Raw genomic sequence first — 72089 nt, forward strand, 5'->3', positions numbered from 1 at the left:
TCCCTTTTAAACTCTTCTTTGTTGCGTGCAAATGATCCGTAACAAGAAGTATCCAAGCAAGGTCTTGTCTTGAAAAGAAAGTCTTGCATAGAAATTATCAATAATAACATTACCAGGAAGCTCATGAATGGGGCATTTGAGCATTAAAGACTTCAATCTCCCCAAGCTTGGGCAATACTCTCTCCATCATGAGGCCAGAAATTATATATGCGGTTCCGATCTTTGTGAATTTCACTTGGAGGATAAAATTTGGAATAAAATAAAGGCACAATGTCCTCCCAATCAATAGAATCACCATTCTTCAAGCAATTTATACCGATGCGCCGCTTTACCGTACAAGCGATATAGTGAATAGTTTCTTTCTAACTTCATTCATAGAAATACCCGCACATTTGAATAACCCGCATAATTCATGCAAAAACAATAAATGATCACCAGGATGGACAGCTCCATCCCCTTCATAGCGGTTATCCATAACACGTTCAATAATTTTCATAGGTATTTTATATGGTACTACTTCCTCACCTGGCGCTTCATCCACTACCGTTGCAGTAGTAGTAGATTTCCCAAATAAAAATTGAAGAGAAGATCTCTCCATAATGATTTATAGCAGCAGGCAGAAATAAAATCAGCACAAACAGTAAAGGTTTTCCTTACCAATTCCGCTTACCAATAGCGCTTCACTCCCGGCAACGGCGCCGTAAAATAGTCTTGATGACCCACAAGTATAGGGGGTGTATCGTAGTATCTTCGATAAGTAAGAATGTCGATCCCAACGAGGAGCAGAAGGTGTTGGCAGTAGTTTCGATGAAGGATTCACTGTAAATGCTCACAAACAAGTATTCAAGGGGTTTTGATGCAACAGATGAATAAAGTACGAGTAAGTAAAATGCGAGAGAAATAATTGCAGCAAGTGGCCCAATCCTTTTTAGCACAAAGGACAAGCCGATTTGTTTACTTATAATGACCAAACGTTCCTGAGGACACACGGGGATTTTAGTCTAGTACTTTCGCTTCATGTGGTTTAATAATCTTCATTGTTTTGATAAGTGTTGTGTGGGTGAACCTATGCTAATGCACCGCCCTTCCTAGGACTAATACATACTTGTGATTATACCCCTTGCAAGCATCCGCAACTACAAGAAAGTAATTAAGATAAATCTAACCACAGACCTTAAACTCGAGATCCTGCGATCCCTCCCGCATCGATATACTAACGGGGGCTCAGTGTTTCGTCACTCCGGCAACCCCGCAATTAGCAACCGAATACAAGATGCACTCCCCTAGGCCCATAAATGGTGAAGTGTCGTGTAGTCGACGTTCACACGACACCACTAGAAGAATGACACCACAACTTAAATATCATAACATTGAATATTACTCAACCATAATTCACTACTAGCATTTAGACTTCACCCATGTCCTCAAGAACTAAACGAACTACTCACGAGACATCATATGGAATACAATCAGAGGTGATATGATGATGAATAACAATCTGAACATAAACCTTGGTTCAATGGTTTCACTCAATAGCATCTATAACAAGTAGAGAATAATGCCGGGAGAGTTTCCCCTATCATACAATCAAGATTTAACCCGAATTGTTACAGCGGTGACGAGGTGCAGCGGTGGTGATGGCGGTGTAGATGGTGGAGATGATGATGATGATGATGGAGATGATGTCCCGCTCGATGACGATGGCGATGGCGTCGATTTCCCCTCCGGGAGGGGAATTTCCCCGGCGGATTCCTCGCCCGCCGGAGAGCTCTTTTCTCTCTCGGTCTTCTCCGCCCCGCGAGGCGGCTGTAACCCTTCGTGAGGTCCTCTCTGTGGCTTAGGTTTTCGGGACGAAGGAGTACGCGAAGAAAAGGAGGCGAAAGGGGCTGTGGGGCCCCCAGACCACAGGGTGGCGCGGCCAGGCCCTGGGCTGCGCCGCCCTAGGGTCTGGGCCCACAGTGGCTCCTCTTTGCTCCCCCTTCTGGCTCCCTCCGTCATCTGGAAAAATAGGAATTTACGCGAAATTCCCTTCCACAGTTGATCTTCCGAAATATTGCGTTCTGACGATGCTTTTTCCACAGTAATCCTGGCTCCGGTGCTTGATCCTCCAATAATGATGAAACATGCAAAATAGATGAAATAACATAAGTATTGTGTCCCAATATGAAATATATCAATGAATAACAGCAAATTATGATACAAAATAGTGATGCAAATTGGACGTATCAGGATGCTTGATACGTCTCCAACGTATCTATAATTTCTGATGTTCCATGCTTGTTTTATGACAATACCTACATGTTTTGTTCACACTTTATATCGTTTTGATGCGTTTTCCGGAACTAACCTATTGACGAGATGCCGAAGTGCCGCTTCTCGTTTTCTCGCTGTTTTTGGTTTCAGAAATCCTAGTAAGGAAATATTCTCGAATCGGACGAAATCAACGCCCGGCACCCTATTTTCACCGGAAGCTTCCGGAACACCCGAGAGGGACCGAGAGGGTGCCGTGGGGGCCCCACACACTAAGGCGGCGCGGCCTGAGGGGGGGGGGCGCCGGCCTGTTGTGTGGCCCCACCAGGGCCCCTCCGAGGCTCCCCTTTCGCCTATAAAGTCTCCCTGACCTAAAACCCCGATACGAATAAGCCACGGTACAAGAAAAGTTCCAGAGCCACCGCCATCGCGAAGCCAAGATCTGGGGGACAGGAGTCTCTGTTCCGGCACGCCGCCGGGACGGGGAAGTGCCCCCGGAAGGCTCCTCCATCGACACCACCGCCATCTTCATCACCGCTGCTGTCTCCCATGAGGAGGGAGTAGTTCTCCATCGAGGCTCGGGGCTGTACCGGTAGCTATGTGGTTCATCTCTCTCCTATGTACTTCAATACAATAATCTCATGAGCTGCCTTACATGATTGAGATTCATATGATGATGCTTGTAATCTAGATGTCATTATTCTAGTCAAGTGGGTTTTACTTATGTGATCTCCGGAGACTCCTTGTCCCACGTGTGTAATGGTGACAGTGTGTGCACCGTGTGGGTCTCTTAGGCAATATTTCACAGAATACTTATTCACTGTTATGAATAGCATAGTGAGGTGCTTATTTATATCCCTTTATGATTGCAATGAGCTTTGTATCGCTACTAGTCTATGTGCTACTCATGTGATGTTATTAAAGTAGTCTATTCCTCCTGCATGGTGTAATGGTGACAGTGTGTGCATCATGTAGTTCTTGTCGTAGATTATGATCATAATCTCTTGTAGGTTATGGAGTTGATTATCGCTATGATAGTATTGATGTGATTTATTCCCCCTTTCATAGTGTAATGGTGACAGTGTGTATGCTATATATGTTAGTACTCGGTCTATTTTGCAAAGATCTATTATGCTCTAAGGTTACTTAAACATGAATATCGAATGTTGTGGAGCTTGTTAACTCCGGCATTGAGGGTTCGTGTAATCCTACGCAACGAATGGTGTTCATTATCAAACAAGAGTATATGTAGCACAAATGAGAGAAGTTATTATTTATTATGCGATCAATGTTGAGAGTATCCACTAGTGAAAGTATGATCCCTAGGCCTTGTTTCCAATACTGCAAACACCGTGTATTTACTGTTCTATTGCATGTTTACTCGCTGCCATATTTTATTCAGATTGCTATTACCACTCATATACATCCATACTACTTGTATTTCACTATCTCTTCGCCGAACTAGTGCACCTATACATCTGACAAGTGTATTAGGTGTGTTGGGGACACATGAGACTTCTTGTATCGTGATTGCGGGGTTGCTTGAGAGGGATATCTTTGACCTCTTCCTCCCTGAGTTCGATAAACCTTGGGTGATCCACTTAAGGGAAAACTTGCTGCTGTTCTACAAACCTCTGCTCTTGGAGGCCCAACACTGTCTACAAGAATAGAAGCACCCGTAGACATCACGGCCAAGGGCCAGGCCGCGCCGCCCTGGTGTGTGGCCACCTCGTGGCCCCACTTCGTCTCCCTTTCGGTCTTTTGGAAGCTTCGTGTAAAAATAGGCCCCTGGGCGTTGATTTCGTCCAATTCCGAGAACATTTTCTTACTAGGATTTCTGAAACCAAAAACAGCAGAAAACAGCAACTGGCGCTTCGGCATCTTGTTAATAGGTTAGTGCCGGAAAATGTATAATAATGTTGTAAAGTATGTATAAAACATTCAAGTATTGTAATAAAAGTAGCATGGAACATAAGAAATTATAGATACGTTTGAGACGTATCAAGCATCCCCAAGCTTAGTTCCTACTCGTCCTCGAGTAGGTAAACGATAACACAAATAATTTCTGAAGTGACATGCTACTAACATAATCTTGATCAACATTATTGTAAAGCATATGAGATGAATGGAGTGATCTGAACGAAAGATTTCTAACAAAGATAATGACTAAACAAATAAATCATATATCAAAACTTTTCATGAATAGTACTTTCAAACAAGTATCAATAAGAGTTGCATAAGAGCTAACTCATAAGCAATAAGTTCAAAGTAGAATGAATTGAAGCAACACAAAGGATGATTAAGTTTCAGCGAATGCTTTCAACTTGTAACATGTATATCTCATAGATATTTGTCAACATAGAGTAATATAACAGGTGCAATAAGTAAACATGTAAGAATCAATGCACACAGTTAACACAAGTGTTTGCTTCTAAGATAGAAAGAAGTGGGTAGACTGACTCAACATAAAGTAAAAGATAGGCCCTTCGCAGAGGGAAGCATGGATTACTATTTTTGTGCTAGAGCTTTTGTTTTGAAAACATAGAAACAATTTTGTCAACGGTAGTAATAATTCATATCTGCTATGCATAATACTTCCTACAAGTTGCATGTCTCATGCATAGAGTACTAATAGTGCTCGCACCTTGTCCTACTTAGCTCGGAAAACACGGATTATCATCACATGACATATGCTTCAACCAAGTGTGACAAAGGAGTACCTCTATGCCGCCTGTACAAATGTCTAAGGAGAAAGCACGCATTGGATTTCTCGCTTTTGATTATTCTCAACTTAGACATCCATACCGGGACAACATAGACAACAGATAATGGACTCCTCTTTTTAATGCTTAAGCATTCAACAACGATTAATATTCTCATAAGAGATTGAGGTTGTTTGTCCAAACTGAAACTTCCACCATGATACATGGCTTTAGTTAGCGGCCCAATGTTCTTCTCTAACATATGCATACTCAAACCATTTGATCATGAAATCGCACTTACTTCAGACAAGACGAACATGCATAGCATCTCACATGATATCCAACAAAGATAAAGTTGATGGCATCCCCAGAAACATGGTTACCGCTCAACAAGCAACTTATAAGAATTAAGACACATAACTACATATTCATCACCACAATAGTTTTTAAGCTATTTTTCCCATGAGCTATATATTGTAGAGGTAAAGGAATGAAATTTTAAAGGTAGCACTCAAGTAATTTACTTTGGAATGGCAGAAAATACCACATAGTAGGTAGATATGGTGGACACAAATGGCATGGGTTTTGGCTCAAGGTGTTTGGATGCACGAGAAGCATTTCCTCTCAGTACAAGGTTTGGGCTAGCAAGGTTGTTTGAAGCAAACACAAGTATGAACAGGTACAACGAAAACTCACACAAGAACATATTGCAAGCATTATAAGGCTCTACACTGTCTTCCTTGTTGTTCAAACACTTTACCCGAAAATATCTAGACTTAGAGAGAACAATCATGCAAACCAAATTAAACAAACTCTACGGTAGTTCTTCATTAATAGATTAAACTACATGATGCAAGAGATTAAACATGATCTATGAGAGCTCAAACAATTGCCAAGTTAATCCAAACCATATGCAGCATTTTCTGATTCCAACCAAATAGCAATTTAACGAAGCAATTTCAGCCTTCGCCATGAACATTAAAGCACAATTAAGAACACAAGTGTTCCATATGAAAAAGCGGAGCGTAATATCTCCAATATAAGGATGGTGGGATCCAACTTTATTCAAAACAAAACAAAAATAAAAACAAACCGACGCTCCAAGTAAACACCATAAGATGTGATGGAATAAAAACATAGTTTCACTAGAAGTGACCTGATAATGTTGTCGATAAAGAAGGGGATGCCTTGGGCATCCCCAAGCTTAGATGCTTGAGTTTTCTTAAAATATGCAGGGATGAACCACCGGGGCATCCCCAAGCTTAGACCTTTCACTCTTCTTGATCATAGTATATCATCCTCTTCTCTTGACCCTTGAAAACTTCCTTCACACAAACTTCAAGCAAACTCATTAGAGGGTTAGTGCATAACCAAAAATTCACACATTCAGAGGTGACACAATCATTCTAAACACTTCTGGACATTGTACAAAGCTTCTGAAAGTTAATGGAACAAAGAAACTCATTCAACATAGCAAAAGCGGCAATGCGAAATAAAAGACAAAATCTGTCAAAAACAGAACAGTCCGTACAGATGAACCTGGCAGGGGCACTTAACTTGCTCAAATGGAAAAACTCAAAACTAATGAAAGTTGCGTACATATATGAGGATCATGCTCGTAATTTTTCAGATTTTTTCGATTTTTTTACAGAGACTTCTGCGAGAATTCGTGACAGACAGCAATGCTGTTTCTGCGCAGCGATCCAAATCTATCATCAACTTTAACATGGAAACTTTACTTGGCACAAAAACATGATAAGGAGAGGTTGCTACAGTAGTAAACAACTTCCAAGACTCAACAATACAGTAAATAAAATGAAACTTGGGTTATCTCCCAAGAAGTGCTTTTCTTTAACGCCTTTTAGCTAGGCGCAGAAAGTGCAAATCAAGTAACATCAAGAGAAGAAGCATCAACATCATTATTTTTCTTACAAACACAACTTGTTGCAGAGGGTACCTTAGATGCTCTATTATCTAAATTTCCTATGGTGGTGCTAGGGGTTTTATCAATTTTAGGCCTATAATAATTCTTTTGTTTAGGCACCTTAGAGGCATACATGAACTTTTGCTCTTTACCCACATAAGCTTTCTCCTTATACTTAAGAGAAGAAAAAGTTGAACCCAAGGTTCCCATAGCTTTTTCAAGTTCATCAATCCTATTGGTTTGATTATCATGGACAACACAAGTTCCTAGGACACTAATTCTTTCATCAATTCCTCCTAAGGATTTATCAAGTTCATCAGTCTTATCAAGTAACATTTCCAATTTAGTTTCAATACGTGGAAAATTTTTCTCTATGGTTTCCAATTTTTTTCATAACATCCTCAAGAGAGATTTCAATTTTAACTTCATTACCAGGTGGTATTCCAACTAGACTCTCTATGATGCAACTAGCTTCTAAAGCGGGAGTACCTAGGAAATTACCTCCCGAAAGAGTATCAAGAACATACCTATTCCAACTAGATAAGCCAACATAAAAGTTCCTAAGAAGGATAATAGTGGAGTGTTTCTTAATGCACCTATGATGAGCATTACTAATTCTGTACCAAGCATCTTTAAAACTTTCTCCACCTTGTTGCTTAAAAGAACGAACTTCAACTTCAGGATTACTCATTTTAGTAGTAGTAAAGTAAACTAGGTAAATAAAGTAAAGACAAGTAACTAATTTTTTTGTGTTTTGATATAGAACAAGTAAACAAGACAGAAAGTAAAGTAACTAATTATTTTGTGTTTTTAGTATGAAGCAAACAAGACAATAAAAAAAAATAAAGTAAAGCAAGACAAAAACAAAGTAAAGAGATTGGAAGTGGAGACTCCCCTTGCAGCGTGTCTTGATCTCCCCGGCAACGGCGCTAGAAATTTAGCTTGATACGCGTAGATGCACACGTCCGTTGAGAACCCCAAGTGGAAGGTATGATGCGTATAGAAGCAAGTTTCCCTCAGTATGAAACCAAGGTTATCGAACCAGTAGGAGCCAAGAAGCACGTGAAGGTTGTTGGTGGAGGAATGTAGTGCGGCGCAACACCAGTGAAACCGGCGCCAACGTGGAACCTGCACAACACAATCAAAGTACTTTGCCCCAACGTAACAGTGAGGTTGTCAATCTCACCGGCTTGCTGAAAACAAAGGATTAAACGTATCGAGTGGAAGATGTGTTTGTTTGGAAAGAACAGTAAAAACAGTAGAATGTATTCAGATGTAAAAGAATGGACCGGGGTCCACAGTTCACTAGAGGTGTCTCTCCAATAAGATAACTAACATGCTGGGTGAACAAATTACAGGCAGGCAATTGACAAATAAAGATTCAATACATATCAATGATGATTACTATGTGATTTAATCAGGGCATTACGACAAAGTACATAGACCGCTATCCAACATGCATCTATGCCTAAATAATCCACCTTCGAGTTATCATCCGAACCCCTTCCAGTATTAAGTTGTAAACAACAGATAATTGCATTAAGTATGGCGCGTAATGTAATCAACACAAATATCCTTAGACAAAGCATTGATGTTTTATCCCTAGTAGCAACAACACATCCACAACCTTAGAACCTACTGTCACGATCCCAGATTCAATGGAGGCATGAACCCACTATCGAGCATAATTACTCCCTCTTGGAGTTACAAGTATCAACTTGGCCAGAGCCTCTACTAGCAACGGAGAGCATGCAAGAACATAAACAACACATATATGATAGATTGATAATCAACTTAACATAATATTCTATATTCATCGGATCCCGCCAAACACAACATGTAGCATTACAAATAGATGATCTTGATCATGTTAGGCAGCTCACAAGATCTAAACAATGATAGCAAGAGCGGAGAAGACAACCATCTAGCTACTGCTATGGACCCATAGTCCAAGGATGAACTACTCACGCATCAATCCGGAGGCGGACATGATGATGTAGAGCCCTCCGGTGATGATTCCCCTCTCCGGCAGGGTGCCGGAGGCGATCTTCTTAATCCCCCGAGATGGGATTCGCGACGGCGGCGTCTCTGGAAGGTTTTCCGTATCGTGGCTCTCGGTACAGGGGGTTTCGCGACGAAGGCTTTAAGTAGGCGGGAGGGTAGGTCAGGGGGCGTCACGAGGGGCCCACACGCTAGGGCCGCGCGGCCAAGGGCCAGGCCGCGCCGCCCTGGTGTGTGGCCACCTCGTGGCCCCACTTCGTCTCCCTTTCGGTCTTTTGGAAGCTTCGTGTAAAAATAGGCCCCTGGGCGTTGATTTCGTCCAATTTCGAGAATATTTCCTTACTAGGATTTCTGAAACAAAAAACAGCTGAAAACAGCAACTGGCGCTTCAGCATCTTGTTAATAGGTTAGTGCCGGAAAATGTATAATAATGCTGTAAAGTATGTATAAAACATTCAAGTATTGTAATAAAAGTAGCATGGAACATAAGAAATTATAGATACGTTTGAGACGTATCACGCGCCCCCCATCCAGGCCGCGCCGGCCTATGGTGTGGGGGCCATGGGCCCCCCTGGCTCGCCCTTTTGGCCTCGTAAGTTCTCTGTGAAAATAGGCCCATTGCGATTATTTCCGGGGATTTTCCTGAAAGTTGAGTTTCTGCACAAAAACAAGACACCAGTGCAATTCTGCTGAAAACAGCGTTAGTCCGTGTTAGTTGTATCCAAAATACACAAATTAGAGGCAAAACAATAGCAAAAGTGTTTGGAAAAGTAGATACGTTTTGGACGTATCAACGGGCCTACACAAGAACGGAAAATTACCTTACTACCTTCTTAATACAAGCGCCTTCAAACTAATAGCTTTATTACAAGGATGGTGGTTGCACTACTACTAGTGAGCAGTGAGCCTTACTATCTCTAACTGTCTGCTCTTCTGGCTGGTGGTATGCTTCTGCTTGCAGATTGCTTCGTGTTCTTCTTGTGAGGCATGGCTCCCCTTTTATAGAAGGAGAGGGCCTTCTGTACTGCCATCGTGGCTCTTCTTGTTGCTTCTTCATGGACACATGTGGTTCTCCTGTTTATGACACTAGCAAGGTGTGGCGCGGCGGCACGCCGCGCCGATGAGACGATAGCGGTTACAATGCATGTGGCAGTGACTATGGATAAAAATTTCATGAATATATATCTGATGCACACAACTATGAGTCAAAATCTATAGTTCAGTGGTAGAAAAAGCAGTTGTTTATCCTAGGCAATACATGTAAAGTTTGAACAAATTTATCAGCTGATTCAGCCAGTCTGTCAAAAAACCAACTGCATAGATCAGTATTACATCTGTGCATTCAGCGGTAGATAAAGCAGTTAATCTATATGCACAGCTATGATTCAGCCAGTTTGTCAAAAACCAGCCACATAGATCAGTAAGCCAACATGATCCGAAGCAATCACATGTGCATTCCATTATCATTTCTGAACAATGGCCTGCTGTCCATTGCATGCATGCTTTGGAGCCAACCATCAAATAAATGATAGGTGACTGCCATCACAATAATTTAATTGTAAGACATTATTACAGAGCAGGGAGATAAACTAAGTTGTATTTTGCCTGCACATGATATATGTATGATATACACGCACGATCGCTTTTCTTATACTTTGTATCGTCAGCCCCAGCTTTCCCCACCAGTAATCTTCGTTGCCAGAATAAAGAACAATGATTGCCTTTCCCCTGACCAAGACGTAAATGACTGGGAGGACTATTGTTTCCCTCATCAGTTGCTCAACATTATCAGTGTCCTCAACCGTCAAAGAAGCCAATACTCTTTGACGCGGTAAGCTTCTCGGTTCTCATCCGATCAGTGACATCGTGGACCTGTGTGATGAAAATTGTTGTACAACTCAAAGAAAGTAAGGCTTGAATACCATCTGACAATCAACAACAAAACTCGTCAGTGGATAGTACCAAGGTATAACTAACATACCATTAATTTTCAGGCAAGAAGAGGATCTTCTCCTTCTCAATGCTATGGGAAATGCATCCAGAGAGAATTTAAATAATCCATTTGTTCCATGTGCATGTGTTGCATAAAATGTGTGCAGTACCCAGCATTATTCATGTACTCACGTGATCTTCTTTCCTAAAGTTCCCCTATGTGGAAATGGCTGACCTCTCTTGCATTAAGAGTAATTTTATTTTCATTCAGAACTATAGTATTGTTTGAGACATGGATTAGTGCATGGAGACCAATGCATTTTGTTCCTGAAAGCCAAGGAAAGTGAATATAATATTTGGCCTTGCGACCTGATTGCTCCTTGAACATGCAAATTTAATTTAAACTTCCGTAGAATGCTAAAATAAATTGAGAAAATATTGCTTATCCGCTGTGAAGTACCAACAAATCAAGGAAGCATACCATGCAAGAGAAATCAAGTTTATAATTGAAGAGGGTAGCATCATGGATTTAGTGTATATCACAATTTGGTGTGGGAATTAAAAGGTACATAGTCGATGATTTACCGTAGTGACTTACTGAAGTCAGCAAAGTATGAGTTTTACGGACTCATGCAATTGTCAACAAAGTCAAGACACTTGTTTTCTTTACCGAATTATTTTGCAAAGAAATCTCTAACACCTTAATTATCAAAATTAATATGCACCAACAAACTGCTTGAAAAAGTACTTCTAGTTTCTTGATAACACCGCGCCTTTCTTGTAAACATGGGCTGAAGGACTAAAAGTATTTTTGCTGCAAGCTAGTAGGCTGTGGCGACGTGTATTTCAATATTTTTGGTCACAATACCATGGTGGAATTCTATCAAATCATACAGCCATACAAGACATATACGCAGTGTTCATTCTGGTGAGTCACCAAGAACTACAAATAATTAACACAAATAAAGTAGAGGTTATGTTCCAACCTCATATGTAAGCTACAAAATATCCAGCTGTGGCCCGTTTTCCCCTTCCACTGACAAAGGAAAGGACGGAGTTGCTAAGCAAAATTCAAGATCTATACTATCGCATAGAGTACAATTTATATTCAGCCTAGATATGGTTTCTTCCAAAAACTTTGTCCCCTTGCGTGACAATTACAGCTCCACCTGATCGCCAAAGGCATCCTCCCATTCTCTTCCCTGTCGTCCTGAAACATATCAAGGTCTACGATGGCACCCAGATCAAATCTAAGAGCAGAATAAAACAATTCATGGTATATTTATTGCAGATGAAAAGTACAGGGTATTTAACTTTATGGACTCGTCAAGAAATAAATTCTAATAACTTGGAAGCCGATTCTAAGATCTTCTCTTTAGCTGCAGGTGTACGGTATAGGTAATTTTTGCATGCTATAATTGAAAAGACAGGTCTCAAACAAAATGGCAGGTTGCATTGAACAAATCAATCAAGTGCTCAGGATGGAAGGAGCATGCCGTCTTATAATATGGTGCCAAGTATATGTTACCGTGAAACAGACATCAGCGCTAAAGGAGCCTATCAATACAGGGATACATAAGGATCAGTGCAAATGAGAGTGAGGGAGAGGCAAATCACCACCTAGTTTTCATACAGGCTAACATCATTTTGTTGTGAACTGGCAATATTTCCACCTCATTTAGAAGAGCATAAACACAAATAGCTATTCATACAATGGCAGCATCAGATGGACCAAGTAATTGAACATTTAGGTGAACATGTGGCCAGACCTTAGCATATATGAGTAACTATCTCGCTGTCTACGTCAGGTGTAAGTAAAGAACAGAGTATCACCTTCCGCAATGTTGTTGGCCTCCGCGAATGCATCCCATCCGTGCTCAATGAAGATGTGGTTCCTCCATTTCACCAGTCGAACACTCCATGTGTCTCCAATGGTGTTGCCGAGCATGACATTCTGTGGAAAATCACTGATGACGTACAGACATAACGCCTTTGGAATCTTGAGTGTATCATAAGGGTTGTCGGTGACTGCATTTGAAACAACAGTGTAACCTGTTCCTGACCTACTCCCTTCGGATTCCTTCCGGCCTTCCTTTTATTGACTTTTGCGCTCGGTTGTGCACTGGTCGTTTCGCAATGGAGCTCTAAAACGGTGGAACGCCAGGCGAAGCTCCAATTGCGCTCTACATCTCCTCCTTCATTGTCGGTGGTGACATCAGCGGAGATCCTTTCTCGGCCTTGATCTCCTTCTGGTGTACCTGCAGGAGGACAATTTGGTGACAGAGATCGGAACAACTGTGTAGCATCACAAGATGAGAGGAGCAGACGAAGCGATGGCAGGTACATACAGGATGAATCCCAGCTTCAATCACAACAAGAATCCATTTAGTCAGATATGTCGTGAACATCTATGAAAAAATGGCAAGGGCTACAATATTTTCAGAATACTCAAGTAGCTCTACAGAGAATACTTCATTTGCAAGATCTATAATACTCACTCCGCTCCCATTTAATTGACTTTAATTGGAACCACTGCTAGTTCGTTTGTCCTGTGTTCATGCGCTGATTAAAACCGAATAGTCGGAGGAGTTAATAAAATCTATAGGCAGATGGTCAGAGAAATGGTCACCATGCTACACTTTTAAAAATTACCATTCCAACTTGTGATAGCATATCTCATTTGAAAACCCTCCAATATTTGCAGCAACGAAGGAGCTACTGAATATACCTTACCACCACCACCGTGCATAATCCCTAGCATATTGATTTCTCAAACATAATAGTTATCATGCCCAGATTGAAGACCCGAAAACATTAGACCTGACGTCAGAGTGAGTCTTGGCAGAAACGATCGACCATCCTAATTCTATAGTAGTCAAAGTGATCTCCAAAACCAGTTAGCCTGCCATGCGGGTTTTGCCAGCAGTTAGATGTAGCCAATTAGATGATGTGCTTACTTCCTTTCATTCGAGGAATGTTGCTTGGATGACTTCTTATTTTCGACGAATGTTGCTTGGGATGACTTGTTACAATAGGCACCAAGAAGAAAAACATACGCTGCTTTATACCTAGTTTTCCTCAAAAAGTCATGTATCTATTTTTCAGAGACTTAAAATAGAAATAACGAATATTTATGCACTTCCAGGCCAACAGGAAAAGTGCAGTCTCAAGCCTGTGAATTATAACTAAAGGTTACATATATCTTAACATAAGCATAAAAATTGGAATGGGCAATGGAGAAAACTAACGCATATAAAGTTAATGCTAGGCAAAGAATATTGTAAACAAATTGATGCATCATTCGCCGAATTCAAAGAACACATGTACACTTACTTTCATGTTGATAGTCGTGGATGCTGAATATCAATTGACACATCCACTTGTGCCCACGCACACTCTAGTTAGCTGCCTGCAAAGTGCAAACCTAAGAAACGTGATCTTCTCAAGGAGAACAGAGTCAAAGCACCAGGAGTCAGGGCTTATCTGCGGCAACGAACACAATCAATATTAAAATACAGAGAAAATAATATGTCATAATACGTACAGGTAACTGTCCGACCTCTTCCGCGCACCGGCCCTGGACAGCGCCGGCCACCTGCCGCAGCCGCTGCGGCATCGAAGACGTCGGCGAGCGCTTCCGGCGTTTCCCTCCGCAAGTAAACCGCCGCATCAGAGGAGATCAGGGCGGAGAAGAGACCGGGGCGGGAGGGTCGGGCACGGGAAGGGGCAGGCCGGTGGAGGTGAGGGGATAGCGTCCGTAACACGCGGGAGAGGTGGCTCCGAAGGGCAGAGGATCGGCCCTTGAGCCTCCGCCGTGGCGCGTATCCCGCCGCCGCTCAACGTGGGAGGGGCGGCTCGGCGGGGCAGCGGTTGGGCGAACCTAAGCCTCTCCCTCTGTTCCGGGAGAAACGTCATCGCCGCTGCCGCCGCCGCCGCCATCGCCGTCGCCGTCACCACAATCTTGGCGAGCTCAGACCTCTTCCCACGCTGCTCCTCACCGGCACGATACGGCACCGCGTCGGCCTCCTCCGCCGCAGAGCCTCGTTTCTGTAGCCAGCACGCCGGACTCGGCCTGCTCACGCGGGTCTCCGGTATGGTGCTGGTGGGTTCGTGACCGATGCAGCCATGGAGGAGATCTCAATGGGAGACCGGCGGCGGAGTAGAGAGGGGTTAATGGATGAGATCATGGGGAAGAACAGAGGAAAATGAATTTTGGATGGGGACGTGTTGAAGTGGATGCATCCAACAATGCCACGAATTTCTTCTGGATCGTTCGTGAATAAGAACTTGAAACCGCTTAAATAAAAAACCACCGTGCAAGTGAAGTGCCTAGCCACGGTGGCCCACCACAGTCCCAGCCTCGTCCAGCTACAGCCACACGAGGAAGCACCAGAGCATCCCGGCACAAATTTACCACTAAATGAAAGACTGTACATTTAAACTCTAGAAAGCATCAAAACTGTACACACAGAAATCCCAGCGGGAATTAAACCAACCGAAGCACAACGTGTCAGCACCACCTTAATTACCAGCCTCCCTCAAAATTGTGAAAAAAAAGATGTTTGTTACCCTTTAATATAGTAGTTATTACCTGCCACAGTATTTACACAAATTATTGATATGCTAAGAGACAAGTGCCATGCATTCATGGCAGCCTTTCTTTACTCTTCAAAAATTCACCAGAGCACATTGTATGGCTGCTATATGTGTCACCAAACCTATGCTCTTAGCTTTTGTAGACTTCACATTATTGATGTAGCCCCTTTGTAGACTATTACTATTGTGTCTTAGAACTTGTGGCCTTCTCTTTTGGTTGATTGGTTTCTTCTCGTCTTCATGCAGAATCTCTCGATTCCTTCGGGCTGTATGCATGCATGTGATGGCGTGTAACTCACACGTTCGTTGGGAACCCCAAGAGGAAGGTATGATGCGCACAGTAGCAAGTTTTCCCTCAGAAAGAAACCAAGATTTAATCGAACCAGTAGGAGCCAAGAAGCACGTTGAAGGTTGATGGTGGCGAAATGTGATGCGGCGCAACAACAGGGATTCCGGCGCCAACGTGGAATCTGCACAACAAAACCAAAGTACTTTGCCCCAACGAAATAGTGAGGTTGTCAATCTCACCGGCTTGCTGTAACAAAAGATTAAACGTATCGAGTGGAAGATGATTGTTTGAAAGAAAATAGTAAAACACAATTGCAGTAGATTGTATGCTATGTAAAGAATAGGACCGGGGTCCACAGTTCACTAGAGGTGTCTCTCCCATAAGATAAAAGCATGTTGGGTGAACAAATTACAGTCGGGCAATTGACAAATAGATAAAGGCATAACAATGCATGTACATGATATGATAAATATAGTGAGATTTAATTGGGCATTACGACAAAGTACATAGACCGCCATCCAACTGCATCTATGCCTAAAAAGTCCACATTCAAGTTATCATCCGAACCCCATTCAGTATTAAGTTGCTAAGCAACGGACAATTGCATTAAGTATGGTGCGTAATGTAATCGACAACTACATCCTTAGACATATAATCAATGTTTTATCCCTAGTGGCAACAAGCACATCACAACCTTAGAACTTTCTCATCACCGTCCTGTGTGTCAATGAAGGCATGAACCCACTATCGAGCATAAATACTCCCTCTTGGAGTTAAGAGTACAAACTTGGCCGCAGCCTCTACTAATAACGGAGAGCATGCAAGATCATAAACAACACATAAACAATAGATTGATAATCACCATAACATAGTATTCTCTATCCATCGGATCCCGACAAACACAACATATAGTATTACATATAGATGATCTTGATCATGTTAGGCAGCTCACAAGATCCAACAATGAAGCACAACAAGGAGAAGACGACCATCTAGCTACTGCTATGGACCCATAGTCCAGGGGTGAACTACTCACTCATCACTCCGGAGGCGATCATGGCGATGAAGAGTCCTCCAGGAGATGAATCCCCTCTCCGGCAGGGTGCCGGAGACGATCTCCTGAATCCCCCGAGATGGGATTCGCGGCAGCGGCGTCTCTGGAAGGTTTTCCGTATCGTGGCTCTCGGTACTGGGGTTTTCGCGACGGGGGCTTTAAGTAGGCGGAAGGGTAGGTCGGGGGGCCGACGAGGGGCCCACACCATAGGGCGGCGCGGGCCCCCTCCGGCCGCGCGGCCCTATGGTGGCGGCGCCTCGTCGCCCCACTTCGTTATCTCTTCGGTCTTCCGGAAGCTCCGTGCAAAAATAGGACCCCGGGCGGTGATTTCGTCCAATTCCGAGAATATTTCCTTACTAGGATTCCTCGAAACCAAAAACAGCGAAAACAAAGAATCGGCTCTTCGGCATCTTGTTAATAGGTTAGTTCCGTAAAATGCATAAATATGACATATAATGTGCATAAAACATGTAGGTATCATCAATAAAGTAGCATGGAACATAAGAAATTATCGATACGTTGGAGACGTATCAGCATCCCCAAGCTTAGTTCTGCTCGTCCCGAGCAGGTAAAGCGATAACAAAGATAATTTCTGAAGTGACATGCCATCATAATCTTGATCATACTATTTGTAAACATATGTAATGAATGCAGCGATTAAAACAATGGTAATGACATGAGTAAACAACTGAATCATAAAGCAAAGACTTTTCATGAATAGTACTTCAAGACAAGCATCAATAAGTCTTGCATAAGAGTTAACTCATAAAGCAATAAATCAAAGTAAAGGTGTTGAAGCAACACAAAGGAAGATTAAGTTTCAGCGGTTGCTTTCAACTTATAACATGTATATCTCATGAATATTGTCAACATAAAGTAATATAACAAGTTCAATATGCAAGTATGTAGGAATCAATGCACAGTTCACACAAGTGTTTGCTTCTTAAGGTGGAGGGAGATAGGTAAACCGACTCAACAATAAAAGTAAAAGAAAGGTCCTTCAAAGAGGAAAGCATCGATTGCTGTATTTGTGCTAGAGCTTTTATTTTGAAAACATGAAACAATTTTGTCAACGGTAGTAATAAAGCATATGAGTTATGTAAATTATATCTTACAAGTTGCAAGCCTCATGCATAGTATACTAATAGTGCCCGCACCTCGTCCTACTTAGCTTGGACTACCGGATCTTTGCATGCCATGTTTCAACCAAGTGTCACAAAGGGGTACCTCCATGCCGCCTGTACAAAGGTCTAAGGAGAATGCTCGCATTTTGGATTTCTCGCTTTTGATTATTCTCAACTTAGACATCCATACCGGGACAACATGGACAACCGATAATGGACTCCTCTTAAATGCATAAGCATGTAGCAACAATTATTATTCTCATATGAGATTGAGGATATATGTCCAAAACTGAAACTTCAACCATGATTCATGGCTTTAGTTAGCAGCCCAATGTTCTTCTCTAACAATTTTGCATGCTCCAACCACTAAGGTGATAGATCCTTCGCACAAGACGGACATGCATAGCAACTCACATGATATTCAACAATAGTTGATGGCGTTCCCCGTAAGCATGGTTATCGCACAACAAGCAACTTAATAAAATATAAAGTGCATAAGTACATATTCAATACTACGATAGTTTTTAAGGCTATTTTGTCCCATGAGCTATATATTGCAAAGGTGAATGATGGAATTTTAAAGGTAGCACTCAAGCAATTTACTTTGGAATGGCGGAGAAATACCATGTAGTAGGTAGGTATGGTGGACAGAAATGGCATAGTGGTTGGCTCAAGGATTTTGAATGCATGAGAAGTATTCCCTCTCGATACAAGGTTTAGGCTAGCAAGGTTATTTGAAGCAAACTCAAGGATGAACCGGTGCAGCAAAACTCACATAAAAGACATATTGTAAACATTATAAGACTCTACACCGTCTTCCTTGTTGTTCAAAACTCAATACTAGATATTATCTAGACCTTAGAGAGACCAAATATGCAAATCAGATTTTAGCAAGCTCTATGTATTTCTTCATTAATGGGTGCAAAGCATATGATGCAAGAGCTTAAACATGAGCACAACAATTTCCAAGTATCACATTATCCAAGACATTTTAGAATTACTACATGTTGCATTTTCCAATTCCAACCATATAACAATTTAACGAAGAAAAAACTTCGCCTTGAACATTATGAGTAAAGCCTAAGGACATATTTGTCCATATGCAACAGCGGAGCGTGTCTCTCTCCCACAAAGTGAATGCTAGAATCCATTTTATTCAAAAAAAAACAAAAACAAAAACAAACCGACGCTCCAAGCAAAGAACACAAGATGTGACTGAATAAAAATATAGTTTCGTGGGAGGAACCTGATGATGTTGTCGATGAAGAAGGGGATGCCTTGGGCATCCCCAAGCTTAGACGCTTGAGTCTTCTTTAGAATATGCAGGGGTGAACCACGGGGGCATCCCCAAGCTTAGAGCTTTCACTTCTCTTGATCATAATATATCATACTCCTCTCTTGACCCTTGAAAACTTCCTTCACACCAAACTTCAAGCAAACTCATTAGAGGGTTAGTGCACAATTAATAATTCACACATTCAGAGGTGACAAAAACATTCTTTACACTTCTGGACATTGCATAAAGCTACTGGACATTAATGGATCAAAGAAATAAATCCAACATAGCAAAAGAGGCAATGCGAAATAAAAGGCAGAATCTGTCAAAAACAGAACAGTCCGTAAAGACGAATTTAAAGATGGCACCAGACTTGCTCAAATGGAAAAACTCAAAACTAATGAAAGTTGCGTACATATCTGAGGATCACGCTCGTAAATTGGCAGATTTTTTCGAATTTTCTACAGGGGCCTGTGCGCAGATTCGTGACAGACAGCAATGCTGTTTCTGCGCAGCGATCCCAAATATAACATCAACTTTGACATAGAAACTTTACTTGGCACAAAAACATGATAAGGAGAGGTTGCTACAGTAGTAAAAAATTTCCAAGACTCAAATATAAAACAAAGTACTGTAGTAAAAACATGGGTTGTCTCCCATAAGCGCTTTTCTTTAACGCCTTTCAGCTAGGCGCAGAAAGTGCAAATCAAGTAACATCGAGAGTAGAAGCATCAACATCATTACCTTGGGAGCTGGGAGTTTTCTCAACAATGCATTGTATCTGGTCTATATAAGTAACTCCTCTCTCATTGCTCCTAGGCTTACTATTCTCATCAAACAAATTTTCAGGAATAAGCCAAGCATAGTTGTTTTCCAAAGCTTCATGCATTCCTAGTAATTTACTAGGTATTGGCGCTTTAATTTCCCTACCATCATTAACATTATTAGTATACTTAACTCTATCCATATCCATCTTTTCAAGTATTTGCTTAAAATTAGGAAAGAAACCAAGCCTCTTATGCTTAATAAAAACTTTTCTAGCTTCTTTAACTATATCCTCAAATTCTCTAACAAGGACTTTTAAAAAAAAATTTCTCTTTTCCCCCATCTCCATATCCGAAAGTGTAAGAAACATATGTTGTATTATGGGATTGAGATTAACAAATCTAGTTTCTAACATGTGTATCAAACAGGCAGAAGCACTTTCATAAGTAGGAGCAGTTTTTAATAATGGTATATCTTCAAAATCTTCATCCATACTAACATAGGTGAAAAATTCTTCTATATTATCTCTTCCAATGATACACCCTCGTCCTACCGGTATCTCTTCCAAAGTAAACTTAGGATTAAGCATGATGAAATAAGCAAAAAGTAAACTAGGCAAACAAAGTAAAGACGAGTAACTAATTTTTTTTTTGTGTTTTTGATATAGAGAGCAAGACAGTAAATAAAGTAAAACTAGCAACTAATTTTTTTTTGTGTTTTGTTTAGGTGCAGCAAACAAAGTAGTAAATAAAGTAAAGCAAGACAAAAACAAAGTAAAGAGATTGAGAAGTGGAGACTCCCCTTGCAGCGTGTCTTGATCTCCCCGGCAACGGCGCCAGAAAAAGAGCTTGATGGCGTGTAACTCACACGTTCGTTGGGAACCCCAAGAGGAAGATATGATGCGCACAGTAGCAAGTTTTCCCTCAGAAAGAAACCAAGGTTTAATCGAACCAGAAGGAGCCAAGAAGCACGTTGAAGGTTGATGGTGGCGAAATGTGATGCGGCGCAACAACAGGGATTCCGGCGCAACGTGGAATCTGCACAACAAAACCAAAGTACTTTGCCCCAACAAAACAGTGAGGTTGTCAATCTCACCGGCTTGCTGTAACAAAGGATTAAACGTATCGAGTGGAAGATGATTGTTTGCAAGAAAATAGTAAAACACAATTGCAGTAGATTGTATGCTATGTAAAGAATAGGACCGGGGTCCACAGTTCACTAGAGGTGTCTCTCCCATAAGATAAAAGCATGTTGGGTGAACAAATTACAGTCGGGCAATTGACAAATAGATAAAGGCATAACAATGCATGTACATGATATGATAAATATAGTGAGATTTAATTGGGCATTACGACAAAGTACATAGACCGCCATCCAACTGCATCTATGCCTGAAAAGTCCACCTTCAGGTTATCATCCGAACCCCATTCAGTATTAAGTTGCTAAGCAACGAGACAATTGCATTAAGTATGGTGCGTAATGTAATCGACAACTACATCCTTAGACATAGAATCAATGTTTTATCCCTAGTGGCAACAAGCACATCACAACCTTAGAACTTTCTCATCACTGTCCCAGGTGTCAATGAAGGCATGAACCCACTATCGAGCATAAATACTCCCTCTTGGAGTTAAGAGTACAAACTTGGTCGAGCCTCTACTAATAACGGAGAGCATGCAAGATCATAAACAACACATAAACAATAGATTGATAATCACCATAACATAGTATTCTCTATCCATCGGATCCCGACAAACACAACATATAGTATTACATATAGATGATCTTGATCATGTTAGACAGCTCACAAGATCCAACAATGAAGCACAACAAGGAGAAGACGACCATCTAGCTACTGCTATGGACCCATAGTCCAGGGGTGAACTACTCACTCATCACTCCGGAGGCGATCATGGCGATGAAGAGTCCTCCGGGAGATGAATCCCCTCTCCGGCAGGGTGCCGGAGGCGATCTCCTGAATCCCCCGAGATGGGATTCGCGGCGGCGGCGTCTCTGGAAGGTTTTCCGTATCGTGGCTCTCGGTACTGGGGTTTTCGCGACGGGGGCTTTAAGTAGGCGGAAGGGTAGGTCAGGGGGGCTGACGAGGGGCCCACACCATAGGGCGGCGCGGGCCCCCCTCTGGCCGCGCGGCCCTATGGTGGCGGCGCCTCGTCGCCCCACTTCGTTATCTCTTCGGTCTTCTGGAAGCTCCGTGCAAAAATAGGACCCTGGGCGGTGATTTCGTCCAATTCCGAGAATATTTCCTTACTAGGATTTCTGAAACCAAAAACAGCGAGAAAACAAAGAATCGGCTCTTCGGCATCTTGTTAATAGGTTAGTTCCAGAAAATGCATAAATATGACATATAATGTGCATAAAACATGTAGGTATCATCAATAAAGTAGCATGGAACATAAGAAATTATCGATACGTTGGAGACGTATCAGCATGCTGGAGATACTTACACAATTAGGATTAGCATTAATATTAAGAATTTTATTATCATTACTATTATGGACATATTCATACTACACCCGGGTGTAGTTACACCCACGCGTGTTTCTCATAATCTAGAGAGTATCTATCATACCGGATAGTATGTACATGTAGTATGAAGTATATAAAACTATTTTGGAAGTATATATACTACTTTGTAGGCAGTATGTACATTTTTTTACGTAGACTCATTTTTTACGTATACATATGCATGTATTTCGGATATATAGTGCAAACTATGGGTTCACTTGCATTTTTTTCACCAAATTTGGTTTGGAGTATCTTAGATATCGTATACGAACATACTCAAACCGATAAACTATCGTATATACTTCCGTACGGAAGTATATAGATATGGGTGTAACTACACCCAGGGGTAGGAAGTATTTATCCTACTATTATTATATATATATATATAATTTTTTTGAATTTTAAAATTTTATCAAGCATTCAGGTATAGGTCCTCCACGCCCGAATAATTGATAGCAATATCAATTTAAAGCGTGATTGGATGGATTTGGGCTGGTATTGAGAAAGGGTATGTAGATACTATAATCAAATCAATAGCAAGAAAAGTTCTACTAGAAGATGGGTTTTATTTGAAGATATCATAACCGGAAATGGATATAAAGTAGTCTTTGAACATATTAAAGGAAAAGGATAACGATTTATCTGACATATTCTTTCGTTCATCACTTTTGCAGAAATGAAGAGGCAAATGGACTTCAATGAATTGAAACATTCTCATTTGGAGATGAAAATAAACTTTGAATATTCCCTCCAAATTCATACAAATTCAAGCCAAAGGACAACATTGTCTTCGATGATATGGAAGAGTGAATATTGGAAAATTTATGGTATCAATATAATAACAAAAGAGATGATAAGAGATATTTTCTATAAACCCTAAATAGCCTTGCTGAATATTTTAATATGATGAATGAGAAAATACCTTCACCAGAAAATATTGAAATACCAGAGGTAAAACTATTATACATCCTATATGATTGAAAGACACCTGTTTACACAACATTTGAAAAAATAATTAAAGAAAAAGCAGCATCAAAATATACAGGAGGAGTAACCTGGAACAAATATACTAATATTGAAGAAACATTATCTCTTGCAAGATTTTTTTTGGGGATCAATTACCATATAGAGCCAGAAGCAAAAGAATATATCCAAAAGCATAAGACGGCTCAGAATAAAACGAATCTAGTGGAAATACCCATGACAAAGGTAAATGAAGAGGGAAATCATCAAAAACCAAGACATACAAAGAATGTTTGGTCAAGGGAGATGATCCTCTTGACATCCAATATATTGCCATAAAGGTTGAAGAAAAGGTTCAAAAAATATACCCACAATGGAAAAAGGAAATAAAACAAGAAATATTAAATGAACTTAAAGAAGAAGTGAAAGAAGAATTTGATAAAATAAAGAAAGAGTATGATGACTTTGCTCAGCTCCTAAATAAAACGGACGAAACAATGGAAGACTTCCAACATCTTGAATAATTCAATAATATTGATATGTCTATCAATAATTTAGGCGCAGAGGACCAACCCAAATCCATCCAATCACAATTCAAATTGATATTGCTATCTTATTCAGGCGAGGAGGACCTATAACCCAATGCTTGATAATTTTTTGATATTCATAACTATATATATATAAAAATTATAATAGTAATGATAATAAAACCCTTAATCTTAATCCTAATCATAATTGTGTAAGTATCTCCAGCATGCATGGTTGAATTTGTATGAATTTGGAGGGAATATTCGAAGTTTATTTTCAGCTCCGAATGAGAATGGTTCAATTCCATTGAAGTTCATTCCCCTCTTCATTTCCGCAAAATTGATGAACTAGAGAATATGTCAGGCAAACAGTTATCCTTTCCTTTAATATGTTCAAAGACTACTTTATATCCATTTTCGGTTATGATATCTTCAAATAAAACCCATCTTCTAGTAGAACTTTTCTTGCTATTGATTTGATTATAGTATCTACATATTGCTTCGCAGTCATTTCGTATTGGGAGAGGGTATGTATCACTAAGTTACCTCTTTTTTTTTTGTTACACATCTCCATAATAGATCGTAAGTGGAAAAACAAAATGGTCAGTGTTTGGAAAAAAGAAATGATACATGTTGTGTTTCGCAAAAGAAAAAAAGTCACATAGGATAGCTTTCATATATAACAAATTGGACTCGGTGGATTGAACTCAGGATAGCTTCAAAGAAACTAAAAAAACTTGGCAGGATAACCCACGCGCCGCAGCTGTCAAGGGAGAGAACCGCATGGGCGCGAGGGAGAAGGCCCCGCCATCGCTGCCGCCGCCGGGGATTCGCCGGCGGGACCTCTGGCGGCGGCACGGGAGGAGAGGTTGAGGCTGGCGGCGCTAGGGTTCCTCCTAGGTCGCCCGCTCGGGAGCGACACGGGAGCTGTTATTTCCAATGAGTTGCTCTGGTCCGCCGGATACGCTTTTGTGCGAACTCTTTTTGCAATTGCCAGCTCCAATACTCGTTTTAGTAAGTGATCGCAGGCCGAAATGAAAAGTTCAAAGGTACGAAAACACACAAAATTTAACAGAACCGTGAGATCAGAATCCATCAGCTGCCCCGAACACGTTTTCTCCTACACTGTCACACCTCCGGCGAGCCATCAACTCATCCATGAGTCGTCCAACATCATTGTAGGAAGATCCACCCTTCTCCAACGCCTTTGTCGCCATTGTACGAAGCTCCTGAACCTTCTTCCGCATAGCATTGCCCTCCTCACTGTCGTCCATCAATCTCTTGACGGACGCAGTGATCACCTCGCCACCGATCACCTCATGGGTATCAATGGCCGCCGCGGAGTCCCTGGCGCCGACGTTGACGCCAACCTTGAGCACCTCCACCACAAGCTTCTCGTTGTGGAACTGGTCCCCGTACCGCGGCCATGTGACCATTGGCACGCCGGCGCTCACCGCCTCCAGCACCGAGTTCCACCCGCAGTGCGTGACGAAGCCGCCGAGCGCCGTGTGTTTCAGGATGAGCGTCTGGGGCGCCCAGCCTCGGATGACGAAGCCACGGTCACCACGCGCCAACAGCTCGGCGAAGCCTTGAGGCATCCACTCCGACGATTCGGTGCCACTGATGACCCAGAGGAAGTTCTTGCTGGAGAGGTCGAGGCCGCGGGCGATCTCGACCAGCTCGGCAAGCGAGAAAGTGGTCAACGTGCCAAAGGAGATGTACACCACGGAGCCTACCGGCTTCGCGTCTAGCCACCGGAGGCAGATGTCGGCGACGCCGTCGGTACTAATGCCTCCTGTCGCGGCCACATCTCTGCTGTCGGTGGCGAGCGCGACGGGTCCGACGAGCCAGGCGCGGCGGCCGAGCGTGGCGTGGAAGTGCTCCACGTAGTCCGGCTCGAGCTCGTGGAAGCTGTTGAACACCTCGCCGAAGCTCCGCTGGTCCGCCGTGCTGGCGCTCTCGTAGAACTCCCACTCCAACGGCCTCTTCCCGTGATCCAAAATCTGCCGCCTCCTCAGCTCCACACGGTGCGGCAGCCCGGGCAGCAAAACGAAGGCGTCCGGATCCTCGTCGTCGTCCGGGCAAGCCTCCAGCGGGTTGTTGCGCAGCGTGCTTTCGCTGCAGCACTGCGCGAAGACGCTGATGCCGAGGAACACGAGCCGCGGGACGCCGTGCGCCGCGGCGGCGTCTTGGGACCAGGTGAAGAAGCTGTCGGTCACGACGGCGTCGACGCGGGGGCGGCTATCGGCCAGGAACCGGTCGAAGGGCACCTGGAGAAGAAGCCCGGCATGGAGGAACTTGCCGTAGTACTCTGGTCCGTGGGACTGGGTGATGTACCTGACGTTCTCGAAGCCCGGAGGGAGCCCGACGTCGGGGAAAGGCACGACGGAGATGTCGATTGGTATGGCTGGGGCGGAGTCGCTGCCATGGAGGTTTGCGTTGTTGGCCCGGTCGACGGCTGGACGGATGATGTCGGCGTTGACAGGCGTAGTGAGGATGGTGCACCTGGCGCCGCGGGCGGCGAATAGCGCCGCCATGTCCGCCGCCGGAATGAGGTGCCCCGGGGCGAAGTACGGGAGGAAGAGGATGTGCAGGGGTTGCTGCGGCTGAGGCTCATCTCTCGGTAGTAGTAGCCATGGAGTATCTCTTTTCTCCCGAAGAACTGTGCTAGCTCTTGGAGGAGCGGAGGAGGAAGAGTGACGGCTTATCCAGTGGTGAATGCACACACTGTTTCTCAGGGAGACTGGAGGAGATTTAGATGCGGCTTTTAATGCAGAAGATCGATTGATTGATGCAGCATTTTTTTTCTTTTTTTGGTTGCTATATGAAACAATTCTGGTGACCAAGGTTTGTAACGTAGCGAGTTACTAATTATACACTATATAAAAGTTGGACTGTTTAAGGCTCCTGGGTTGATCGGAGCACTGTAGACGAGCATTTTCTGTCCAATTACCATGCGACGCGTTCGTGATTGGCCATGTAAATCGGGTGCTCTTCCATCCATTCTTTTTTCCCACTCGCTTTGTTTCCTCTTTGGTTCCGGTTTCTTCCATTTTTGTTTCCGGTTGCCGGTTGCTTCGGTCTGGTCAAAGCGGTGCACGATCAAACGGCCCAAGAGACGACGCGCGTCCTGTGTTGTGCGGGCTCCACCCTGTACGGGAGATGACTTATCCCCTCCACCTCTTATCTCTCCCAGTCTCCCGAACCGTCCCCCTCGCTTCTCTCGCCTCCACGGAGGTTTCCATCCCCATTCTCTTCCTCATTCATGTCCGGAGAAGATGCTGAGGAAGAACGTAGCGGCGGATGCGTGCATGGGGCCAGCGGCAGGGTTGGAGCGGCGCTGGGCCGACGGAACAGAGGCTGCCTGCACTGGGCGCGGGGGCCGGATGCAGCCGTCCCTCCTTATCTTCTTCGCTCTCGGTCGGAGAAAGGTTCCGAGGGAGAGCGATGTTGGGCGAGCTCGGGGCGAGGAAACGGTGGCGGCCAGCGCTCGACGCGGGATCCAGACATGGTCGCCGGCGGCCTGAAGTGATCGGAGAGATCGTATAGGGTCCTCCCCCACGCTTGGCTCCCTTCAATCGGTGCGGCCGGCGCTCGACGCAGGAGCCAGCCATGGTCGCCGGCGGCCTGAAGCGGTCAGAGAGACGTATAGGGCCTCCCCCCTGCGCTTGGCTCCCTTCAATCGATGCGTCAGGTGGTGGCGCGGACGCCATGGGTGAGAACCAAGAGGCCCGCCATGGCTGGCACCACGGGCCATCAGTGCCTCAGGCACGGAAGGCCTCAGGCGATAGAGGAGCTCTGCTCCGCGCTTCCGTGGTCATCACTGTGACTGAGATGGGTACGGCCACACACGGGCCTATTGCGGCCTGGGCACCTGTCCTCCGGCGGAATGTGTTCGCCCCATCGACAAAGTAGTCGCGAGGCTCGCACTGACGCCGAGAACAGGTTCATAGTTCATTGTTTTTCTTGATTCGGGCCTTAAATGTTGGTGCCCGCCAACCATGTCGTGCAACTTCTATAGTACCAGACTATGGAGATGGGCAATGCCGGATTCCGGCTGGATCTGCATCACTACAACAATTTTCAGCGAGCTCTGTTTTGTATTCTAGGTTTCGGTATATTTATGGTAGAATTTTTCCCTGGTTCTACAAACTGATCTTTCTTTTGTGGTGACCTTAGATTTTAAGCACCGGACAGAACAACATCCATCCATAAGCCATTGCTCGGTTGGATTCAAGATCATAAACTAAGGAAAATAAACACCCTTGGTAAGCTATTTTCTGTTTTTCTTTTCTATATTGCAATGTTGGTGTATATATGTATTCCATAGTTTGTGCCTTTTTCCTTCCATCCTTTGCTCATATGTGATTTCTCTGATTGTGAGACAATATAGAAGTTAATGTCAAGTATGCATTGTCAAAGTGTTCTAACAGCCAACTTTCTGTAATATGGGGTTCTCATGAATTTGCAAACAGAAACTATACCTACGAAGGTAGGGAACACATTATCAAACCCACCGTACCCCTCTACCTAAGTGGAGACCGATCTGTAGTTTTGAAAAGTAGAGCTTATTCTTGATATATTTTTTGCGAATCAGCTTATTCCTGATATGATTGGAGCTCATTTGATTTATAGGCGATCTCTAGAACCCAGGTAGCCAACATTGAGAAGATGTGAGAGGATAAGGGCTAAACACAAGAGAAGCGAAGCTAATGTAGTCTGCCTTTAGATTCCTTGAAATACAGAATGGTAGGAAACGAGGGTTTTTATGGGAGGCATATCAACCTGGCATTTTCAAAGTACAATGGTGTACCTAAAATTACAACAGGTGTGCCCTTTTTTTTAAGGATAATGTTTCCTAGAGTCGTCCAGAGCACCTAACAAACTTCAAATTAAATCCTCAAGGTACTATCCACAGTTACAAAATAGAAAATCAAATGTAAGGATTTCGGCTAGGACTGCTCCAAACTACACTAACAATATCTTTGATAGCACATTTCAGGTTATCACTATTACTCAAAACATCCAAAATAATAAACTAATTAATCAGCTTTAGCCCAAACATCAGCTTTAGCCCAAACAGGTTCGCGATCAGAAACCAAAATCAAATTTTAGTCTTTTCTATCATATCACAATAACTACTGTGTATTACTGAAAATTCAGGAGTAGTGTGAAAACATGTGTCTATGTTACTATTACAGGAGGAACCATGGAAAGCCATGTAGAAATTGGAATTTATAGCACCTTTGTACCTTCTGATAAACTAATGGGTAAAATAGCAGCAATATATATCCGTGCGTATTACTTTTCCCTGCTTACTTATTTTCAGCAACCAGTGCTATTTTGCTAGCGAGCATACAGGTCTTGAATCGATGATTTGATAATATTTGATGAGAGCTTATCAAAGGTGGTCTTATCATTAATAATTTGCTCTTTCAGGAGTTTAACAATGTTTATGTATTTTATTGAAAGGTCTATGCTGCTTACATTGTACTTTATTTTTCCCATTTTGGCAAAGTAGGCTGAAATAGTAAGCTGCTGTGTTATGTTGTAATTCAGCTAACCAAGGCGGAAAGGTAGCTCTCCATTCCTTCACATTTTTCTTGCCAAATTTATACTACAGGAAAGGTAGTTAATCCATTCCTTTACTTTTTTCTTGCCAAATACAAAATACTACAGATTTATCAACAGCTGATTCTAATATAATTTTAGTGGACACCTCAAATTATTCGACACTATTATCTTAAATTCTAAAAAAATCCAGTTAAGATGCATCTAGAATAAAGTATAATGTTAGAACTATAAAATTTATTATGGAAAGAATGTTGTTTTAAACAATTTCAGTTCTGATGTGCTTTTGTCTATTTGGTGTGGTTCAGAAACGAATTCTTCTTCAGAAAATAAGCTAGACAAGCACTGATATAATCTGGAACAAGGTGGTGGCAGATGTTAGAAGATGACCATTGCTTTCCAATCATTCTCACACTTCAGTGCTGGACACGAACCTGCTGTTGGTAGCGGAAACAATGAGGCGAATTATTGTGAATTGCCTACATATGAACTATGCAAACTACATGAAGATGTTGGAGCAATCCCCTTTTCTAGATTAACTTTTCATCTGGGTCTCCTTAAATCTCATGTGTGCTTTTCGCTTGGTGGTTGAGCTTTAATCTCATGTGTGTTGGTTCAGCTTCAGATTTGTAACTGAATGTTGTATGAGATCTATTCTGGTTACATATCAATGGAACCTGGGGCAACCCCTGTTCTAAAAGTACTGCTGGCCAAGATTTTAATTGTCCATGTCATAACCATACAAATCTAACAACAACAATACATGTAAGTTAGAGAAACAGGGCACAAAAAGAGAGTACCTTTGAATTGGTTTTCGCTGCTGTATGTTTTGATCATCCATACCTCATGGTTCCGTGACTACATCACATCTCGGCAATCGCACTTTGAGGCTGGACTCGATTTGGGCTGCTGGTGAATGCCGGCGGCTTCCTATGTCCAGCTGCGGTGCCGCTTTTCTCTGCTTTGGCCTCACAAACAAGATGGCGTGCTATTGCTCTCAACGAGGCCGCACCACGTCTCCCCGACAGCAGGATATGCGGCGGCTGTCGCATGCAAGGACGACCGGCCACCACGGCACGACGCGCTCTCCTTGGCCCTTGAGCTCTACACATCAATACTGGGGCTGAGCTTTGGCATAGTAAGCCTTGCGGACACCATGCGTGCACGCTTTCAGCCACCCAAGCATCCTGGCCATGGCCGCCATGACTGCCCATTCCCCACCATAGCCGCGGCTCACAACTCAGACTCCGAGCACATGCCCGACCACCGCTGCTCGAGTCCCGTCTGCTTGACCTGCCTCTCCAACGCCGCGATGCTATCCCTGTGGCAACAGATTTCGACGGCCACACCGCCCGTCAGTCGGATCTTAGAGAGGAGAAAGGGGATATGGATGGAACAGCAGCTAGACTGAGATAGACAGTGCGAATTTCCTAGACAGTGATGGGTTGTAGTGGCAGCACTCGCAACTTACGGCCTCACGGGCTCACAGTGTGTGCGTGACATGTGTAGGTGATATGCGTGACATGTGTAGGTGATATGGACTGGAGAATTAACATGTGTATGTAAATGTGTTACCCTATTTTTATCTTCCTATCACACTCTGACCCAATAATGCAGTAAACATAGTTGAACAAAAATTAACCATGTTAACAAATTCATCTTAATTTCCGTTTTTGTATTAGCACTACCTGTTAATTAAACTTTCTCAAATATTGTTTTAACCTTTTTTATCGAAGGAAAAAAAAGTTCCTTCATAGGTTATATACAACCTATTTTTTCTTTCAACCTAATATCTTCGAATATGCTAAAAAGTCTCAACTGTTTGGAAAGCAAATTACAAAGATTTGTATGTGAAATTAGACATCCCTATGTGTAATTTAAGCAAAGAAATATTCATTGGTATCATGAAAAAAAAAGCTTAAGTCCAATGTTCAGTGGTGCAAATTGATTTACTTTACTCCATATTCTGGTTTATTTTAAATACCATATGTTATGTGTTCTAATACAACAACTTCACAACAGATCACATAAAATTAAAATGTGTGTTTTGCCTAATAGCCCAGACTTGCAATTTAAGTTCACAAGTTTAAGAGAATCATACGTGCAGTGTGGGCCACACAATTAACCGTTATATATATATCAACTTTCAAATTCCCAAGTCAAAATTGTAGATATAGTCTATTCATTACATTCAATCAGTTTTGTCATGCATGTCGTCACGTTTATAACTGCTATTGAATTTTCAAATCTATTTCGCGCCACTAATGATTTCTAAGAGAAAGTATAATATTTCATAAATATTTGCAACTTCTAAGATATACGTCCAAACTTAAGAACTTAGCGCCTTCTCAAAAAATCGTAAAAAAAGTAATACCACGGGCGCGGCGTGCCGCCGCGCCAATGCTTCCTAGTTTCCTCGTGATGGATGCGCTAAGTGGCTTCACCAGTTGCGCCAAATCTACTGTTCTACCAAGCCAAATCTCACCCCCCTTGTATTCATCAAGAAGCTTGATCTCTAGGGTTCCTTGGAAACCCTAGGTGGGCAAGAGTGGTCCGGAAGCATCCGGGCTGTGGATTTGCTCCTGACAAGATTGTGAAGGTTTGGAGGCTACCTCAGAGTCTACCACAAGTGAGAGAGCTATTCCTTCGTGGGATAGGCTCCGGAGAATAGGGTGAGCCTTCGTGGCGCGGGGAATCCTTTGTGGGACCTCCACTCCTCCAAACGTGACGTACCTTCTTGCAAAGGAAGGGAACACGGGAATAAACCCTCGTCTCCGCGTGCTATCGGTTATCTCTAACCGAACTCTTTACTTGTGATTTAACTGCCTGTGAGAGCCTTCGTGCTCGAGTTAGTTGTATCCTCATATAGGTTGTCTCACCTAGTTTACATTAGGCTCACCTTTATATTCCGCAAAACCTAATATTGCAAAGAAAGAATTAAAATCTGTAGAAACCTATTCACCCCCCCTCTAGGTTTACCATCTCTGATCTTTCAATTTTGTTGAAGTTACTGGTGATTATTATTGTATATAAATCTGCACCAAATTCTTACAAGCACATGGTTTTGTTGTATATGTTTGTATTTTTCGTTAAACTGTTGGTGATTTTTGGTGCAAATCAATATGTAGCCAAAAATAATGTTGTTTAACCACATTTTTGGAGTAATGTGTATTTGTTGCAGATTTTTTTTTATAGAGTGGCCTAGTAGGCTAGGATACACCAATGTGAAGGGAGGACTACTCATTTATACGTCTCTGCCTCTGAGTTCGTGTGCATAGGGATGGCACCCGCAGGGTATGGGTACGGGTAGAGCCATCCCATACCCGTACCCGTCGCCTTCAATCTTACCCGTCACCCGTACCCATACCCGCGAACGGGTACAAGTTTTTCCCATACCCGTCACCCGGCAGGGTAAATGGGTACCCGTGGGTAAAAAATACCCGCGCTTACAACGTATCAAGTTGTTCAAAAAAATATGAAATGAGGTAAAGCAATCCTAAATAGTGGTCTAATCCTCACTAACCTATCGGCGATTGTCAGATCAGAAAGCGTGAGGTTCAACCAAGCAATGTGAAGGCGCGGTTAGCGGAAAATTAAGTAGTTCAAAACATTACAGCTGCCCACTTGTCAAATTTATATGGGTAAATGGGTATGTGGGTATGGGTTGTACAATCTCATACCCGTACCCACTCTACCCGATGGGTATGATATTTTCTCGTTTACAAACCCATGGGTAATATTTTGTCCCATACCCGTATTCCTATTGGGTTTTTACCCGACGGGTACACGGGTCATGGGTACCCATTGCCATCCCTACGTGTGCACAGTTTGTGAGCAAAGCTATAACAATAATGTTTTAAAATCACATGCTATGCGTGACCAGCTAGCTAGCAATGTATTATACGAGACCAAGGTTTAAAATAGCACGCTATTTCTTCGATAATATCATGTATAGCATATTTAGAGGGTCCACGCCCTAAATTTTCGTAGCTTGCTCGCTATGACGCTATTTGTAAAATAATAACATGCTATATCTCTTTAAACCTTGATAGAGTTAGCGTGCTATTTTTTTCCAGCCTATTGGCCCAGGCGCCCAAATTTTCCTCTTAAAAAAGAAGAAGTTGCTTTCACTTTTTTATGATGTTGAATTGTAATATGTTGGTTTCTCTTCTGAATCATAAGATAATATCGCTAATGGTAATGATTTTTAACAGATCATTTATATTATGTTGTTGCTTTGTTGAATGTTGATGTTTGCCTTCTAAAAAATTGGAGTACTATTTTGTATGTTGTTATGTATGTATGGTTTAGTCACTTTTGGACTATATGTCCATCATTTTTTCTAAAATCTTTCATTTTTAGGCTATATCTCTGGGTTTTAAAAAAGGGTGTGTCTATGTCTCAGTTGACTGAGATTCTCTTAAGTCTCAATCACCTCAGAAAAATGCAACTGCAATTTAAAGAAAAGTGCAACTTGGTCTAGTTGCACATTTCTGGCAGAAAAGTGCAATTGCACTTTTTCAACAGAAAAATTTAATTGCACTTTTTTAACAGAAAAGTGCAACTCAAATCACTTTTTATAAGTGACTTAGACTTTAAAAAATCTCAGTTGACCGAGACATAGCAAAACCGTTTAAAAAAACACTATTAGCAATATAGCGTGCTATTAGCATGGTATAGCGTCCACATTGTTTGAACGAGGCCGCCACTATTTTAAACCTTGTGCGAGACACACAGAATCTAGCAGCTTAACGGGCCTACATGCAACCATGCCATCAGCGCTACAGAGGGAAACCTTGTGCGAGACACACAGAATCTAGCAGCTTAACGGGCCTACATGCAACCGTGCCATCAGCGCTACAGAGGGGAAGAGCGCTGGCGGTTTAACAGGCCACTTTGCAACGACAAAAATGCCAACCGGCAGATCAAACTCCACCTGCTGCCCGGAAGTCGGCGGAGCACCGCCGGCGGGCCATCAACTCGTCCATCAGCCGTCCGACGTCGCTGTACGAAGACCCACCCTTCTCCACCGCGCTCCTCGCCTTGACACCGAGCTCATTAGTCTTCTTCCGTATAGCGTCGCCCTGCTCGTTGTTTCCCATGAGTGCCACGATGGATTCAGCGATCACCTCGCCGCCGATCACCTCATGGTTCTCCATGGCCGAGGCGTAGTCCCTAGCGCCGACGCTGACGACAACCTTGAGCACCTCCACGACGAGCTTCTCGTTGTAGAACTGGTCGGCGTACCGTGGCCATGTGACCATCGGCACGCCGGCGGTCACGGCCTCCAGCACAGAGTTCCAGCCACAGTGCGTGATGAACCCGCCGAGAGCGGGGTGGTTCAGGATGAGCGTCTGCGGCGCCCAGCCCCGGATGATGAAGCCGCGGCTGTCGCCGACGTTTGCCGTCAGCTCGGCAAAGCCTTCAGGCATCCACTCGGTGCCTTCGCCGGCACTGATAGCCCACACGAAGTTGTTCCCGGAGAGGTCGAGGCCGCGGGATATCTCGCGCAGCTCCACCGGCGAGAACCGTGTTGCCGTGCCAAAGGAGACGTACACCACTGAGCCGGTGGGCTTCGTGTCTAGCCACCGCAGACAGCAGTCCTTGTTAACGTCGGTGTTGACATTGTCGCCGCTCCCAGCCATGTCCCTGGTGGCAAGGGCGACCGGCCCCACAAGGAACGCGCGGCGGCCGAGCATCGTCTGGAAGTGCTCCACGTAGTCCGGCTCCAGGTCGTGGAAGCTGTTGAACACCTCGCCGAAGCTCCTCTGGTCGGCGGCGTTGTTGCTCTGGTAGAACGCCCACGCCCCCGGCTGCTTCCCGGGGTCCATCATCTGGCTCCGGCGCAGCTCGACGCGGTGCGGCAGCCCCGGCAGCGAAACAAGAGCTTCGCGATCGCCTTCATTTGCCGTCGTCGTCTCGAACGGGTTGCTGCGCAACATGCTCTCGTTGCAGGACCGCGCGAACACGCTGGTACCGGTGAAGACGAGGCGCGGAACGCCGTGCTCCGCGGCGGCGTCCGCGGACCAGCTGAAGAAGCTGTCGGACACGACGACGTCGACGGGGCGGTTGTTGGCCAGGAACCGGCTGAATGGCTCGCGGACCAGCTGCACGGCTCGCATGAACTTGGCGCGGCAGTCTACCTCGAGCGTGGTAAGGGCCATGTAGTTCTCGACGCCCGGCGGGAGCCCCACGTCGGGGAACGGCATCAGGGCGATATCGATTGCTCGGGAGCCGGTGCTGTGGAGATTGTTGGCGTCGTTGGCACGGTCGACGGCCGGACGGATGATGTCGGCGTTGACGGGCGTGGTGAGAATGGTGCACCTCGCACCGCGGGCGGCGAAAACCGAGGCCACGTCGGCGGCCGGAAGGAGGTGCCCGGGTGCGAAGAAAGGGAAGAAGAGGATGTGCAGCGGTTGCTGCTGCTGCCGCTGATGCTGCGTAGCCATGGATGGCTGGGTGTTGCCGGTAGGCAGGTCGCTCGCTCGTGTCGTTGGGCGCTCTAGTTGGTTCTAATTTGGTGGCAGTTTTGCTCTCATTTTTGGGTGGTAGATCGAAAATCGATGAGGCATGATCTGACCGGGAGATGTGGAGTGAACGCGACAGGTCATCTCGACCAGATCCAAATTTGCTTTCGGCGCTATTGCAAGTTTTCGATGACTTCAGATGCAAGCAGAACATGTTTTTTGTTTGGCTTGTTTGGCAGATTCTCTCCGCCTCACAATTATTCCCAACCAGCAAGCGTAAGTTGCAATACAGGTGCACCTCCCCGGCCAGCACGAATCAAACTAAATCGAAAGGTTAGAAATTTGCTTCGGTTTCAACCGGAATAATCTGTTACTGCCTCTATCTCAAAATTTAAGGCTTATATTATTTTTCAAAAGTCAAACTATGTTAAATTGACTAAGTTCTTACCAAAAATCATTAACATGCAAAATACAAAATCATTATTATTATATAGATAATGAAATATATTTTCGTATGATATCTATAAAATATTATATTTGTTGATAGATTTTTTTAAAAGTTTGATCAGACTTTACTTGGTTTGATCTTTCTAGAAAAATATAAGCCTAGTCTATCTATCTATCTATCTTTTATTTCTATCTATTATATACTAAAAGCAGTATAATTCTAAAAGCAATATAAGGATGTTTTTCGAGACAACAAGTTAATCCAAATGTGCTTAAAATATATTAACCAATTATTTTAATCTTAACGTGTGAGATTAAAAGATAAGAAGTGTTAGAATCTATATGTACAAAGTATTGAGAAAGGGCATGTATCAATGTGTTACCTCCTTTTTTTTTGTTACACATCTCCATAAAAGATTGTACAATGAAAAACAAAACGTACATTTGGAAAAAAGAAGGATACATGTTGTGTTTTACAAAAGAAAAAGAGCCACATAGATAGGTTCCATACATAACAAATTGAACTCGACAGGATGGCTTCAAAGAGACTAAAAATTGGCTTGTTGCCTATCTAGCGATCATCATGTGGAACATGGAGTTAGAATATCTCTATCCTCTAAAAAAGTGTAGCAACCGTTAACTTCTCTATTTCTATCTATTATATACTAATAAAAACAATGTAAAGGTATTTTTTTAGGCACCAGGTTAATCCACATATGCTTAAAATATATTAACCGATGATCTTAATCTTATGTGAGAGATTAAAATTAAAGAAGTGTTATCTTTGTTCGGGCCCGGAGGACTAGCCCAAATCCATCCAATCACAATTTAAATTGATATTGCTATCAATTATTCGGGTGTGGAGGACCTACACCCAAATGCATGATAAAAAAAATTTAATTAAAAAAATATAAAAAATAAAAATAATGATAATAAAATTCTTAATCTTAATTTTAATCATAATTGTGTAAGTATCTCCAGCATGCATGCATGCATGCAGCCCAAAGGAATCGAGAGATTCTGCATGAAGACGAGAAGAAACCAATCAAGCAAAAGAGAAGGCCACGAGTTTGAAGACATAGTAGTGGTAGTCTACAAAGGCTACATCAATAATATGAAATCTACAAAGGCTAAGAGCATAGGCTTGGTGGCACATATGACAGCTATACAATGTGCTCTTGCAAATTCTTGAAGAGTGAAGAATCTACAAAGGCTGTCACGAATGCATAACACCTGTCTCTTAGCATGTCAATAATTTGTGTAAATATTGTGGCATGTAATATGCACAGAAGCACCGTGTGTGTCCATGAAGAAGCAGCGAGAAGAGCCACGATGGCAGTATAGAAGGCTCTCTCCTATAAAAGGGGAGCCATACCTCGCAAGAAGGACACCAAGAAATCTGCAAGTAGAAGCATACCACCAGCCATAAGAGCAAAGAGTTAGAGATATCAAGACTCCCTGCTCAGTAGTAGTAGTAGTGCAACCACCATCCTTGTAATAAAGCCATTAGTTTGAAGGCGCTTTTATTAAGAAGGTACCAAGGTAATTTTCCGTTCTTGTGTAAGCCCGTCGGGGGTTTCCGAAAGAGAAACCTCGTATGTAAATTATATGGTGGAAATGAAGTAGTTCTGTGTTTTCCTTGATCTTTTTATCATGTTTATATAGGATGAGTTTTTTTGCAAGGGATCCTATAGGAGAAACCTCAGCGTCTAGTTCTCTGTTAAGCTTTGCATGTGGCATTAGAACGAGAACCGAAGCCTTAGAGAAGTGTTTCCTGCGGGTGAGACTGCCTGGAAAGACGATAAAAAATCAGCCCATACAAATTTGACTAAAAACATCTAGGGAAATAAGCTTAGATACTTTTGAAGCAATATAATGATAAGTACGGTGAGTACCGAGTAGAACTAATACACCACTGCGTACATCGTCGGATGTACTGTTGGCCTCGCCAGCCTCCAATATCCTGCAAAAAATCTGCAAAAGTAATCTTAGTATTCAAGAATACTTTTTAGCTTAATTTATTTCGAAATTTTAATAAAATATTTAATATTAATATCTAAGTATATTACGTAAATTGTGTGTGAATATTTCTCAAAATTTTTGTTGCGAAATTTTTTCTGATAATCAGATTAAAATCTAAAGTTAATCAGAAGTATTTTCACAACAAAAAAGTTCGAGAAATATTCACACATAAATTTATGTAATATACTTAGCATTAAGATTAAATATTTTATTAAAAATTTCGAAATAAATTAAGCTAAAAAGTATTCTTGAATACTAAAATTATTTTTGCAGATTTTTTACAGGATTTGGAGGCTGGCGAGTCCAACAGTACGTCCGACGGTGTGCGCAGTTGTGTATTAGTACTACTTAGTACTCACCGTAGTTATCACTATATTGCTTCAAAAGTAGCTAAGCTTCTTTCCCTAGATGTTTTTAGTCAAATTTATATGGGTTGATTTTTACCGTCTTACCAGCGCAGTCCACCCGAAGGAAACACTTTTCTATGACTTTGGTTCTCATTCTAACGCCACATGCAAAGCTAAAACAGAGAACTACATGTAGAGGCTTCTCCTATAGGATCCCTAGCATAAAATCCTATCCCATATAAACATGATAAAAAATACAGGGAAACACATAACTATTTCATTTCCACAACATAATTTACATACGAGTTTCCCTTTCGGGAACCCCCACGGGCTTACACAAGAACGGAAAATTACATTACTACCTTCTTAATATAAGCGCCTTCAAACTAATGGCTTTATTACAAGGATGGTGGTTTCACTACTACTACTACTGAGCAGTGAGCCTTGTTATCTCTAACTATCTGCTCTTATGGCTGGTGGTAAGCTTCTGCTTGCAGATTGCTTAATGTCCTTCTTGTGTGGCATGGCTCCCCTTTTATAGAAGGAGAGGGCCTTCTGTACTGCCATCGTGGCTCTTCTCGCTGTTTCTTCATGGACACATGTGGTTTTTCTATTTATGATATTACGTGCCTATTTACACAAATTATTGATATGCTAAGAGACGAGTGCCATGCATTCATGGCAGCCTTTGTAGATTCTTCACTCTTCAAAAATTTATGGCTGCCATATGTGCCACCAAACCTATGCTCTTAGCCTTTGTAGACTTCATATTATTGATGTAACCTTTGTAGACTACTACTATTGTGTCTTGGAACTTGTGACCTTCTCTTTTGCTTGATTGGTTTCTTCTCGTCTTCATGCAGAATCTCTCGATTCCTTTGGGCTGTATGCGTGCATGCTAGAGATACTTACACAATTAGGATTAGGCTTAATATTAAGAATTTTATTATCATTACTATTATTTTTTATATATAATTTTTTGAATTTCAAAATTTTATCAAGCATTCTGGTATAAGTCCTCCACACCCGAATAATTGATAGCAATATCAATTTAAATTGTGATTGGATGGATTTGGGCTGGTATTGAGAAAAGGTATGTAGATACTATAATCAAATCAATAGCAAGAAAATTTCTACTAGAAGATGGGTTTTATTTGAAGATATCATAACCGGAAATGGATATAAAGTAGTATTTGAACATATTAAAGGAAAGGATAGCTGTTTATCTGACATATTCTCTCGTTCGTCACTTTTGCAGAAATGAAGAGGGGAATGAACTTCAATGGAATTGAAACATTCTCATTCGGAGATGAAAATAAACTTTGAATATTCACTCCAAATTCATACAAATTCAAGCCGAAGGAATTCTTTGTATGTCTTGGATTGTCCTCGATGATATGCAAGACATACATTTATGGTAATATACCTTGACCAAACATTCTTTGTATGTCTTGGATTGTCCTCGATGATATGCAAGAGTGCATATTGGACAATTTATGGTATCAATATAATAACAAAAGAGATGATAAGGGATATTTTCTATCAATCCTAAATAGCCTTGCTGAATATTTTAATATGATGAATGGGAAAATACCTTCACCAGAAAATATTGAAATACCAAAGGTAAAACCATTGGACATCCTATCCAATCACAATTTAAATTAACATTGCTATCAATTATTTGGGCATGGAGGACCTATACCCGAATGCTTGATAAATTTTTGAAATTAAAAACATTATATATATAATAATGTTAATGATAATAAAGTTCTTAATCCTAATCATAATTATGTACGTATCTCCAGCATGCATGCTTGAATTTGTATGAATTTGGATGGAATATTGGAAGTTTTAATCACCAGATTTTGGCCAAATCAGGAGATGGGCCGTAAGTGAAGATGGACTTGAAGGATACACGCGTGGAGCATCTTTGAAGCGGCCTTGCACGAAGAGTTTGGGCTTAATTGCCCATGTATCTGTAACATAGTAGATCGCATCTTAGTTTAGAATTAAAAGATAGAGTTTAACCCGTGCACGGTTAGGTGCACGCCCGAATTAGAAAGTCCCTTGGACTATAAATATGTATCTAGGGTTATCGAAAAAGGAGGACAATCACGTTCACAACAAACACAAATCAGGCGCATCGCCACCCCTTCTTTCGAGGGTTTCTCCCGGGTAAGCATCATGCTGCCTAGATCGCATCTTGCGATCTAGGCAGCACACGTTTATTCTTTTACCTTGTGCTGCTCATGCTGAAGCGTTGTTGATGGTGAGTAGCACTACTTATCGTAGATGTTTTGGGGCTTGCATAGATGCTTTTCTTATGCATATCTGCTTAGCTGTGCCGTCCTTCGATATCTAGCTACCCTTACACCTATCCAGGTGTAAGGGCAGCGTCTTGCTTGTTCGTTGTTTAGTAGATCCGATCCGTTATAGTTGCTCCTTGATTCTTCAAGGATTGGTTTAATATCCGTATGGTTAGGCCTTGCAAACGGGTTGAATGGTCCGGTAGTGCGTTAAGTATGGTTTGTTAGTCCTAAGAGGGATGTTCCGGGAATTAACTTAATGTTGGTTTTTAGGCCTCTTTTAGGGTTAGTTTTCCATTATCTTTCGTGTCTATTAGGCTCAACTACGCGTAGGATGTTCCGATCATACGGTGAAAACCCTAAACTGTCGTAGATTGGTTTAACTTTATACTGATCAAGCAGGAGCCCCATGTCATCGTTAACCCGACGTGAACCATGGGGCGATCGGCTTTGTGAGCCGATCCACAGGGCAACCTGAGAGCCGATCGGGCTCGTATTTAATGTTTACGTGTCTGCCATGCAGGAAACTAATCGAAGCAATCCAACACCTTCCCGACCGGGTATAGGTCAGGTGGCACGCCCTTGCAACCGCTAGGACGTGTGCCGGAACATTTGCGGGACGACGTCGAGGGACCAGGGCCCCTGCAGCCTTGGAAGCCTCCCGGCTCTTCGTGTTGCTTAACCACTGCTCGCCGGTGGGTTTTGGCAGGCAACACATTCTGGCACGCCCGGTGGGACCATCGGGACCATCTTCTGCAACAACCACGTCAACATCCGAGATGGCGGAAGAACCGGTCAAGTATGAAGATCTGCCTCCTGAGCATAAGAAGAAATATGATGATCTCAAGGCCATCTTGGAAGCCGATCTCATCGGCGCTTTTGAGAAAACCCGTTCGCACGGGATCAAGTTCAAAGGGTTCCAACCCGAAGGTGCGCTAGAGGGACTGGATCTATCTCTCCCTTCGGACGAACGTACCAGAGCCCTGCGACAGGAGATTAACTATTCCGTTGCTCACTCTCTTCATCGGCATTCTGAGAGCCTGGTGAACACTCTGGAGCGTGTCGCGCTCAATGTGGTGCAAGAAATCATGAAGCACAGGTACTCTCCGTCAGGACCTGCTCTAGGAACTCATCAGGGAGAGATACCGCTCTATACTAGGCCACCACTGCCATACACGATGGCAGCTCCACAGCAACAAGGTTCACCGGCATACGTCGTCTACAAGGTTGGAGGTGATCCTGGCGATTACCAATTCCTGTATGAGCCGCCCAAGGAGATTCCCCATGGATACGTGTGCACATACATGCCGGACTGCAACAACTGGATGACCCAGGTTATAGCAGGAAGGACTGCCACGGCAGGAGGGATCGCCGGAACAGGAGTAGTTGCTGGAGCAGGAAGCAGTTCTGGAGCAGATTGATGCGCGTAAATGTACACGTCCGTTGGGAACCCCAAGAGGAAGGTATGATGCGCACAGTGGCAAGTTTTCCCTCAGAAAGAAACCAAGGTTTAATCGAACCAGGAGGAGCCAAGAAGCACGTTGAAGGTTGATGGTGGCGAAATGTGATGCGGCGCAACAACGGGGATTCGGCGCCAACGTGGAATCTGCACAACAAAACCAAAGTACTTTGCCCCAACGAAACAGTGAGGTTGTCAATCTCACCGGACTTGCTTGTAACAAAGGATTAATCGTATCGAGTGGAAGATGATTGTTTGCAAGAAAATAGTAAAACACAATTGCAGTAGATTGTATGCTATGTAAAGAATAGGACCGGGGTCCACGGTTCACTAGAGGTGTCTCTCCCATAAGATAAAAGCATGTTGGGTGAACAAATTACCGTCGGGCAATTGACAAATAGAGAAAGGCATAACAATGCATATACATGATATGATAAATATAGTGAGATTTAATTGGGCATTACGACAAAGTACATAGACCGCCATCCAACTGCATCTATGCCTAAAAAGTCCACCTTCGAGTTATCATCCGAACCCCATTCGGTATTAAGTTGCTAAGCAACGAGACAATTGCATTAAGTATGGTGCGTAATGTAATCGACAACTACATCCTTAGACATAGAATCAATGTTTTATCCCTAGTGGCAACAGCACATCACAACCTTAGAACTTTCACATCACTTGTCCCGGTGTCAATGAAGGCATGAACCCACTATCGAGCATAAATACCCCCTCTTGGAGTTAAGAGCAAAAACTTGGCCAGAGCCTCTACTAATAACGGAGAGCATGCAAGATCATAAACAACACATAAACAATAGATTGATAATCACCATAACATAGTATTCTCTATCCATCGGATCCCGACAAACACAACATATAGTATTACGGATAGATGATCTTGATCATGTTAGGCAGCTCACAAGATCCAACAATGAAGCACAACAAGGAGAAGACGACCATCTAGCTACTGCTATGGACCCATGGTCCAGGGGTGAACTACTCACTCATCACTCCGGAGGCGATCATGGCGATGAAGAGTCCTCCGGGAGATGAATCCCCTCCCCGGCAGGGTGCCGGAGGCGATCTCCTGAATCCCCCGAGATGGGATTCGCGGCGGCGGCGTCTCTGGAAGGTTTTCCGTATCGTGGCTCTCGGTACTGGGGGTTTCGCGACGGGGGCTTTAAGTAGGCGGAAGGGCAGGTCAAGAGGCGGCGCGAGGGGCCCACACCACAGGCCGGCGCGGCCAGGGCCTGGGCCGCGCCGCCCTATGGTGACGGCGCCTCGTGGCCCCACTTCCTTCCCTCTTCGGTCTTCTCGAAGCTCCGTGCAAAAATAGGACCCTGGGCGAAGATTTCGTTCAATTCCGAGAATATTTCCTTACTAGGATTTCTGAAACCAAAAACAGCAGAAAACAGCAACTGGCTCTTCGGCATCTTGTTAATAGGTTAGTTCCAGAAAATGCATAAATATGACATATAATGTGCATAAAACATGTAGGTATCATCAATAAAGTGGCATGGAACATAAGAAATTATCGATACGTTGGAGACGTATCAGCATCCCCAAGCTTAGTTCTGCTCGTCCCGAGCAGATAAACGATAACAAAGATAATTTCTGAAGTGACATGCTATCATAATCTTGATCAATACTATTTGTAAACATATGTAATGAATGCAGCGATCAAAACAATGGTAATGACATGAGTAAACAAATGAATCATAAAGCAAAGACTTTTCATGAATAGTACTTCAAGACAAGCATCAATAAGTCTTGCATAAGAGTTAACTCATAAAGCAATAAATCAAAGTAAAGGTGTTGAAGCAACACAAAGGAAGATTAAGTTTCAGCGGTTGCTTTCAACTTATAACATGTATATCTCATGGATATTGTCAACATAAAGTAATATAACAAGTGCAATATGCAAGTATGTAGGAATCAATGCACAGTTCACACAAGTGTTTGCTTCTTAAGGTGGAGAGAGATAGGTGAACTGACTCAACAATAAAAGTAAAAGAATGGTCCTTCAAAGAGGAAAGCATCGATTGCTGTATTTGTGCTAGAGCTTTTATTTTAAAAACATGAAACAATTTTGTCAACGGTAGTAATAAAGCATATGAGTTATGTAAATTATATCTTACAAGTTGCAAGCCTCATGCATAGTATACTAATAGTGTCCGCACCTCGTCCTACTTAGCTTGGACTACCGGATCTTTGCACACCATGTTTCAACCAAGTGTCACAAAGGGGTACCTCCATGCCGCCTGTACAAAGGTCTAAGGAGAATGCTCGCATTTTGGATTTCTCGCTTTTGATTATTCTCAACTTAGACATCCATACCGGGACAACATGGACAACAGATAATGGACTCCTCTTAAATGCATAAGCATGTAGCAAAAATTATTATTCTCATATGAGATTGAGGATATATGTCCAAAACTGAAACTTCAACCATGATTCATGGCTTTAGTTAGCGGCCCAATGTTCTTCTCTAACAATTTTGCATGCTCCAACCACTAAAATGATAGATCCTTCAGACAAGACGGACATGCATAGCAACTCACATGATATTCAACAATAGTTGATGGCGTTCCTCAGAAGCATGGTTATCGCACAACAAGCAACTTAATAAAATATAAAGTTCATAAGTACATATTCAATACTACGATAGTTTTTAAGGCTATTTTGTCCCATGAGCTATATATTGCAAAGGTGAATGATGGAATTTTAAAGGTAGCACTCAAGCAATTTACTTTGGAATGGCGGAGAAATACCATGTAGTAGGTAGGTATGGTGGACACAAATGGCATAGTAGTTGGCTCAAGGATTTTGGATGCATGAGAAGTATTCCCTCTCGATACAAGGTTTAGGCTAGCAAGGTTATTTGAAGCAAACTCAAGGATGAACCGGTGCAGCAAAACTCACATAAAAGACATATTGTAAACATTATAAGACTCTACACCGTCTTCCTTGTTGTTCAAAACTCAATACTAGATATTATCTAGACCTTAGAGAGACCAAATATGCAAATCAAATTTTAGCAAGCTCTATGTATTTCTTCATTAATGGGTACAAAGCATATGATGCAAGAGCTTAAACATGAGCACAACAATTGCCAAGTATCACATTATCCAAGACATTTTAGAATTACTACATGTAGCATTTTCCAATTCCAACCATATAACAATTTAACGAAGAAGAAACTTCGCCTTGAACATTATGAGTAAAGCCTAAGGACATATTTGTCCATATGCAACAACGGAGCGTGTCTCTCTCCCACAAAGTGAATTCTAGGATCCATTTTATTCAAACAAAACAAAAACAAAAACAAACCGACGCTCCAAGTAAAGAACACAAGATGTGATTGAATAAAAATATAGTTTCGGGGGAGGAACTCGATGATGTTGTCGATGAAGAAGGGGATGCCTTGGGCATCCCCAAGCTTAGACGCTTGAGTCTTCTTAAAATATGCAGGGGTGAACCACGGGGGCATCCCAAGCTTAGAGCTTTCACTCCTCTTGATCATAGTATATCATTCTCCTCTCTTGACCCTTGAAAACTTCCTTCACACCAAACTTCAAGCAAACACATTAGAGGGTTAGTGCACAATTAATAATTCACACATTCAGAGGTGACACAAACATTCTTTACACTTCTGGACATTGCATAAAGCTACTGGACATTAGTGGATCAAAGAAATAAATCCAACATAGCAAAAGAGGCAATGCGAAATAAAAGGCAGAATCTGTCAAAAACAGAACAGTCCGTAAAGACGAATTTAAAGATGGCACCAGACTTGCTCAAATGGAAAAACTCAAAACTAATGAAAGTTGCGTACATATCTGAGGATCACGCTCGTAAATTGGCAGATTTTTTCGAATTTTCTACAGAGGCCTGTGCCCAGATTCGTGACAGACAGCATTGCTGTTTCTGCGCAGCGATCCCAAATATAACATCAACTTTAACATAGAAACTTTACTTGGCACAAAAACATGATAAGGAGAGGTTGCTACAGTAGTAAACAACTTCCAAGACTCAACAAAACAAAAAATTGCTGTAGTAAAAACATGGGTTGTCTCCCATAAGCGCTTTTCTTTAACGCCTTTCAGCTAGGCGCAGAAAGTGCAAATCAAGTAACATCAAGAGTAGAAGCATCAACATCATAACTTGTTCTAATAATAGAATCAAAAGGCAACTTCATTCTCTTTCTAGGGAAGTGTTCCATACCTTTCTTGAGAGGAAATTGATATTTAATATTACCTTCCCTCATATCAATAACAGCACCAACGGTTCGAAGAAAAGGTCTTCCCAACACAATAGGACAAGATGCATTGCATTCGATATCCAAGACAACAAAATCAACGGGGACAAGGTTATTGTTAACCGTAATGCGCACATTATCAATCCTCCCCAAAGGTTTCTTTTTAACATTATCGGCAAGATTAACATCCAAATAACAATTCTTCAATGGTGGCAAGTCAAGCATATCATAAATCTTTTTAGGCATAACAGAAATACTTGCACCAAGATCACATAAAGCATTACATTCAAAGTCATTGAATTTCATTTTAATGATGGGCTCCCAACCATCTTCTAACTTTCTAGGAATAGAAGTTTCAAGTTTTAGTTTCTCTTCTCTAGCTTTTATGAGAGTATTTGTAATATGTTTTGTAAAGGCTAAATTTATAGCACTAGCATTAGGACTTTTAGCAAGTTTTTGTAAGAACTTTATAGCTTCAGAGATGTGGCAATCATCAAAGTCTAAATCATTATGAGCTACAGCAATGGGATCATTGTTCCCAAGGTTGGAAAAAATTTCAGCGAGTTTTATCACAAGCGAGTTTCAGCAGTTTTAGCAATTTCAGGCAGTTTTGTTCGCTTTGCACTAGGAGTAGAAACATTGCCAACACCAATTATTTTACCATTGATAGTAGGAGGTGCAGCAACATGCGAAGAATTAACATTACTAGTGGTGGTAATAGTCCAAACTTTAGCTACATTATTCTCTTTAGCTAGTTTTTCATTTTCTTCTCTATCCCACCTAGCACGCAATTCAGCCATTAATCTTATATTCTCATTAATTCTAACTTGGATGGCATTTGCTGTAGTAGTAATCTTATTATCAATATCATTATTAGGCATAACTTTCAATTTTAAAAGATTAACATCGGAGGCAAGTCTATCAACTCTAGAAGCAATAGTATCAATTTTATCAAGCTTTTCCTCAACAGATTTATTAAAAGCAGTTTGTGTACTAATAAATTCTTTAAGCATAGCTTCAAGACCAGAGGGTACACTCCTATTATTGTTGTAAGAATTCCCATAAGAATTACCATAACCATTACCATTAGCAGAAGGATATGGCCTATAGTTATTACCAGAGTTGTTCCTATAAGCATTGTTGTTGAAATTATTATTTTTAATGAAATTCACATCAACATTTTCTTCTTGAGCAACCAATGAAGCTAAAGGAACATTATTTGGATCAACATTAGATCTACCATTCACAAGCATAGACATAATCACATCAATCTTATCACTCAAGGAAGAGGTTTCTTCAACGGAATTTACCTTCTTACCTTGTGGAGCTCTTTCCGTGTGCCATTCGGAGTAATTTATCATCATATCATCAAGAAGTTTAGTAGCCGCCCCCAATGTGATGGACATAAAGGTACCTCCAGCAGCTGAATCCAATAAATTCCGCGAAGAAAAATTTAGTCCTGCATAGAAGGTTTGGATGATCATCCAAGTAGTCAGTCCATGGGTTGGGCAATTCTTTACCAAAGTTTTCATTCTCTCCCATGCTTGAGCAACATGTTCAGTATCTAATTGCTTAAAATTTATTATGCTACTTCTCAAAGATATAATTTTAGCGGGAGGATAATATCTACCAATAAAAGCATCCTTGCATTTAGTCCATGAATCAATACTATTCTTAGGCAAAGATAGCAACCAATCTTTAGCTCTTCCTCTTAATGAGAAAGGAAACACTTTCAATTTAATAATATCACCATCTACATCCTTATACTTTTGCATTTCACAAAGTTCAACAAAATTATTAAGATGGGCAGCAGCATCATCGGAACTAACACCGAGAAAATTGATCTCTCATGACAAGATTTAGTAAAGCGAGGTTTAATTTCATAGAATTCTGCTGTAGTAGCAGGTGGAGCAATAGGTGTGCATAGGAAATCATTATTATTTGCATTTGTGAAGTCACACAACTTAGTATTTTCAGGGGTATTCATTTTAGCAACGGTAAATAAAACAAACTAGATAAAGTAAATGCAAGCAACTAATTTTTTTTTGTGTTTTTGATATAGAGAGCAAGACAGTAAATAAAGTAAAACTAGAAACTAATTTTTTTTGTGTTTTGTTTAGGTGCAGCAAACAAAGTAGTAAATAAAATAAAGCAAGACAAAAACAAAGTAAAGAGATTGAGAAGTGGAGACTCCCCTTGCAGCGTGTCTTGATCTCCCCGGCAACGGCACCAGAAAACAGGCTTGATGCGCGTAAATGTACACGTCCGTTGGGAACCCCAAGAGGAAGGTATGATGCGCACGGTGGCAAGTTTTCCCTCGAGAAAGAAACCAAGGTTTAATCGAACCAGGAGGAGCCAAGAAGCACGTTGAAGGTTGATGGTGGCGAAATGTGATGCGGCGCAACAATAGGGATTCCGGCGCCAACGTGGAATGCTGCACAACAAAACCAAAGTACTTTGCCCCAACGAAACGAGTGAGGTTGTCAATCTCACCGGCTTGCTGTAACAAAGGATTAATCGTATCGAGTGGAAGATGATTGTTTGCAAGAAAACAGTAAAACACAATTGCAGTAGATTGTATGCTATGTAAAGAATAGGACCGGGGTCCACAGTTCACTAGAGGTGTCTCTCCCATAAGATAAAAGCATGTTGGGTGAACAAATTACGGTCGGGCAATTGACAAATAGAGAAAGGCATAACAATGCATATACATGATATGATAAATATAGTGAGATTTAATTGGGCATTACGACAAAGTACATAGACCGCCATCCAAGCTGCATCTATGCCTAAAAAGTCCACCTTCGGGTTATCATCCGAACCCCATTCGGTATTAAGTTGCTAAGAAACGAGACAATTGCATTAAGTATGGTGCGTAATGTAATCGACAACTACATCCTTAGACATAGAATCAATGTTTTATCCCTAGTGGCAACGAGCACATCACAACCTTAGAACTTTCCGTCACTTGTCCCAGGTGTCAATGAAGGCATGAACCCACTATCGAGCATAAATACCCCCTCTTGGAGTTAAGAGCAAAAACTTGGCCGAGCCTCTACTAATAACGGAGAGCATGCAAGATCATAAACAACACATAAACAATAGATTGATAATCACCATAACATAGTATTCTCTATCCATCGGATCCGACAAACACAACATATAGTATTACAGATAGATGATCTTGATCATGTTAGGCAGCTCACAAGATCCAACAATGAAGCACAACAAGGACAAGACGACCATCTAGCTACTGCTATGGACCCATGGTCCGAGGGGTGAACTACTCACTCATCACTCCGGAGGCGATCATGGCGATGAAGAGTCCTCCGGGAGATGAATCCCCTCTCCGGCGGGGTGCGGAGGCGATCTCCTAAATCCCCGAGATGGGATTCGCGGCGGCGGCGTCTCTGGAAGGTTTTCCGTATCGTGGCTCTCGGTACTGGGGGTTTCGCGACGGGGGCTTTAAGTAGGCGGAAGGGCAGGTCAAGAGGCGGCGCGAGGGGCCCACACCACAGGCCGGCGCGGCCAGGGCCTGGGCCGCGCCGCCCTATGGTGACGGCGCCTCGTGGCCCCACTTCCTTCCCTCTTCGGTCTTCGGGAAGCTCCGTGCAAAAATAGGACCCTGGGCGAAGATTTCGTCCAATTCCGAGAATATTTCCTTACTAGGATTTCTGAAACCAAAAACAGCAGAAAACGACAAGCGGCTCTTCGGCATCTTGTTAATAGGTTAGTTCCAGAAAATGCATAAATATGACATATAATGTGCATAAAACATGTAGGTATCATCAATAAAGTGGCATGGAACATAAGAAATTATCGATACGTTGGAGACGTATCACAGATGCTGAGAAACAGGCGTGGCTAGCTAAATATGCCACCGGTACAAGTCATGAACGCTCAACTTCTGCAGCTCCTACGGTGGATGAGATCACCGCAATCACGAGAGATCAGTTCGGCATCCTGCCGAAGAAGAGAATGATCGGCTATTCCAAGCCGTATCCCAACGATTATGACCTAATCCCACTACCACCTAAGTATCGGCTTCCTGACTTCACGAAATTCAGTGGATCAGAGGGAACCAGCTCAATTGAGCACGTGAGCCGATATTTGGCACAGTTGGGCATGGTTTCAGCTTCAGACGAGCTACGGGTGAGGTTCTTCTCACAATCTCTCACGGGTCCGGCCTTTGGATGGTACACCTCATTGCCACCAGATTCGGTTCGGACGTGGAAGCAGCTGGAGGAACAATTCCACGTACAATACCATTCAGAAGCTACTGAAGCTAGCATGGCCGATCTGACCCAGGTTCGGCAGAGGCGAGGAGAGACGGTGTCTGAGTACATCCAGAGGTTCAGGACCGTGAGGAACCGATGTTATTCGGTTCGCCTATCTGAGAAGGATGCAGTCGAGCTGGCGATAGCAGGAGTGTCAGCGCCGCTCAAAGATGTGACCTTCCAAGCTGACTACAATTCATTGGCGCATATGGTTCAGAAATTGACATCGTATGAACAGCGCCACCCAGAATTGTACTAGGACAAGTTCAAGCGCGTCGCCCTGATCGAGATGGAAGAAGATGAAGATTCTGTAGGAGATCAGGAAGTCGCTGTAGCTGAATGGACTCGGGGGGGGCAAAGCCCGTGTCCTGCAAGTGGGTGAAACAACCAGGGCCGGCAAAAGGGTTTGACTTTGATTTGAGCAAAACGGAGCAAATTTTTGATTTGCTGCTGAAGGAAAAACATCTGAAGTTACCCGAAGGCCACAAAATCCCCACGTTACAAGAGATGAACGGCAGGCCATACTGCAAATGGCATCACACGTTCACCCATGCCACCAACGACTGCAAAGTCTTGCGCGGACAGATTCAAATGGTGATAGAACAAGGCCGATTACTCTTCGGTCAGTTTGCCATGAGAGTTGACACGCAGCCGTTTCCGGACGTCAACATGGTGGATCTCAGCCACTGCATAAGACGCGAGCCAGGTTTCTCTTTTGATATCAACATGGCAGGGCTTGCAGATCGCCATGGCGAGGATAAGCCAGAGAGCAGTCACTCCCGTGGAAAAGATGAAGAGGAGGCCAGTCCACGTGATTGGCCCCAAAAAATAAAAAGTTGTGAACCCTCGGTAAGCATTGCGATGAAAAAGGAGGCCGATCCTAGCGATCGGCTAAAGCTAGCCTCAACATGCCTTCTGCCTGTGCTCAGCATGGATTTAGCAGGCGACGGAAAGCTGGGGTATGGGTTTACATCGGCTGATGAACTAGAAGGGATTGACATTGGTCCTGGGGATAAGCCACGACCGACATTTATCAGCAAAAAGTTGGATCCACAGCTGAGGAGTCAGTTGATAGCCCTGTTGAGAGAACCCAGATTGTTTCGCATGGGATTATACAGAGATGCCTGGGTTAGACAGGAGCATTATCGAGCATCGTCTCCCTCTGAAGAAAGGATTTCGGCCGTTCCAGCAGCGTGCACGACAAATGAAGGCCGAAATCTTGGTGGAAGTCAAGAAAGAGATCCAGAAGATGTTAGACGCCGGGTTCATCAGGCCATGCAGGTACGCTGAATGGATTTCCAATGTTGTACCTGCGGAGAAAAAGGATGGCCGATGGCGCGTCTGTTACCCTCCAAAACCCACCGACGGGCAATGGCTGAGCAACACGAAGAGCCGGGAAGCTCCCAGGGCCGCTTAGTGGATCCCTGGCACCTCGCGTCGTCCCGCAAATCTTCTGGCCAACGTCCTGGCGGTTGCTAGGGCGTGCCACCTGACCTAGACCCGATCAGGAAGGTGTTAGTGCTTCGATTGTTCCTGCATGGTAGACACGTAAACATTAAATACGAGCCCTATCGGCTCCCAGGTTTCCCTGTGGATCGGCTCAAGGAGCCGATCGCCCCATGTTTCACGTTGGATTTACAATGGCATGGGGATCCTGCTTGATCAGGACAAAGCTAAAACGATCCACGACAGTTTAGGGTTTTCACCGCATAACCGGAACGTCCTACGTGTGATCGGGCCTAGCAGCAACGGAAGATGATGCAAACCACCCCTACGAGAGGCCTAAAAACCAACATAACGTCGATTCCCGGAACATCCCTCGCGGGGACGGTGAACAACATCTAGCGCACTACCGGATCCTCCGACCCCGGCGTAAGGCCTAACTATGCGGATATTAAACTAATCCTTGCGGAGCAAGGAGCAACCATAACGGATCGGATCTACTAAGTAACGAATAAGCAAGATGTTGCCCTTACGTCTGGATAGACGTAAGGGCAGCTAGGTGTCGAGGGACGGCATCGCCACGCAGATATGCACGTGAAAGCATCGATGCAGGCCCCTAAACACCTAAAGATAAATAGTACTGCTCGCCATCAACAAGTCTTCAGCACGAGCAGTACAAGGTTGACGAATAAACGTATACTGCCTAGATCGCTAGATGCGATCTAGGCAGCATGGTGCTTACCCGGGAGAAACCCTCGAAGAAAGGGGTGGCGATGCGCCTGATTTGTGTTGGTTGAACGATGATTGTCCTCCTTTTCCGATAACCCTAGATACATATTTATAGTCCAAGGGACTTTCTAATTGAGGCGTGCACCTAACCGTGCACGGGCCAGACTCTATCTCTTTAATCTAAATTACAATGCGATCTAATATATTATAGATACACAGGCAACTTAGCCCAAACTCTTAGCGCAAGGCCGCTTCGAAGATGCTCCACGTGTACGTCCTTCAAGCCCATCTTCACTTACGGCCCAACTCCTGATTTGGCCAAAATCGGGTGGTAACACATGCCCCCCTGGTTTTGATAATGATAATTGCAAAACCATCTGCTTTCTTCAAAGGGTCATGTCGTGGCAGAACAGAACCGTCGCAGTATGCTTCATGATGACGTCTTGCCCTCTCAACTTCCCTGCACGATTTGATAGTTCTGGCACCACGTCCTCGGAAACTGCTTAGGTATTAAATCGCTATACCCCTTTTCATTTGGCCACTTCCTGTAGTTTCTCTCTTCATCCCCTTGCTCCACAGTAGCCATCGGCAAACCGAAAAACCCTCCTCAGTCCCCATGGATTCTTCCTCTTCCTCCGTTTCCTCTGACCTGTCTCTCCAGTCCTCCTCTTCCAGTGAGCTCGAGCAGGAGGTCGATCTGATGGCCATCTACGAGGCCCGCGCCCCAGAGTACTGGGACGCGCGGGATTGGTACTTCTCCAACGAGTCGGAAGACGACGAACCCCTCACCGACGGGGAAGAAGACCTTCAGTTCCTCATTGACGGGGAGCTGGAAGCAACAAGCGATGACGACCTCTTCCCCTGGGAAGGGAGCTTTTCCTCCGACGAGGAGGAAGAAGAGGAGGAAGACGACGCCTCCTCTGACGAGCCGCCGGCCAAGCGTCTCTGCCCTTGGCCGGGCAACATGAGCGACTTCGACAGCGACGATGCCGATGCCGACGAAGAAGACGAGGACAACGAAGGTCCCGCCGAAGGTCGCTACAGCAGCGACGAAGAACCAGCCGGGAGCAGCACCGATGGCGGCGACGGCGACGATGAGGGTAGCAGCGGCCCTTAGATAGGATAGAGCTAGGAGTAATAGATTAGGGCCATGTATCCCTCCAGCAGTTCCTTTCGAGAGCAATCGGCTCCTTCTATGTAAGAAACCTGACTATCAATGAAGGAATTTCCAAAATTTGGTTCTGTCAATTTCTTCCATATTGATCTAGCCGATTTTCCCCTTGATTGATGTTCAATAAGCCGATGGCAATGCATCAGCTCTTATAACGAATTGCCAGACCGATCAATCTAGTCACCTCCTCAGACGGTAACTTGTAATCCTCGAAATCCAGATCAAAGCCCTTGACGGCAAAACTCCTGGGTTAATGCTCCCAGGAAAGCTTCCTGGCCCGTTGCTGCCAACCTTGATGTTGAAGCTGATATTCTTGTAAACAGGTGCTATTTGTTCACAGCTTCTCCTGGCGATGTTCTACTCCTTCGCAGCAACAAACTGGTCTAGAGCCTAACCACTGATGATGGCTCCTTCTTCAAACTCCTCCCATCAGCCCTGGTGGTTTTCCTCTGCAAGAGCTCGCCACCTCTCCACATGGTTACGATGCAGGGACAGCCGATTTCAACACCATCGGCTCTTCAGAGCGAAGAATCCTCAGGGTCAGCTGCCCCCCGAGCCTCAGCCAAGGCGAGAACAGAAGTGGACCAACCAAATGGGCCATCATCGGTTTCCCAACTATAGTGCAGCGCCAGCCGATCCTGACCAAATCGGCTTTCAATAGCAGAGAACCTTCGAAGTGAGCTGCCCCTCCGAGCCGCTCCATCTCTTCATCAAAACAAGGCAAGAAAGCTTGCGCCCAAGGAGACAGCGCACTAGGACGGCTTTGGAAGGATCAGCAGCTCCTTTGAACTAAGCAGCTTCATTCTTACGCCTCACTGCTCAGATTGGTCCATCACCTCGGGCAGACTGATGCAGCTTCTGGCGAAGATGTTTGATGAAGTTGTCACCTTGGTCAAGCCCCAGGAGGAAATGTCACAGCCGATTGAATGTTCATTGGCTATTCTCATGATCCTAACCTGATCTGCATGCTTACGCAGGTGCTGCTGATCTTGAAGATCTGCTAATGGAGCCACCAACCATTCCACTGAGGGACTCCTTCAGTAGAGCCTCACTGCGTAACTCGATAACTGCTCCACTAGGCTCCTATTTGTAACAGTTGCAAAGACTTGAGTCGATGGCCGTGCATCGGCTGCGCTCAAAATTTTTAATCCTTAAGTCGATGTCTACGCATCGGCTGTGCCCAAATTTTTTTGGATTTTCCATTTTTTATATGGCCGATTTGTTTACGTATCGGCCCCCATATACGAGCTGTTCTGCTGGGCATTTGATATGCATTCCCAGCTTCGTATCCTCGTGTCTCCTCCATCTATGTCTATGTGCCCCCCGAGCCGATTCTGTCAAGTAATTGATGGTATCGGCTCTTCAGGCATCTGTTGGGTCAATGCTGAACACAGACAAAGGGATGTTGAGGATAATTTTGGCCGATTGCAAGAATCGGCCTCCTTTTTCATTGCAATGCTTGACGATGGTTTGCAACTTCTTGGACTTCCACTGTAGCTACGTGACGTGTTGGAGATAAAATCCTTTGCTTTTTATTTTTTTGAGGGCCGATCGCCGGGATCGACCTTGCCACGTATGTCCAATGTCTTGGACGTGCTACTCTGTCAGGACCACGGACACCATGTTTGTGTCAGCCGATGTCCCTGCATCGGCATCAGCCGATGCCTGTGCATCGGCTTTCGCCTGTTTTGGGCGCCATATTTTCTTTGGCGGGCGCGCCTTCGTCTCCCATGTTTGCTGAATCTTCGCAGCCAGATCGGGCCGCGCTCTTCTCAACGTGTGCAGGTACTGTGCCTCGGCTTCTTCCAGGTTTCGCAGCCGCTGCACTCTACGCTTCTGAGAATGGCTGAGTCCATCAGGGCACCACCTTGGTCGGTGATACCTATCTTCTTCTCTTTCTGACTCCTCGAAGTCCTCTTCTTGAGATGACTCAGCTCGTTTATTCTGTGGTGGGAGAGGTCCTAGACGCTCGAACACTGAAACTTCGTTCGCCCTCCTTCTGTGCTGTTTGCATTCTGGGCAGTTCTCGATTGTTGGCAATCGGCTCATTCCTGAGTCCCAGCAATGTTTGAAGAAGGGACAGTTCCAGTGCTTGTCCACGTCGTCTTGCTCCCTTGACCTCCCTCTAGCATGGCGTTCGTACCCGTCGTTGTTTCTATCATGCTGACGATACCTCCTGTTTCCTGCATCAGACCGACGATGTCTTTCATCGTCTTCATCGTAGCGCCGACGTCGGTCGTACTGCTGCTCATATTTGTTGAGGAGATGCACGGAGAGTGGGCGCTGATACCGTATGCTTCTCACCTCCTCCTCGGTTAGGTACCGTCTATCATCATCTTGGGGCCGGTCGCGTGGAACGGCCTCCTCTTTCTCTTTGCCACGAGAGTGGCTGCTCTCTGCTTTGTCCACGCCATGGCGGATCACAAACCCTGCCATATTGACATCGAAAGAGAACCCTGGCTCTCTTATGGAGTGGCTTAGGTCCACCATGTTGACGTCCGGAAACGGACGCATGTCTACCTTCATGGCAAACTGTCCGAAAGTTAATCGGCCTGATTCTATCGCCATCTGAATTTGTGCGCGCAATACTTTGCAGTCGTTGGTGGTGTGCGTGAACGTATGATGCCATTTGCAGCATGGCCTCTTGTTCATCTCCTGCGCCGTAGGGATCTTGTGGCCTTCGGGTAGCTTCAACTGTTTCTCTTTCAGTAGCAGATCGAAGATCTGTTCAGTTTTGGTCACGTCAAAGTCCAACCCTCTTGGAGGCCCTGGTGGATTCACCCATTTGCGGGACACGAATGCGGCGTCCGAGTCCATTCGGCTACCGCTACTTCCTGATCTTCCGTAGAATCTTCATCTTCATCGGTATTGACCAGGCTGATCGCGCGCTTGAACTTGTCTTGGTACAGCTCTGGATGGCGCTGCTCATATAAGGTCAGTCTATTGACCAGGTGCGTCAACGAGTTGTACTCAACTTGGAACGTCAGATCCTTGAACGACGCTGCAAGGCCTGCCACGGCCAGCTCGACTGCCTCTTTCTCAGTTAAGTGAACCGAATAGCATCGGTTCTTGACAGTTCTGAAACGTTGGATGTACTCAGAAACTGTTTCTCCTCGCTTCTGCCGAACCTGTGCTAGTTCGGCAATACCAGCTTCAGTAGCTTCTGAATGGTATTGGGTGTGGAACAGTTCCTCCAGCTGTTTCCATGATTGCACTGAATTTGGCTGCAACGAGGTGTACCACCCAAACGCTGGACCGGTGAGGGATTGCGAGAAGAACCTCACCCGTAGCTGATCCGATGCTGAAACCATGCCCAACTGGGCCAAGTATCGGCTCACGTGCTCGATGGAGCTTGACCCTTCTGACCCACTGAATTTGTTGAAGTCCGGAAGCCGGTACTTAGGCGGTAGTGGGATCAGGTCGAACTCATTGTGGTACGGCTTGGAATAGCCGATTATCTTCTTCTTCGGCAGGATGCCGAACTGGTCTCTCAGGACTGCACTGATCTGATCTGCGGTGGAGGTAGTAGCAGCTGAGCTTTCATGGACTGGTGCAGTGGCATATTTGGCTAGCCACGCCTGTTTCTCAGCTTCTGCTCCTAACCTCCCCGCTGCTGCAGTCGTTCTTCCTGCCGGAACAATTGCTCCTGCTCCGGCAATCCCTCCTGGTGGAGCCTGGATCGCCTGCGTCCAGTTGTTGCAGTCCGGCACAAACGTGCACACGTATCCGTGCGGGATTTCCTTGGGCGGGTCATGTAAGAACTGATAGTCGCCCGGATCACCCCCAACTTTGTAGACGACGTATGCCGGTGAGCCTTGTTGCTGTGGAGCCGCCATTGCGTACGGTAGTGGTGGCCTGGTGTGGAGTTGCATCTCTCCCCAGTGAGTCCCTAGAACAGGTCCTGAAGGGGAGTACCGACGCTCCATGATCTCTTGCACCACACGGAGCGCAACGCGCTCCAAAGTGTTCACCAGGCTCTCGAGTGCCGATGCGATGAATGGGCCACCACGTAGTTGATTTCCTGTCGCGAGGGCTCGGTACGTTCATCCGAAGGGAGAGACAGATCTATCCCTTCGAGGACGCCTTGTGGCGTGAATCCTTTGAACCCGATACCGTGCGAACGGGTCTTCTCAAAGGAGCCGATGAGTTCGGCTTCAACGATGGCCTTCAGCTCATCGTACTTCTTCTTATGATCAGGAGGGAGATCCTCGTATGTGATCTGTTCCTCCGCCATCTCGGATGCCGATGTTGACGTGGATGTTGCAGAAGGTTGTCCCACCGGGCGTGCCAGAATGTGTTACCCTCCAAAACCCACCGACGGGCAATGGCTGAGCAACACGAAGAGCCGGGAAGCTCCCAGGGCCGCTTAGTGGATCCCTGGCACCTCGCGTCGTCCCGCAAATCTTCTGCCAACGTCCCGGCGGTTGCTAGGGCGTGCCACCTGACCTAGACCCGATCAGGAAGGTGTTAGTGCTTCGATTGTTCCTGCATGGTAGACACGTAAACATTAAATACGAGCCCTATCGGCTCTCAGGTTTCCCTGTGGATCGGCTCAAGGAGCCAATCGCCCCATGTTTCACGTTGGATTTACAATGGCATGGGGATCCTGCTTGATCAGGACAAAGCTAAAACGATCCACGACAGTTTAGGGTTTTCACCGCATAACCGGAACGTCCTACGTGTGATCGGGCCTAGCAGCTACGGAAGATGATGCAAACCACCCCTACGAGAGGCCTAAAAACCAACATAACGTCGATTCCCGGAACATCCCTCGCAGGGACGGTGAACAACATCTAGCGCACTACCGGATCCTCCGACCCCAGCGTAAGGCCTAACTATGCAGATATTAAACTAATCCTTGCGGAGCAAGGAGCAACCATAACGGATCGGATCTACTAAGTAACGAATAAGCAAGATGCTGCCCTTACGTCTGGATAGACGTAAGGGCAGCTAGGTGTCGAGGGACGGCATCGCCACGCAGATATGCACGTGAAAGCATCGATACAGGCCCCTAAACACCTAAAGATAAATAGTACTGCTCGCCATCAACAAGGCTTCAGCACGAGCAGTACAAGGTTGACGAATAAACGTATACTGCCTAGATCGCTAGATGCGATCTAGGCAGCATGGTGCTTACCCGGGAGAAACCCTCGAAGAAAGGGGTGGCGATGCGCCTGATTTGTGTTGGTTGAACGATGATTGTCCTCCTTTTCCGATAACCCTAGATACATATTTATAGTCCAAGGGACTTTCTAATTGAGGCGTGCACCTAACCGTGCACGGGCTAGACTCTATCTCTTTAATCTAAATTACAATGCGATCTAATATATTACAGATACACGGGCAACTTAGCCCAAACTCTTAGCGCAAGGCCGCTTCGAAGATGCTCCACGTGTACGTCCTTCAAGCCCATCTTCACTTACGGCCCAACTCCTGATTTGGCCAAAATCGGGTGGTAACAGCGTCGCCATAGATTTTCGGAATCTCAACAGTGCCACCCCAAAGGACGAATATCCAATGCCAGTAGCAGAGACTCTGATCAATGCGGCTGCTGGTCATAAAGTTTTAAGCTTCATGGATGGCAATGCTGGCTACAACCAAATCTTTATGGCTCCAGAAGATATAAACAAGACTGCATTCAGAGTGCCAGGCTCGGTGGGCTTATTTGAATACGTAGTCATGACATTTGGACAGAAGAATGCTGGCGCAACATACCAGAGAACCATGAATTACATCTTTCACGATTTGATCGGCAAGTTGGTCGAGATTTACATCGATGACGTGGTGGTCAAGTCTGTTTTGGTGGAAGGACACTTGGAAGATTTACGGCGCGTCCTGGACCGAACTAGGAAGTTCGGACTAAGAATGAATCCAAAAAAGTGTGCCTTTGGTGTGACGGCCGGTCAGTTCTTGGGTTTCTTGGTTCATGAACGCGGAATCGAGATCGGCCTGAAAAGTCAAGAGGCGGTGCGAACAATGAAACCACCCACCACGAAGAAGGAGCTCCAGTGTCTCATCGGCAAAATCAATTTCGTCAGAAGGTTTATCTCCAACCTGTCGGGACGAATCGAGCCGTTCATGGGACTGGTCAAAATCAAGTCTGATGAGGAGTTTCGCTGGGGGGCAGAGCAACAGAAAGCATTTGACGATATTAAGGAATACTTGACGAAGCCACCTGTGTTGGTTCCACCACAGCAAGACAGACCCTTCTACATTTACTTATCAGTAGCTGATACCTCTATCGCGTCAGTGGTGGTGCAGGTTTATGATGGTCTGGAAAAAGTGGTTTTCTACCTCAGCAGAAGGATGTTAGATGCGGAAACGAGGTACCTCGAGATCGAGAAGTTGTGCCTCTGCCTGTTCTTTACCTGCACCAAGATTCAGCACATCTTGCTGAAAGCAGAAATCATCGTCATATGCAAATCGGATGTCATCAAGCACATGCTGTCGGCTCCTGTATTGAAAGGCCGACTCGGCAAATGGATGTTTGCTCTATCGGAATTTGATATCCGGTATCAACCTGCGAAAGCAGTCAAGGGACAAGCGCTGGCCGATCTTATTGCTGAGCGAATAAACACGGATGTAGCGGCACTATCCGTGCGTGCATGGACCACGTTCTTCGACGGATCGGTCTGTGAAGATGGCTGTGGCATCGGCATGCTACTCGTGTCGCCTCGGGGGGCAACATACTCCTTCTCCATCAGGTTATCTACACCTTGCACTAACAATGTTGCTGAATATGAAGCGATATGCAAGGGAATGGAGTTGCTATTGGACGCCGGGGCGGAGGCAGTGGAGATCTTTGGGGATTCCAAATTGGTGATTTCTCAACTCACGGAGGAATACAAGTGTGAGAGCGAGTCACTTTTCCCATTATGGATGCAATGCCGTGAGCTGATGGCCCAGTTCAGGTATATCAACTTCCATTGGATCCCAAGGACGCAAAATACCGAGGCAAACGACCTTGCACAGACGGCGTCAGGATACAAAGATGTGGTCGAGGAAGCCGATTTTCAGGTGCAGCTCATGGAGCCCGATGATTGGAGAGCCGATATCTTCAATTACTTGAGAGATCCGGCTCGGGGGCACCTAAACGGATAAGATATAGGGCCATGAAGTACGTCCTGATTGGTGACGACATGTTCTACAGGACTTTGGAAGGGTTACTTCTCAAGTGTTTGGGACCAGCCGAGTCCAATCGGCTCTTGCATGAGGTACATGAGGGTGCCTGTGGAACTCACCAATCGGCTCATAAGATGAAGTGGCTGATCAGGCGATCGGGATTTTATTGGCCCACTATGCTTGAAGATTGTTTCCAATACTATAAAGGGTGTCAAGCATGTCAGAAGTTTGGGAGCATTCAGATGGTGCCTGCATCAGCAATGAATCCTATCATCAAGCCATGGCCATTCCGAGGGTGGGGCATGGATATGATCGGCAAGATACATCCTCCTTCGAGCAAAGGTCATGTATGGGTTCTGGCCATTACAGATTATTTTACCAAATGGGTAGAGGCCGTCCCTATGAAGGCGGTAAACGCGTCAGATGTTGTCGATTTTGTGAAGGAGCATGTTATCCACAGATTTGGAATTCCCCAGACTATTACGACCGATGGAGGTTCGGTTTTTGTTTCTAAGGAGTTTAGAAAATTCTGCGAGGATTTGGGAATCAAGTCGATCAGATCATCCCCATACTATGCCCAGGCAAATGGACAGGCTGAAGCGTCCAACAAGAGTTTGATCAAGCTGATTAAAAGGAAGATCGACGAGAATCCTAGACGTTGGCACGAGGTATTGTCAGAAGCCTTGTGGGCTTATCGCATGTCGTGTCATGGAGCAATAAAAACCTCGCCATACCATCTGGTCTATGGACAAGAAGCTGTGTTACCCTGGGAAATCAAAGCTGGGTCGAGAAGGGTTACATTTCAGAATGATCTAACTACTGAAGAATATGCAGCCCTGATGAGCGACAGTATTGAGGACGCAATGGAACTTAGACTTTGGTCACTTGAGAAAATCAAGGAGAATAAAGCCAAGGTGGCTCGTGCATATAATAAGAAATTGAAGCCAAAGGAGTTCCAGGTTGGTGATCTGGTATGGGAAGCTGTATTGCCGTTGGGGACTAAGGATAAAGTGTATGGAAAATGGTCTCCAAATTTGCATGGCCCGTACAAAGTCGACCAAGTTTTAAAGGGTAATGCATACATGCTAGAACAGTTGGATGGTGTGAAGTTCCCAGTGGCTGCCAATGGCCAGCATCTCAAGAAGTACTTTCCAAGCATGTGGGATGATGAGTAGTAAGATATGGAGGCCGATACATGAATTCGGCCAGTAAACTTTTTTTAAAATTCTTGGGATTTTTGGGAAACAGCCGATGCGCAGTCATCGACTTTAGAGGCACAAAGCACCATGGTCAGGTTTTAAGTTATTGTCTAAATCTGAGGATTGTTTGCTTGAACTTGCCTAGTTGGTTGTCAGATTGGTTTTATCGGCGTCTGATGGTAAAAAGCCGATACGATGCTATCGGCTCTTGGGGGCGTTGACCACCTTTGAAATTGGATGATTGGAAGTTCAATTGGAAGAACATTTTCATTGATTCAAAGGGGATTTTACAACGAAGAGCTAATTGCTTCAAAAGGGGTCATCTGAGTGCCTAATGCACTGCTACTAACCCTAGACTACTCCCTAATCTATGGGCCGTCACTGCCCTCGTCGTCGTCGTCGTCGGCGCTGCTACCGACGGGCTCTTCGTCGCTGCTGATGAAGCTGCCAGTAGCATCTTCATCTTCCTCGTCGTCGTCATCGTCGTCTGACCAGGCCCAACCTCGGAGGCGCTTGGCCGGCGGGTACCCGGCGGAGGAGGAGTCTTCTTCCTCAGACTCCTCCGCTTCTTTTTTCCTCTTCGTCGGAGGAAAGATCTGCCTCCCATGAGAGGAGGTCGTCCTCGCATGCCGCTTCCAGCTCCCAATCGACGAGGAACCGGAGGTCTTCTTCCTCGACGGTGGGGGGCTCGTCGTCCTCCGACTTGATGGTGAAGTCCCATTCTCTCGCGTCCCAATACTCAGGCGCGAGAGCATCGTAGATGGCCATCTGATTGACCTCCGGCTCTAGTTCACTCGAGGAAGAGGATTGGGAGGAAGAAGAGGAAGACATGGCTACAGAGGAAGAGGGTTTTTGGCTGACAGCTGGTTTGGAGCAGGGGGATGAAGAGGTGAACTGTTCGATGCGGTTAAATAAAAGGAGATATAGTGGAGATTTAATGCTCGAACAGTTTCCGAGGATGTGGTGCCAAAACTGTCAAATCGTGCGGAGAAGTTGAGAAGGCGAGGCATCATGATGAAGAATACTGCGGCGGTTCTGCTCTGCCACGACATGACCCCTCGAAGAAAAAAAAACAGAGTGGTTTTGAAATTATCATTGCCAAAACCAGGGGGCATGTGTTATCACCAGATTTTGGCCAAATCAGGAGATGGGCTGTAAGTGAAGATGGGCTTGAAGGATACACGCGTGGAGCATCTTTGAAGCGGCCTTGCACGAAGATTTTGGGCTTAATTTCCCATGTATCTGTAACATAGTAGATCGCATCTTAGTTTAGAATTAAAAGATAGAGTTTAACCCGTGCACGGTTAGGTGCACCCCCGAATTAGAAAGTCCGTTGGACTATAAATATGTATCTAGGGTTATCGAAAAAGGAGGACAATCACGTTCACAACAAACACAAATCAGGCGCATCGCCACCCCTTCTTTCGAGGGTTTCTCCCGGGTAAGCATCATGCTGCCTAGATCGCACCTTGCGATCTAGGCAGCTACACGTTTATTCGTTTACCTTGTGCTGCTCGTGCTGAAGCGTTGTTGATGGCGAGTAGCACTACTTATCGTAGATGTTTTGGGGCTTGCATAGATGCTTTTCTTATGCATATCTGCTTAGCTGTGCCGTCTCTCGATATCTAGCTGCCCTTACACCTATCCAGGTATAAGGGCAGCGTCTTGCTTGTTCGTTGTTTAGTAGATCCGATTCGTTATAGTTGCTCCTTGATTCTTCAAGGATTGGTTTAATATCCGTATGGTTAGGCCTTGCAAACGGGTTGAACGATCCGGTAGTGCGTTAGGTATGGTTTGTTAGTCCTAAGAGGGATGTTCCGGGAATTAACTTAATGTTGGTTTTTAGGCCTCTTTTAGGGTTAGTTTTCCATTATCTTTCGTGTCTATTAGGCTCAACTACGCGTAGGATGTTCCGATCATACGGTGAAAACCCTAAACTGTCGTAGATTGGTTTAACTTTATACTGATCAAGCAGGAGCCCCATGTCATCGTTAACCCGACGTGAACCATGGGGCGATCGGCTTTGTGAGCCGATCCACAGGGCAACCTGAGAGCCGACCGGGCTCGTATTTAATTTTTACGTGTCTGCCATGCAGGAAACTAATCGAAGCAATCCAACACCTTCCTGACCAGGTATAGGTCAGGTGGCACGCCCTTGCAACCGCTAGGACGTGTGCCGGAACATTTGCGGGACGACGTCGAGAGACCAGGCCCCCCTGCAGCCTTGGAAGCCTCCCGGCTCTTCGTGTTGCTTAACCACTGCTCGCCGGTGGGTTTTGGTAGGCAACAGAAGTTTATTTTCAGCTCTGAAAAACAGTTATCCTTTCCTTTAATATGTTCAAAGACTACTTTATATCCATTTTCGGTTATGATATCTTCAAACAAAACCCATCTTCTTTTCTTGCTATTGATTTGTGATACGTCGCAAACGTATCTATAATTTCTTATGTTCCATGCTACTTTTATTACAATACTTGAGTGTTTTACACATACTTTACAACATTATTATACATTTTCCGACACTAACCTATTAACAAGATGCCGAAGTGCCGATTCGTTGTTTTTCTGCTGTTTTTGGTTTCAGAAATCCTCGTAAGGAAATATTCTCGGAATTGGACGAAATCAACGCCCAGGGTCCTATTTTTGCACGAAGTTTCCAGAAGACCGAAGAGGAAACGAAGTGGGGCCACGAGGCGACGACACGCTAGGGCGGCGCGGCCTGGGCCTGGGCCACACCGGCCTGTGGTGTCGCCACCTCGTGTGGCCCCCTGACCTACCCTTCCGCCTACTTAAAGCCGCCATCGCGAAACCCCCTGTACCGAGAGCCACGATACGGAAAACATTACTGAGAGGCCGCCGCCGCGAATCCCATCTCGGGGGATTCAGGAGATCCCCTCCGGCACCCTGCCGGAGAGGGAAATCATCACCGGAGGGGCTCTACATCATCATGCCCGCCTCCGGATTGATGCGTGAGTAGTTCATCCTTGGACTATGGGTCCATAGCAGTAGCTAGATGGTTGTCTTCTCCGCTTGTGCTTTCATTGTTATAGATCTTGTGAGCTGCCTAACATGATCAAGATCATCTATTTGTAATGCTACATGTTGTGTTTGGTGAGATCCGATGAATAGAGAATACTATGTTAAGTTGATTATCAATCTATCATATATGTGTTGTTTATGTTCTTGCATGCTCTCCGTTGCTAGTAGAGACTCGGCCAAGTTGATACTTGTAACTCCAAGAGGGAGTATTTATGCTCGATAGTGGGTTCATGCCTCCATTGAATGCGGGATCGTGACGAGTAGGTTCTAAGGTTGTGGATGTGCTTGTTGCTACTAGGGATAAAACATTGATGCTTTGTCTAAGGATATTTGTGTTGATTACATTACGCAACATACTTAATGCAATTATCTGTTGTTCGCAACTTAATACTTGGAAGGGGTTCGGATGATAACCTGAAGGTGGATTATTTAGGCATAGATGCATGCTTTGGATAGCGGTCTATGTACTTTGTCGTAATGCCCTGATTAAATCACATAGTAATCATCGTTGATATGTATTGAATCTTTATTTGTCAATTGCTCACCTGTAATTTGTTCACCCAGCATGCTAGTTATCTTATTGGAGAGACACCACTAGTGAACTGTGGACCCCGGTCCATTCTTCTACATCTGAATACATTCTACTGTTTTTACTGTTATTTGCAAACAACCACCATCTTCCACTCGATACGCTTAATCCTTTGTTTTCAGCAAGCCGGTGAGATTGACAACCTCACTGTTACGTTGGGGCAAAGTACTTTGATTGTGTTGTGCAGGTTCCACGTTGGCGCCGGTTTCACTGGTGTTGCGCCGCACTACATTCCTCCACCAACAACCTTCACGTGCTTCTTGGCTCCTACTAGTTCGATAACCTTGGTTTCTTACTGAGGGAAAACTTGCCGCTGTGCGCATCATACCTTCCTCTTGGGGTTCCCAACGGACGTGTACATCTACGCGCATCAAGTACTTTTTCTGGCGCCGTTGTCGGGGAGATCAAGACACGCTGCAAGAGGAGTCTCCACTTCCAATCTCTTTACTTTGTTTCTGTCTTGCTTTATTTTATTTACTACTTTGTTTGCTGCACTTAAACAAGACATAAAAAAAATTAATTGCTAGTTTTACTTTATTTACTATCTTGTTCTCTATATCAAAAACACAAAAAAGTTAGTTACTTGTCTTTATTTGCTTAGTTTATTTTACTACTGCTATAATGGGTACTCCTGAGAATACTAAGTTGTGTGACTTCACTAGCACAAATAATAATGATTTTATATGTACTCCTATTGCTCCACCTGCTACTACGACGAGAATTCTATGAAATTAAACCTGCTTTACTTGAATCTTGTTATGAGAGAGCAATTTTACTGGTGTTAGTATCGATGATGCTGCTGCCCATCTTAATAATTTTGTTGAACTTTGTGAAATGCAAAAGTATAAGGATATACATGGTGATATTACAAAACTGAAATTGTTTCCTTTCTCATTAAGAGGAAGAGCTAAAGATTGGTTGCTTTCTTTGCCTAAGAATAGTATTGATTCATGGACTAAATGCAAAGATGCTTTTATTAGTAAATATTATCCTCCTGCTAAGATTATATCTTTGAGAAGTAGCATAATGAATTTTAAACAATTTGATAATGAACATTTTGCTCAAGCATGGGAGAGAATGAAATCTTTGGTAAAGAATTGCCAACCCATGGACTGACTACTTGGATGATCATCCAAACCTTTTATGCAGGATTGAATTTTCCTCAAGGAACCTATTGGATTCAGTTGCTGGAGGTACTTTTATGTCCATCACTCTGGGCGCTGCAACTAAATTACTTGATGATATGATGATCAATTACTCTGAATGGCACACTGAAAGAACTCCTCAAGGTAAGAAGGTAAATTCTGTTGAAGAAACCTCTTCTTTGGGTGATAAGATTGATGCTATTATGTCTATGCTTGCAAATGGTAGATCTCATATTGATCCTAATAATATTCCTTTAGCTACATTGGTTGCTCAAGAAGAAAATGTTGATGTGAATTTCATTAAGAACAATAATTTCAACAACAACTATAGGCCATATCCTTTTAATAATAGTAGTGGTTATGGTAATTCTTATGGTAGATCTGTTTTGCCTAATGAGGAAAAGATATTGGAAATTGAAAGAACTACTAAGAGCTTTATGCAATCACAATATGAGCAAAATCAATTGTTTACTAAAACTATGAATGAACAATCTGCCTTGTTGAAAAATATAGGAAATCAACTTGAAAATTTGAATGAAAAAATTTCTGGTTTGCAAACTAAACTTACAAACGCTGAAAAGCGAATCTCATATATGTCTGAATCACAATTTCTTTAATTAATAAAATGGCTGCTAAACCTGAGGATAATGATACAAAATTTTCTGCTACAGCAAATGCCATCCAAGTTCGAATTAATGATAATATTAGAATGTTGGCTGAATTGCATGCTAGGTGGGATAGAGAAGAAAAAGAAAAACTTGCTAAAGAGAATAATGTAGCTAAAGTATGGACTATTACCACCACTAGTAATGTTGATTCTTCACATGATGCTGCACCTCCTACTATCAATGGTAAAATAATTGGTGTTGGCAATGTTTCTACTCCTAGTGCAAAGCGTACAAAATTGCCTGAAACAGCTGTTTGTGATAAAACTGCGGAAATTTTTCAAAATATTGGTGACAATGATTCTATTGCTGTAGAACATAATGGTTTAGACTTTGATGATTGTCATATTACTGAAGTTATAAAGCTCCTACAAAAACTTGCTAGAAGTCCCAACGCTAGTGCTATAAATTTAGCCTTTACAAAACATATTACAAATGCTCTCATTAAAGCTAGGGAAGAGAAATTAAAACTTGAAGCTTCTATTCCTAGGAAGTTAGAAGATGGTTGGGAGCCCATCATTAAAATGAAATTTAATGACTTTGAATGTAATGCTTTATGTGATCTTGGTGCAAGTATTTCTGTTATGCCTAAAAAGATTTATGATATGCTTGACTTGCCACCATTGAAGAATTGTTATTTGGATGTTAATCTTGCTGATAATGTTAAAAAGAAACCTTTGGGGAGGATTGATAATGTGCGCATTATGTTAACAATAACCTTGTCCCCGTTGATTTTGTTGTCATGGATATCGAATGCAATGCATCTTGTCCTATTGTGTTGGGAAGACCTTTTCTTCGAACTGTTGGTGCTGTTATTGATATGAGGGAAGGTAATATCAAATATTAATTTCCTCTCAAGAAAGGTATGGAACACTTCCCTAGAAAGAGAATGAAGTTGCCTTTTGATTCTATTATTAGAACAAGCTATGATGTTGATGCTTCTACTCTTGATGTTACTTGATTTGCACTTTCTGCGCCTAGCTGAAAGGCGTTAAAGAAAAGCACTTCTTGGGAGATAACCCATGTGTTTATTTTACTACAGAAATTTTTTGTTTTGTTGAGTATTGGAAGTTGTTTACTACTGTAGCAACCTCTCCTTATCATGTTTTTGTGCCAAGTAAAGTTTCTATGCTAAAGTTGATGTTATATTTGGGATCGCTGCGCAGAAACAGCATTGCTGCCTGTCATGAATTCTGGCATAAGTCTCTGAAAAAATTCAAAAAAATCTGCAAAATTACGAGCGTGATCCTCAGATATGTACGCAACTTTCATTAGTTTTGAGTTTTTCCATTTGAGCAAGTTAAGTGCCCAGTCCAGAAGCATCTTTACGGACTATTCTGTTTTTGACAGATTCTGTCTTTTATTTCGCATTGCCGCTTTTGCTATGTTGAATGAGTTTCTTTGTTCCATTAACTTTCAGAAGCTTTGTGCAATGTCCAGAAGTGTTAAGAATGATTGTGTCACCTCTGAATATGTGAATTTTTGGTTAAGCACTAACCCTCTCATGAGTTTGCTTGAAGTTTGTGTGAAGGAAGTTTTCAAGGGTCAAGAGAAGAGGATGATATACTATGATCATGAAGCGTGAAAGGTCTAAGCTTGGGGATGCCCCGGTGGTTCATCCCTGCATATTTTAAGAAGGCTCAAGCATCTAAGCTTGGGGATGCCCAAGGCATCCCCTTCTTCATCGACAAAATTATCAGGTCACTTCTAGTGAAACTATATTTTTATTCCGTCACATTCTTATGTTCTTTACTTGGAGCGTCGGTTTGTTTTTATTTTTGTTTTGTTTTGAATAAAGTTGGATCTCTCCATCCTTATATTGGAGATATTACGCTCCGCTTTTTTATATGGAACACTTGTATTCTTAATTGTGCTTTAATGTTCATGGCGAAAGCTTATTGCTTCGTTAGATTGCTATATGGTTGGAATTGGAAAATGATGCATATTGTTTGGCAATTTGGCAATTGTTTGAGCTCTCTTAGATCATGTTTAAGCTCTTGCATCATGTAGTTTAATCCATTAATGAAGAACTACTGTAGAGCTTGTTTAATTTGGTTTGCATGATTGATCTCTCTAAGTCTAGATATTTTCGGGTAAAGTGTTTGAACAACAAGGAAGACAAGTGTAGAGCCTTATAATGCTTGCAATATGTTCTTGTGTGAGTTTTGCTGTACCTGTTCATACTTGTGTTTGCTTCAAACAACCTTGCTAGCCCAAACCTTGTACTGAGAGGAAATGCTTCTCGTGATCCAAACACCTTGAGCCAAACTCCATGCCATTTGTGTCCACCATATCTACCTACTATGTGGTATTTTTCTGCCATTCCAAAGTAAATTACTTGAGTGCTACCTTTAAATTTCATTCATCTACCTTTACAATATATAGCTCATGGGACAAATAGCTTAAAAACTATTGTGGTCATGAATATGTAGTTATGTGTTTTAATTTTTATAAGTTGCTTGTTGAGCGGTAACCATGTTTTTACGGGGACGCCATCAACTTTATCTTTGTTGGATATCATGTGAGATGCTATGCATGTTCGTCTTGTCCGAAGTAGTGGATTTCATGATCAAATGGTTTGAGTATGCATATGTTAGAGAAGAACATTGGGCCGCTAACTAAAGCCATGTATCATGGTGGAAGTTTCAGTTTGGACATACAACCTCAATCTCTTATGAGAATATTAACTATTGTTGAATGCTTAAGCATTAAAAAGAGGAGTCCATTATCTGTTGTCTATGTTGTCCCGGTATGGATGTCTAAGTTGAGAATAATCAAAAGCGAGAAATCTAATGCGTGCTTTCTCCTTAGACACTTGTACAGGCAGTATAGAGGTACCCCTTTGTGACACTTGGTTGAAGCATATGTTATGCGATGAGAATCCGTGTTTTCCGAGATAGTAGGACAAGGTGCGAGCACTATTGGTACTCTATGCATGAGGCATGCAACTTGTAGGAAGTATTATGCATAACACATATGAATTATTACTACCGTTGACAAAATTGTTTCTATGTTTTCAAAACAAAAAGCTCTAGCACAAAAATAGTAATCAATGCTTCCCTCTGCGAAGGGCCAATCTTTTACTTTATTGTTGAGTCAGTTTACCCATTCCCTTCTATCTTAGAAGCAAACACTTGTGTTAACTGTGTGCATTGATTCTTCATGTTTACTTATTGCACCTGTTATATTACTCTATGTTGACAAATATCCATGAGATATACATGTTACAAGTTGAAAGAAATTGCTGAAACATAATCATCCTTTGTGTTGCTTCAATGCATTCTACTATGAATTTATTGCTTATGAGTTAGCTCTTATGCAAGTCTTATTGATACTTGTCTTGAAAGTATTATTCATGAAAAGTTTTGCTATATTATTCATTTGCTTAGTCATTATCTTTGTTAGCAATCTTTTGTCCAGATCACTCCATTCATCTCATATGCTTTACAATAATGTTGATCAAGATTATGTTGGTAGCATGTCACTTCAGAAATTATTTGTGTTATCGTTTACCTACTCGAGGACGAGTAGAAACTAAGCTTGGGGATGCTTGATACGTCGCAAACGTATCTATAATTTCTTATGTTCCATGCTACTTTTATTACAATACTTGAGTGTTTTACACATACTTTACAGCATTATTATACATTTTCCGGCACTAACCTATTAACAAGATGCCGAAGTGCCAGTTGCTGTTTTTCTGCTGTTTTTGGTTTCAGAAATCCTAGTAAGGAAATATTCTCGGAATTGGACGAAATCAACGCCCAGGGTCCTATTTTTGCACGAAGTTTCCAGAAGACCGAAGAGGAAACGAAGTGGGGCCATGAGGCGACGACACACTAGGGCGGCGCGGCCTGGGCCTGGGCCGCGCCGGCCTGTGGTGTCGCCACCTCGTGTGGCCCCC

General features: G+C 43.6%; 3 protein-coding genes across 3 annotated transcripts; all 3 read right to left on the reverse strand.

Moving 5' to 3' along the window:
* Positions 1–11729: 11729 nt before the first annotated feature.
* On the reverse strand, positions 11730–14120 carry LOC124689628. Its single transcript, XM_047223127.1, has 4 exons — positions 12862–14120; positions 12643–12763; positions 11971–12036; positions 11730–11752 (listed from the first exon to the last, which is right to left on the reverse strand). The coding sequence occupies exons 1-4, from the start codon at positions 13153–13155 to the stop codon at positions 11730–11732; spliced, it is 504 nt and encodes a 167-aa protein (XP_047079083.1). The 5' UTR covers positions 13156–14120.
* Positions 14121–25014: 10894 nt separating this feature from the next.
* LOC124689629 (scopoletin glucosyltransferase-like) lies at positions 25015–27196 on the reverse strand. The gene is made up of 2 exons (XM_047223128.1): positions 27136–27196; positions 25015–26672 (listed from the first exon to the last, which is right to left on the reverse strand). The coding sequence occupies exons 1-2, from the start codon at positions 27194–27196 to the stop codon at positions 25015–25017; spliced, it is 1719 nt and encodes a 572-aa protein (XP_047079084.1).
* A 7229-nt stretch (positions 27197–34425) lies between these two features.
* LOC124689630 (scopoletin glucosyltransferase-like) lies at positions 34426–35949 on the reverse strand. Its single transcript, XM_047223129.1, has one exon. The coding sequence runs from the start codon at positions 35947–35949 to the stop codon at positions 34426–34428; it is 1524 nt and encodes a 507-aa protein (XP_047079085.1).
* Positions 35950–72089: the final 36140 nt, after the last annotated feature.

Source organism: Lolium rigidum, chromosome 2 (genome assembly GCF_022539505.1).
Source record: "Lolium rigidum isolate FL_2022 chromosome 2, APGP_CSIRO_Lrig_0.1, whole genome shotgun sequence".
NCBI lineage: Eukaryota > Viridiplantae > Streptophyta > Magnoliopsida > Poales > Poaceae > Lolium > Lolium rigidum.

Bases quoted from the DNA above. Each gene is read 5' to 3' on its own strand.
- LOC124689628 (XM_047223127.1), bottom strand. From the start codon at position 13,155: ATGTACCTGCCATCGCTTCGTCTGCTCCTCTCATCTTGTGATGCTACA. The intron at 12,764-12,861 runs GTTACACTGTTG...GATTTTCCACAG, and splicing joins AGGGAGTAGGTCAGGAACAG to AATGTCATGCTCGGCAACAC. The intron at 11,753-11,970 runs GTAATTGTCACG...AATTATTTGTAG, and splicing joins TTTGGCGATCAGGTGGAGCT to TTCTTGGTGACTCACCAGAA.
- LOC124689629 (XM_047223128.1), bottom strand. From the start codon at position 27,196: ATGAATGAGGAAGAGAATGGGGATGGAAACCTCCGTGGAGGCGAGAGA. The intron at 26,673-27,135 runs GTTCGGGAGACT...AATCTCCTCCAG, and splicing joins CGAGAGAAGCGAGGGGGACG to TCTCCCTGAGAAACAGTGTG.
- LOC124689630 (XM_047223129.1), bottom strand. From the start codon at position 35,949: ATGGCTACGCAGCATCAGCGGCAGCAGCAGCAACCGCTGCACATCCTC.